The 68,615-nt window shown below is 44.6% G+C and overlaps 7 protein-coding genes across 20 annotated transcripts in view; 4 read left to right on the forward strand and 3 right to left on the reverse strand.

The window, feature by feature from the left end:
* nme9 (NME/NM23 family member 9) overlaps window positions 1-2,157 on the forward strand; it is a 10,220-nt gene extending 8,063 nt beyond the window's left edge. For 2 of the 3 annotated variants that reach the window (XM_049011034.1, XM_049011118.1), the window contains exons 12-17: window positions 86-181; window positions 262-413; window positions 565-709; window positions 1,016-1,260; window positions 1,361-1,414; window positions 1,552-2,157. In XM_049011034.1, coding sequence (XP_048866991.1) covers window positions 86-181; window positions 262-413; window positions 565-709; window positions 1,016-1,260; window positions 1,361-1,414; window positions 1,552-1,625 — 766 coding nt within the window. In that variant the 3' untranslated portion in view covers window positions 1,626-2,157. Of the gene's footprint in view, window positions 1-85; window positions 182-261; window positions 414-564; window positions 710-1,015; window positions 1,261-1,360; window positions 1,415-1,551 lie in introns of those variants that run through there. The other variant, XM_049011191.1, reaches the window with a different exon arrangement.
* A 1,006-nt stretch (window positions 2,158-3,163) lies between these two features.
* On the reverse strand, window positions 3,164-14,910 carry smarcal1 (SWI/SNF related, matrix associated, actin dependent regulator of chromatin, subfamily a-like 1). Of its 2 annotated transcripts, XM_049010613.1 has the most exons (17): window positions 14,524-14,910; window positions 14,158-14,419; window positions 13,976-14,026; window positions 13,624-13,860; window positions 12,609-12,659; window positions 12,307-12,490; window positions 12,059-12,209; window positions 11,809-11,967; window positions 11,542-11,607; window positions 11,313-11,453; window positions 10,385-10,603; window positions 4,989-5,059; window positions 4,250-4,352; window positions 3,916-4,098; window positions 3,736-3,836; window positions 3,558-3,654; window positions 3,224-3,470 (listed from the first exon to the last, which is right to left on the reverse strand). In XM_049010613.1, exons 1-17 carry the CDS (start codon window positions 14,758-14,760, stop codon window positions 3,288-3,290), a joined length of 2,496 nt encoding a protein of 831 aa, XP_048866570.1. In that variant the 5' UTR covers window positions 14,761-14,910; the 3' UTR covers window positions 3,224-3,287. The 2 variants fall into 2 exon arrangements, with proteins under 2 accessions (XP_048866488.1, XP_048866570.1); XM_049010531.1 differs by lacking the exon at window positions 3,558-3,654 and having other exon boundaries at window positions 3,164-3,470.
* A 19-nt stretch (window positions 14,911-14,929) lies between these two features.
* LOC125740320 (uncharacterized) lies at window positions 14,930-25,736 on the forward strand. Of its 3 annotated transcripts, none has more exons than XM_049011300.1 (2): window positions 14,930-15,087; window positions 22,904-25,736. In XM_049011300.1, the coding sequence occupies exon 2, from the start codon at window positions 24,040-24,042 to the stop codon at window positions 25,099-25,101; it is 1,062 nt and encodes a 353-aa protein (XP_048867257.1). In that variant the 5' UTR covers window positions 14,930-15,087; window positions 22,904-24,039; the 3' UTR covers window positions 25,102-25,736. The 3 variants fall into 3 exon arrangements, 1 of the variants encoding a protein (XP_048867257.1); XR_007397575.1 differs by lacking the exon at window positions 22,904-25,736 and adding an exon at window positions 19,696-22,379 and having other exon boundaries at window positions 14,939-15,087; XR_007397615.1 differs by lacking the exon at window positions 22,904-25,736 and adding an exon at window positions 16,091-18,999 and having other exon boundaries at window positions 14,951-15,087.
* Window positions 25,737-26,944: 1,208 nt separating this feature from the next.
* Window positions 26,945-38,431, reverse strand: ehhadh (enoyl-CoA, hydratase/3-hydroxyacyl CoA dehydrogenase). Of its 3 annotated transcripts, XM_049010742.1 has the most exons (7): window positions 38,292-38,431; window positions 37,722-37,825; window positions 33,158-33,327; window positions 32,879-32,990; window positions 29,856-29,960; window positions 28,758-29,096; window positions 26,945-28,679 (listed from the first exon to the last, which is right to left on the reverse strand). In XM_049010742.1, the coding sequence occupies exons 1-7, from the start codon at window positions 38,363-38,365 to the stop codon at window positions 27,433-27,435; spliced, it is 2,151 nt and encodes a 716-aa protein (XP_048866699.1). In that variant the 5' UTR covers window positions 38,366-38,431; the 3' UTR covers window positions 26,945-27,432. The 3 variants fall into 3 exon arrangements, with proteins under 3 accessions (XP_048866699.1, XP_048866778.1, XP_048866873.1); XM_049010821.1 differs by lacking the exon at window positions 38,292-38,431 and having other exon boundaries at window positions 33,158-35,724; XM_049010916.1 differs by lacking the exons at window positions 37,722-37,825; window positions 38,292-38,431 and adding an exon at window positions 33,727-37,706.
* An 817-nt stretch (window positions 38,432-39,248) lies between these two features.
* Window positions 39,249-43,146, forward strand: LOC125740484 (transmembrane protein 41A-B-like). The gene is made up of 5 exons (XM_049011748.1): window positions 39,249-39,412; window positions 41,409-41,559; window positions 41,778-41,939; window positions 42,230-42,368; window positions 42,461-43,146. The coding sequence occupies exons 1-5, from the start codon at window positions 39,249-39,251 to the stop codon at window positions 42,679-42,681; spliced, it is 837 nt and encodes a 278-aa protein (XP_048867705.1). The 3' UTR covers window positions 42,682-43,146.
* LOC125740406 (transformer-2 protein homolog beta-like) lies at window positions 43,103-47,579 on the reverse strand. 3 transcript variants are annotated; one of them, XR_007397630.1, is made up of 9 exons: window positions 47,421-47,579; window positions 45,577-45,737; window positions 45,170-45,323; window positions 44,762-44,950; window positions 44,569-44,684; window positions 44,372-44,485; window positions 44,226-44,296; window positions 44,066-44,143; window positions 43,103-43,448 (listed from the first exon to the last, which is right to left on the reverse strand). XR_007397630.1 is itself a non-coding variant. In XM_049011607.1 (8 exons), exons 1-8 carry the CDS (start codon window positions 47,451-47,453, stop codon window positions 43,438-43,440), a joined length of 849 nt encoding a protein of 282 aa, XP_048867564.1. In that variant the 5' UTR covers window positions 47,454-47,579; the 3' UTR covers window positions 43,103-43,437. The 3 variants fall into 3 exon arrangements, 2 of the variants coding, with proteins under 2 accessions (XP_048867564.1, XP_048867423.1); XM_049011607.1 differs by lacking the exon at window positions 44,066-44,143; XM_049011466.1 differs by lacking the exon at window positions 43,103-43,448 and having other exon boundaries at window positions 43,882-44,143.
* A 16,226-nt stretch (window positions 47,580-63,805) lies between these two features.
* Window positions 63,806-68,342, forward strand: rbm45 (RNA binding motif protein 45). 5 transcript variants are annotated; one of them, XR_007398464.1, is made up of 11 exons: window positions 63,806-64,149; window positions 64,251-64,373; window positions 64,488-64,614; window positions 66,142-66,261; window positions 66,374-66,544; window positions 66,626-66,755; window positions 66,848-66,944; window positions 67,033-67,196; window positions 67,280-67,489; window positions 67,625-67,685; window positions 68,072-68,342. XR_007398464.1 is itself a non-coding variant. In XM_049016640.1 (10 exons), exons 1-9 carry the CDS (start codon window positions 63,874-63,876, stop codon window positions 67,470-67,472), a joined length of 1,401 nt encoding a protein of 466 aa, XP_048872597.1. In that variant the 5' UTR covers window positions 63,806-63,873; the 3' UTR covers window positions 67,473-67,489; window positions 67,625-68,342. The 5 variants fall into 5 exon arrangements, 3 of the variants coding, with proteins under 3 accessions (XP_048872597.1, XP_048872587.1, XP_048872580.1); XM_049016640.1 differs by having other exon boundaries at window positions 67,625-68,342; XR_007398463.1 differs by having other exon boundaries at window positions 63,807-64,149; window positions 67,280-67,685.
* The last annotated feature ends 273 nt before the right edge of the window (window positions 68,343-68,615 follow it).

Raw genomic sequence — 68,615 nt, forward strand, 5'->3', positions numbered from 1 at the left:
GGCCCTCAGCCCCACCATCATTTAGAATGCATAAACATGAGCTGTGGAGCAGAAACATGTAGAAGTACGTATTTGCACGTTTCAGGGGGCCCATCCTTGCCCTTGTCCTCTCTGGGCATGACGCTGTGAAGAAGTGGAGGAGTATGCTGGATGTTGATTGGGCCCAACAATCTTCAGACAGGTGTGTGCTTTCAGAGAGGCCTGATGCAGTCTCAAGGGGCCCCAACTGACAGATGCCTTCACTGTGTGGTTCTGTTGCAGTCTAGCAGCTGACTTAGTGGCACATGGTGAGTCCATCAACCTGCTGTACGGCAGTCACACTGCCGACCAGGCCGAGCAGGAGATTCAGGTTGTCTTCCCACCAGAGAAGACACTGGCACTCATAAAACCAGATACCGCTGAGGAGCATAAAGGTATTGACCTGTGGACTTACACGTTGGAAAATGTCAATTTGAGCAGCGACAGCCAGGATGATTTTGCAGTGTGAGACTGTGTGGTTAGGTGCAGCTGGCAGGGCTATCTATCACCATGATGCTTGGTGAGTGTATTCCCCCCTCTGTTTAGATGAGATTCTAAAGGCAATCCAGGATGCTGGATTCTCCATCCTTCATATGATGGAGGTCTGCCTGTCTCAGGTTGACATTGAGAAGCTATACAGGAAGCTACAGGACAAACCCTTTTTCAACCAGCTGGTGGATTTCATGTGTAGGTAAGACACAGTTTTAACAGACCATGCCTACTGACACCAGTTCAAACACAGCCAGACTCATATTTTCAGAGAAGCAAATCTGTCTGTGACTTGCCATTTCCTTGAGAAATAAGGGATGCTGCTCCTTTAATCAGCACCAGCTCTTCTATAGGGAGACCTGTAGCTTGCAACATGACAAATAATCACTAGGAATCCAAAGTGAATCAGAGAAAATATGGCGCAGAGCAGCCATATTGATTTCAGTCCATACATATGCAGCACAATAACTCCTGGCTTTCATTTTTTTCCTGCATGTCTGCCTTCCAGTGGGCCCTGTATGGCACTTATCCTTAGCAAATACAGAGCTGTGCAAGAGTGGAGAGCAATGATGGGCCCAAATGACCCATGCCAGACCCATGAGATTACCACAGAATCCCTGCGGGTCCGTTTTGGCAAGGACATTCTACATAATGCTGTGCATGGCTCCTCCAGCCCAGAGCGCGCCAAAGAGGAGATCCATCTTGTGTTTGGAGATGTCTGCAGGGAAGAGAATCAAGCGTCCCTGCTGCATGGTAATATGGGCCCATGACAAGAATTCCACTGTGTGCCCAGTTCACCACATGAGGACGATCTAATACCAGTGCTGTCCTTACCCATTTGGATGTGTTTTAGGCAAAGAAAGAGCACTGGACAGTCAACTACCTTTGGAGGGGAGCAAGGCTAATGGTAAGAACCAGCAATGTCATGTTGAGAAATAATGTAAAATACAGAAGGATCAGTGTTGAAAGATATTGGTATATTCTCTCAAGGCTTAGAACTAGCTAATAGAGATGTAGAGCCCATAGATCTGCCTGTGCTTCCAGTGAAGGATGAGCTGCAGCACCCATCCACGCCTACCATGATGCTGGAGGGAGAGGCTGGGGAAGGGGTCCTATAGTTCGGCACAGCCACCACCTCAGCACCAGAGGATATACATCCTGAACAGGAGAAAACACCTACATGGTGATGAATGTACTACACCAGATACACAGGAAAAAAACACCCTGCACAAAGGAAATTTAGATTAACTCCAGAATATATATGGATATAATCCTGGAAGAGATTCCAGCTCATCACCAGACACACTCACATGTTGACACTTGTTCACCAAACTGCAAGGATTTGGATTTTGGGGGAAGTAAGTATCTGGAGAAAAAAATTTAACGGAAAGGGTATGTACACATCAAAACAGATCTAAACACTGAAGACTATGCAATTGATTATTTTGAATTCTTGTAAACCTGCTTGCCAATTCAAATTAGTTTTCTGCTGGTTGAAAAATATGAAATAATTTTACTGTATTATACGTACAAGCTAAATATGAACTAAATCAGCAAAGGTGCGGCATTATTTTTTGAACGATATCCGTTTTTGTAATTAGTGTCCTTTAATCCTTTCAGTTATTATTTTCATTTCCTGATGTTTAGTCTTCTTTAGCTCTGGTTTTTGGTTCACTTGATCCAAAACCAGCATTTATGCTTTTGGATTCTCTATGGCATGTTAGTACATTGTTTGGACTGGCTGCTCAATACACTAAAATAGCACCAAATAAACTTCACAGTCAAGGTCATGGTAATTATAACAGTACAGATAATAAACAAAAATGCTGCAATGTTCCACATCATGGAAGACCTCATCCAACGACTAACAGAAAAGCCATATGACAAATGTTGGAAACTTTAGAGGATACAACAGCTATTACCTGTTTTTTTTACAAAGCCAAATTAAAGGTTACTTCTTAATCAGTCTAAAAATTCTTGATCTAAATTCTAAATCAGTCAAAATCATTTCACAGATGCATGATTAAGATGTTCTCTTTACATTTTGGGAATTCAGGCTTAAAGTACCAAACAACCTGGTTGTTGCAGCTTTTAATGCTAATTCCCCTTTTCATGTTGCAAGTCAGCAAATCGGCTGTCATTTAACATTTATTGCCAATGATAAATTTATTACCAATGGTAATTAGTAATTATGGTTTGGACAAATTTATCTGTAGCATTATATTCCATTGATTTAACAAACCTTTACAGTGGTAAGTACTTTTAAAACTACTGTTAAGAAGTGTAAGCTGCACTTGGTATGCTTGGTTCATCATGCTAGCACGGAATTCATGCCTAGCGGCTCACAAACATGAAGTGCTTCAGATATGCTGTACAATTTAAAGAGTAAACCTGAAAAGCATCAATACTGAGAAATTTTGCCTGAATACCAAAATGTGTTTTAGATTCACACATCTCCCAGTCATCATATGATACGCGTTAGCCCTACCTTCATACACTGGATTAATGGCCCCCATTATATTCACCAGTTGCATGATTCACCGATATGCAACATATAAAGCATTTACAATGAATGAAATGTCAGATTCATTCACTATTAAAATTAGTCACTGTTTTCTGAATAAAAATCCAGAATACAATTACACTACCTAGTAGTTTAAATTTTACTTTTAACGTACAACCACAGAGAAAAATTACTGGGTGAAGAAAACACATATTCCAGTAAACAAAATACCTTTATTACACATTTCAAAATAAAATATTGGTTGAAATATACTTTTTTAATGTTCAATGCATGGTTTTTTGCATGGGCTTTCTCCCATATTCTCTGACTTATCAGAATTTTTTTCTGGATCACAGTCTTCCCATGCACTGGCTGCTGCCAGAAGAGCAACCTCATCTGGGTCTGGATCTTCACTGAAGGACCTTTGAAACATCTCGACAATTGTCCTCTTCTGTGGGTCCTGTTATAGTAAGAGAAGCACATCATAAAATCAACAAAGGCATTAAAAGCCATGTTTGTATGAGGAGAATCTCCCTTGAAGACACACCTTGGACTGGAAGCTGGTTAATTTGGCACTCTCAGAGAGGCTGGATTCTGAAAGCCCTGCCTTTTTCAACACATTCATCTTCTCCTGGATCATTGGCCTGGAGTGTGTGCAGGGCAGTGAGTTGAACCACACAGACCCATGTCATCTACTGAACACAGTGTAGAGGGTTAATCTTTACCAGAGATAGTCATCAGCTGTGCCTTTGGCCACCAGATAGTGAACATCCACACTGCTGGTCTGTCCAATGCGATGGACTCTGTCCTCTGCCTGAATCAGTACCTGGGGAATAGCCAGCAGGTTGGTGATGGTAGAAAAAAGCAACACACTGGCATGTGATACCAAGTAGAATAGGACTCACCCCCGGATTCCAAAAGAGCTCCGCAAACAGCACCAAGCTAGCTGAGTGAAGCGTGATGCCCATGTTGGCTGCTGTGATGGACAGCACTGCCACACACTTTTTTTCAGAGAACTGGAACCTATGGCACAGTGCTTGGCGCTCAGCTGATGGTGTGGCTCCATCAATACGTATATAGGTGATATTCTGAAGGGGATGACATGGTCAGCTGGGAAGATGGCTGAAAGTAGAGCTATATTCCTGAACAGATATGTATCCAGGAAATAATGAAGTGAGCATTAACAGCCACATTTAGGTAATTTTTCTTAGGGAATAACAAAATCTGTGCATCTGTCACCTTCTTTCCTAGTTCTTTGGTGATGCTGTCTAGCATCAACTTGTGGTGGGCAAAGACCAGGAACTTCTCCCGGCCACATTCCAGCAGGTCCATCATGTACTCTCTGATAGAAGAGAGAACCCACTGACAGATGATTTTTAATGGCCACCAAAACAAAGGTGAAAAGCAGACTGATAATTCATTCATTCATCTTCCAAACAGTTATACTGAGCAGGGTCACAGGGAACCTTGACCCAATTACAGACAGCCCAACATTAGGCACTGAGCGCACCCTGTAAGGCTTTAGTCTCCAACATTTTTTAAAATTAAAATAATCTGGGGAACTACAGAGTCATGACAGTATATTTTGCTAATCAGGGGGTCCTATGGTAGATTGTGCTAAATACACACGGGGCTCTTGAGGGTGTTTCAATGGAGTACAAATGTCTTGAAGATAAACCTGTTGATCATAAATTGACCAGTTGGTCAACACTGCTGTAAGGGATGACAGTCCCTCCATGGGTTCAGTCCATCACACACAATCACACATTATGAGAAACTTAGAAAAAGATAAATTGTAGGACACTGGATTACCTGAAGGAAACACAAAGAACTTCACATATACAATGGAATTTAAACCCCCAACCCTGGAGTTCACTACCCAATGGGCCGCCATGCAACTGCTACTAAATCGGTCATTCCTAAATCCACTGCTGCAGGTACTACTCCAATCCATCAGGTAATCTGAAACAGAACTCACATGACAGCTTGAGTCTTAGCCTCCGCAGTGTGGCTGTAGTAAATGAGAAGAGCTTCTTTTTCCTGACGTTTCTGCAGACAAGAGAATATCATGCACACAGGGATCCTGATACAGCCTACAGACACACCTTGTCAACCAATCATAGTTCAGGTCAGGTCAGGTCAGGTAAGGGAGCATGTGAAGATGCAGTGTGTTGCCACCAGAACTCCTCGGGATCCCAGTCGGTGATCGCCCAGGCAAACAACAAATAAAATTTATTTTTGTATAGTGCGTTCACAACATTACATTGTCTCAAAGCGCTTTACAGCATCCCCACCCAAAGCCCCCAGTGAGTAAGCCATAGGTGACAGTGGCAAGGAAAAACTCCCTAGAAGGAAGAAACCTTGGGAGGGACCAGACTCAAAGGAGGAGCCCAACCTCCAGAGGCCGGCAGGGAGAGTCAAATAGAAGAGATGGTTAAATGCCAAGTCACATTGTCCAAATCATAAGAAGGAGGGAGGTGATGACAAGCCCGTGCCAACTCTCCTTCCAATCGCCAGGTAACCACAAGTAAAAGCAGCGGGTCATACATGGAAGATGACACAGGCAGAACGGTGAGCTGGATGCAAGGACGTGACAGCACTGACAGTTCAGTTTATCCAAAGCCAATGAAACCCATCCCCACCCAGCTCTACACCTCACGCTATAGGTCTAACTGGGAGTGAAGAGTTAGCTAGAGCTAGAACTAGTGTCCTTATAAGCTAATATAGACGGGTGTGTTTTTAGTCTAGACTTGAATATTGAGAGTGAGCCTGAAACCCACACATCGGGAGGAAGACCATTCCACAGCTGTGGAGCTCTATAGGAGAAAGCTCTGCAGCCTGCCGTAGCTTTTTCTACCCTAGGTACTAACAGATATCCTGCACCTTGAGAACGAAGCAAGCGCAGAGGATTGTATGAAGTCAGCAGGTCACTAAGGTATTCTGGTGCAGGCCTACCCCAGAACATCCGCCAGTTGCCTATATAACCCACATCATTTAAAATCGGGCACCATTCCAACAGCCAGTGATGTAGCAATGATAATCTGCTGTAGAATTCATAGCCACGCCTACCAGGGATGGGGCCAGAGTACGTTACTGACACACCTCTAAAATTTGCCTTAGTGATTCCCGATTGCCTCAAATCGGACATCATTAGTGCCGATGTGGATAATAATCAGAGAATATTTATGCTTATTGTTAGCCAGCACTTTTAAATTTGTCAAGATGTCGGTCGCTCTGGCACCAGGGAGACAATTTACTGTGACACATGGTCCAGGCCCACCCTCCACAAATGGCCATCCATGGGCCTGGTCCAGCCACTTGGGTCCTCAGCAGTGGGGATCCTGCAACCCAGATCACCCTCAGGAAAACACGCCACATGGCCATGGTGCCGTAACTACCTGCATTGTGAGGGACAGTCAATGTGCCTCATTTGGGACTCCTCTAGCAACCAAACGTCTGACACAGGTTAAGTTAAACCAGTCTTACTCAAGGATTCTGCATGAGTCATCCTCCATGTATGCCCCGCTGCCTTACTACTGGTTGATTGGCTATCTGAAGGCGCGCCAACACAGGCTTGTCACCTCCCTGCTCCCCAGTTTGCCCCAGAATGCAACAAAACTGGTAAGAACTCTTACCAATTGACGTTAACTTCAGATAGGTTAAATGACTAATATGACTTGAGGGAACTGTCAACGTTAGTCTATGTTGCTGATAGTGAAATAGATCTCTGTACACAAGTTGCTCATTTTCTTTCAACAAGTTATTACACATTTAAGTATTTAACGTACAGATGCACTGTTGCCTCACACCTCTGGGACCCGGGTTCGAGTCTCCGCCTGGGTTACATGTGTGTGGAGTTTGCATGTTCTCCCCATGTCGTCGTGGGGTTTCCTCCGGGTACTCCGGTTTCCCCCCCACAGTCCAAAAACATGCTGAGGCTAATTGGAGTTGCTAAATTGCCCCTAGGTGTGCATGTGTGAGTGAATGGTGTATGAGTGTGCCCTGTGATGGGCTGGCCCTCCATCCTGGGTTGTTCCCTGCCTTGTGCCCATTGCTTCCGGGATAGGCTCCGGACCCCCTGCAACGCAGTAGGATAAGCAGTTTGGAAAATGGATGGATAGATGGATATAAAGTAGACTGTAAGGGTGGGTAACATCATAGTCTATGGTTAGTTAGCGAGCTAGGCTGAACGTGAAACAGGCTTAACGTTCTATGACACTCGCGTTAAGACTGCAACCTAATGTGCTAGAAAATAATTCATTACCAGAATTTATTCTATACAAAATGTCATTTTCAAGGTGGAGGCCCACCTCCAAAACCTCTTTCAAATGAGGCAGTGATGGTAGCGACATGAATGACGCGGCACACCGTTGACTTGTGGACATGAAATACGTCGCTTATTACAGCCTGGAACGAGCCTGTAGCATAAACCTGCAGAGGAATCATTAACCACAACGCAGCTGGGATTGTGGAGTGATCCACAAATCTGACGAATCATAAATTGACTGCCGGTCAAATTTATAAAGCAAAATCAATTGCTCATCATTAAGCGTATCCAAGAGATTCTTCGGTTGTGAAACACTTTTTGGGATACATTCATTTTTGTTACCGATTATCATGAACTCGGCCATGTTGCAGTTAAGGTTCGGTTAGAGGTACCTTAATTTATTTCCCTTAGTTTGGTTGCTAAGGTCTTTTGTGCAACCGTTAAGGAATCCCTTAAATATAAGACCAAGATATGAGAAAATTCTCTCTTAAGTACTTGTTTAAGTAAATCTTGAAGAGGAGACTTAAGGTGTTTTGTGCAACTGGCCCCAGGACTCTAAAGACCTTTGTCCTCTTGCAAAGATATCGGGAGCGCTGCACACCCCTTTCCAGCGACCTCATGACCCCTCATGCTCTTCCAATCCATCTGCTGACTTCATAAGGAGAGTCACCAGAGACATGAATGTTGCTGCTGAGGTACGTAAATCTCTCAAGAATAATTAAATGCCTGGATCATGGTCTTTATCCAGGATACCCGCAATCCCAGACACCGACTCCTAGTTCAGTCTTGAGAGCCCCGATCAGAACCTCCATTGACTCCGCTCACCCCATCTTCGGCAAAGTCAAGACCAGTAAATCTTTCTTCACCAACGGATGGCCCACAGCTACTGGACCCCACGACTCTGCCTAATATCCAGTCCATACAAGCACTGAACAGAGTAGGAGCAAAAACACACCCTTGGCGAACCCCAGAATGAACTGGAAAGAATGCAGATGTTCTCCCTTCACTCTGCACAGCACTCATAGTACCAGTATAAAGGGCGACCATGACATCCAGCAACTTTGGGTGGATGCTGCGAAGTCTCAGGATGTCCCACAGGGCAACTTGATCAACTGAGTTGAACGCTTTACGAAAATCAACGAAGGCTGCAAAGAACCTCTGCTAATATTCTCACTTACAAACCCTCAGTGCAAGGATACGGTTGATGGTAGACTTCTTGGGTGTAAACCAGACTGCTCTGGTCGCTGACAGGCAAGCAAGTGACCACGGATCCTGTTAAGGATGACCCTAGCAAGGACCTTACACTGCACTGAAAGCAGTGTTATCCCCCTGTAGTTGCCGCAATCCAGGCGATCACCCTTTCCTTTCTAGATAGGGACTAGAAGTCCCATTTTCCAGTCAGGTGCGATCATGCCTGACTTCCAAATGGAAGCAAACATTGCCTGCAATGCCAGCAGGACAGCTTTATCACCAACCTGCAGAAGTTCACCCCAGATACTACAGATATCTGTGGCCTTTCCTACCCCCAGCTGATTCACCACCTGTGCAATTAGTGAGATTGGGTGGTTCACAGCTGATCAGAGGGTCAGCTTTGAGAACCATGGACCCAGAGATGTCCAACATCCTAGCTGAAGAGTCAGCTTTAAACAACTGCTCAAAGTTGTGTGCTGCGACTCCTCTCGATAATATCCAGGGTGCCCTGTGAGATGAACCACCTCCTTCTTGCAACACTGACACCTACACAACCCTCAGCAACCTTCAGGGTCTTATACTGAAAGGTCTCCCACATCAGAGTCAGCAGTGGCTCTGCAAGTTCCTCACACAAACTGCGTGCAAATTCATCAGAAACAGCTTGATCTTCGCTAGACTCAAGTTGAGCCTACTCCATACTCCTAGTCGGCGGTAGCCTACTGGATCTAAGCTGAATCTTCAGAGTACCAACAAGTCTATGGTCAGAATTCACAAACTGGGCACTTCTGTAGACCCTGCAGTTCTGCAGGAGCCTCCAGTGTCTGCCCACAAGGTTGTGATCGATCTCCTTCGCCGCATCACCAGGATTGGAGTACCAAGTCCAATAATGCGGCTCAGGGCATTGGAACCAGGATCCAGCGACCTGCAGCCCCTGATATTTTGCAAAGTCAAGGAAAATGGAGCCACTCTCACCTCGGTCTCCAGACCCATGGGGTCCGATACAATTCTCATTGCCAGCGATGTCAGTGCCAGTGGTTGCACTGAAGTCACCCATGACCAGAGGAATGTTACCTCGATGGCACCCTTCAACCACTGAGCGAAATTGCAAGCATAATGTCTCCCTCAACAAGAGATCACTCACAGCAGACAGAGCATACACTGAGACAACAGACAAGACACCCAAGGAGTGCCTTAGCCCGAGTCTCATAATTTGCTCACTGAAAGGAACCGATCTGCAACAGAAACAGCTACTCCCCGAGTAGAGGAATATCATGCTTGCTCGAATCGGGCAGTTTAGAGTAATTTTATGGTGGCTGGAGTGCCAATCCTGCCACCAACCCCTAAAAAAATAGTTTCACCAGAAGTTGGAGGACCGCTTACAGGGCTGTATGCAGTCATGGCCATGGTTTAAATAACTCAATGGACAGCTTCAGAAAACATAATTACTAGGAATGAGTACAAAACCAATATGTCACTACAGCACAAACTTAAATAATCCAAATGACGCAATTAAACAATAACGAAACCTCATTTTGTGAAGAGGTTCAGGGAAATAAGTCACATTTTATGAAAATACACATTTCAGGAAACACTAAACCCCTGTGCCCAACTATTTATACTGATGACTTTTGGTCCCAAACCCAGGCTAATGGTTTTGTGTTACTGCCCTCAGGATGTCATGTTCATAACACTAATTTACTAACACGTTATACCACCTTAAGTGGGCTACTTGCATCAATCCAAGCAACAGCTTGCTTGCATTTCTGGTTTCACTGCTTCACATGTAGTCTGAAGTAGTCACCACTAGCAATCAGACTACTTTCCCCCGGTTTCCCTCAAGAGCAGCTGTTTTTCTTCCCTGTCCTCCCCAAACAAAGCACTCCTCAATACCCATAATTCTCAACACTAGTACATACACCACGCTGACTCTTGGAGAGCTCCTCTGCCGCAGTGCTGAGTGCAGCCTTGATATGGGCACTGATGCCGTCGGTTGTCACGGTGACCACTTTACGCTGCTTGGCCGGAAGCTGGGAGAGAACTTCGGACTTGAGACGCCGGATCATGACTGATTCCTCAAGTAACAGCTTCAGCTCCCCCAGGTTGGAGGAGCCAGAGTAATCCCACCCCCAGGGCATCTGGGGACAAGAATTAGAGGTAGAATGTAGGAGCAGAGAGATCAAAAACAAATTAAAGAGCATAGTAGAGAAGGGTACCGAAACCTGGTATTAAATGAGCCCTGTGGCTAAACTATTAAAGACCAAAGTACCAATAAGCTCTGACGTTATCAGGTTCCGTTTTCAATACTGGAGAAATTTAAAAAAAATTAATTTCTTATTTATGATTGCTACACAATGCTCTTGCGAATTTCATCTCACCAGTTTGACTGCATTTTCAGTATTCTTAATCCAGGAGAGAGATCTTTCTCAGAGCCTGAATGAGCCACTTGAATACGCACTAATGCAGCTATTTAGAATGTAAATAGCAATCTTCAGGTGAGAGCGGCACTACACGCCCCAGATGCGGGTAAAACAAAGCAAGGTGACTTGGTTTATTTTTTTGGCGATTTAACTTAATTTTAAAAACTTTAATACTTCTGACAATGTACATTTTGAAAGTAAGGTAGATTACGGATTTAGTCAGCGTCTCATGTTTCTACAATAATATTTCGGCGAGTTATGAACTGAAATACACGAGAAAGATACACAGCATCGCCAAAATTTCATCGACCCCAGAGGGTTAAAGGTACTGATAAAAGTACCATTAAAATACCAGATGGATGAGCAGTATCTGTAAGAAGAGTAGTACCATTAGTCTTAACGATACCTATCCCTAGCCCTCTGTTACCTGTCTGGCATCACAGTAGCGAAGCCCAAAATCATGGAAGCGGGGAAAAAAGCTGGGTCTTACTGCCAGGATCTGGGTATACAATTCAGCCGGTCGGGACAAAGCTGGTGTCCCCGACAACAAGATGACTCTGCGCGCAGCCTGCAAGTCACAGAACCCCGGAGAGGCCTTGGTTAACGAATGTAAGGATGCGTGCCAGACAGATATACATTCAGAGCTGCTCGAGTACCTTGAGCAATGGCAGGGCAGCCTTGCAACGTGCAGTCTTCATGTTCTTCAGATAATGTGATTCATCCTAGAGAGCAAAAAACAGGCAAGTGAAGTTTCAGATGGATGAAGCAAAACGCCACGCAGTAACCTCACCTTTATCAGTGAGCTTGACCCCTGGGGCTGATAACCCCACCCCCACCATGATGATTGATACCCATGGCACCAGTAACCCAGCCCCAACCATGGTGAGTGTGACCTCTTCCAGCGACGGTAACCCTGCTCTCACCATGATGAGCACATTGAATGTTGGAACTTCTGGCTTTTTCACTTTGCTAAGAAGGTCGTAGCTGATGATGTTGACCAGGTCAGACCACAGTCTGTTCTTGCCTGTCAACACTACATTGATTCTGTCCCACTGCAGAGAAGGTAGCCATCGCTTAAATGCCTGAGTTGGGGGGTTGAAACACAGTCACCAACCTAATGAAGACAGTGACATCGTCATTCATCCATAGTAAGAGATCTGTGCTTGCCCCTACCTCCGCCCAGGTGAAGCACACAGAGGAGGGGCTCACAACCATCAGGGGCCACTCATCCCTGTACAGTGCTGCAATGCAGATCGCCTGCACAGTTTTCCCCAAGCCCATGTCATCTGCCAGGAGCAGCCGGCCCTGTCTGGACACTGCAAAGCTATGCGTACACAGAAACATCACAGTGAGGACACACACAGCTTATTTTGAGATCATATTTGATAATCATCCAAACTGCAACTGCACTGTGGTGCTACCTAACTCCATCCCTCTGGAAGGGCATTAAGCTGCATCTCAAGGTGGAGTCCACACCAGACAGATCCACTTCTGGTAGAGCCATGGGTTCAATGCGGGTCCTGTCAAACTGGGAACTGAAGGCTTGGATCACTGCTTGGGGGAGGGGCCCTACTTGCACTCTGGGGATCCATACCATCATCTCCACTGCCCCAAAAAATAATGTTAGTGTGCATATACAAAGTACATTCTTACATAAAATATACAATGCACCATATTTCAGTATTATACATGGTCTTTCAGTCACAAAGGAACTCAGACTCACTTAGCACTTTAAAGTCCTCCAAAAGGAAATTCCACTTTCTAGTCGTCATGTCTGAAATAATTAAAAACAGAACATAGAAAACAGGAAAAGGTATTAAGCAATACGTATGTACACTAAGGAGGTACCCATATATTCCATAATGTAATAAAGCAATGGTGTGGTAATGTAGTGTGTAGCCCTTTGATGGGAAAACCAAGAAATATGGAATTTCAACAGTAAAATCTCAAAATCAGTATCTTTTATTTGCTAATACTGGAATACACCTGCGTACATCCAGAGCCTGCTCAACAGAGACCCATACACAACAGCACTTGGACAGTGTACCAAGACTGGCAGAGTCATGACACATACCACTGTTTTCATGGTACACAGACATACATATACTCCTGGAGAAAAAAGGCCAAACCCAAAAATGCAATACATTAATGGTCGATCCACTTAATGGTCTCAACAGCAATATTCAGTATTTAGGAAAAATTGAGCAACCGGATAAGCATAAGTTTGAATTTTATATCAGACATTTAAATCTTTTCATGACTGTACCTTTGAGTACAAGGTTGCTATGCAATCTAATTTCCTTGTTTTCCCAACAGTTCACTACAGCAACAAGCAGAGACAAGCAAATGGTGACATAAGTCTTGGGAGTGCATGTCTTTTTTTAAAGTCTTGCTAATAATCTAACCAATGATTTGTTAAGATCATTAAATGTTTAATATTTTACAATTTACGGTTTTGCCCATTTTTTTCCAGGTGTGTACAGTACAAGATTATATATTCACAATATATTTTGGCAGGAAGCCACTTATGCATGCATTCCTTTTTCACCAGCTTGTACTAAATAATGCTGTCATGGGGGGTGGGGGTGGAACCCATCCCACGCAGCAGAGGGCAAAGGACAGGTTTACTAATTAAACATATCTAAAACAATGGAACTGGAGTGGATCGCAGTGGAACTGGAGATGCCACGCTACAGTCATCAGCTTCTCATCTATAAGAAATGTCCCTTCTTACTCACCGTATTTCTTGGATGGCATCTGCTTGAACACAGCAACGGCATCAGCATGATACGCCAGATTTACCTCGAAGCGTGAGCGTGTCAGCAGACAACAGTGACCCTGCACTGCAGAGTCCGGCTTCTGCCAGCCCTGACACACCTTTAGTAAAGCACTGCGAGCTGTGAACTGGCGTGCTGGCTGCTCTGACTTCTGCAGGGCCTGAAGTGAGACTGAGGCCATGTCTCTCACATCTTCCACTGAAAAAGTGGAGCAGACAATCAACTCTAACCACCCCTCTACACTGAAGAACCATTCTACCATGTGTATTAATAATCTTAACATTTCAGTATATAACGAATCCCACAGACTTACTTAGCCGATGATAATCTTCCAGACCAAAGTTCCATATTTTTGTTTCTGGGTCTGTCACAGTTACAGAAAACAGGACTGAAAAATGCATTTTCACATAGGCCCCAACAACCTAATACTCTACATATACTGTGGGCAAGAAATGTTTTCAAATAAACAGGTTTAACAACTGCAGTCACACCCACCGTAATTTCTAGATGGGATGCTTTTAAACAGCTCGATGAGCTTGGGGCTGTAGCCGATCTCCACCCTGAAGCGATAGCCATCGTGCAGCACACATTTCCCCCTAGCCAGGGACCCGGTGTTACGTCCCGGTGTTCTGACCGGTCCAGCTTCCGCGGCCCCGTCGTTACTACCTGGTTCGGCTCTGCTCTGTGTCGTCTGGGAATTGGCGTCTCTGCTTAAAACTCCTTCTCCAACCTGCGATGGACGGTCAGTCACGTTCACCTAAGTTGAAGCAGGGCAAGATATGCTTAATTATATTAAATAAATACATAAAACGGGACACTGCACCATGCATAACTAACAATAAAGCTCGTTTACAGCCGTACGTTTTTACACCCGGACCCAGAGTGGGTTTTTCCCGGACTTCGTAGGGATGCTTTCTGTGTCCGCATCACATTTTGACTTGGGGGATCAGGATTCCGGGCTTGTACAGTTGTAGGGATCAATGGTTGATTACAGTGCTGAACTATTTTAAGTAAATGTCTCTCAGCGCGCCTAGCCAGCGCTCGCTGCCGGTTTTCTTCGATTTGTCTCTTTTGTTCTGCCGTTAGAGATGCTGACATTTCTGAGGGAAAAACGTACAAGTACACACACACTACACGTAAGAGACAGCAAAACCGATTTTCAGTTTTTACTGTTACTACACGATGTAGACCGCAAACCCGATGTCAAATTATATGCATCAGCGGAAAACGTCACTTCCACTCATTACTACTTTACGGCAGCTGCTTCGCTACGCGATCCGTGCTTCCGTTCGGGGTACATATCTCGAAACAAACATGGCTGCCTCCACGAATATGCTGTTGGTGCTGTTGTCTGGGCACAAAAAAACTCATGGAAAGATTAATTGACATCAAAAACCAAACCGAAGAGGAAGAACGGCGAAAAAGGTATGTGTTACGTTGTGTATCCCACAAAAAAGAGAGGAAAAGGGACATTTTGTATGATTCCGGCCACAATTTAGAGCTGTTGTGAAATAACCAGGGTGAATCAAACGAATCTTTACTTACCTGTAACGTTTTTTTAAATATGTGAAATAAATTTGTGAAATATTAAAAAAGTTTCCAACTTTTACTGTTGTTTGCTGTTGATCCTTATTTTTGAAAACATATTGTGCGAAATTGTATGGTGCGGTTTTCATGTTTACAAAAAACGGCGAACATACCTCGTGTTTACTGAAAGTCCAGGGGTCTCATTTATAAAACTTTGCATAGAACTCCATACTAGAAGTGTATGTGCGCTGAAAAGAGGAAAATCAATTTATGCAGATCACCTCATATAGAACAAATTTACAATTTTATTGTTAATTATAGCATATACCTGTCGGCTAATTCCTGCTGATAACAGCCACCTGAATTTGTACCGGGATTGCGCGGTTCCGTAGGTTTGGTCTCTCTAACATTGGACCCTGTTCAGTACATATCCCCAAAAGCGCACATCTAGGTAATCTAAATCGGTTTATGAGCCAGTCATCATCGTGGGCCAAAAAATTTTCTTGGTCCCTGAGCACCCCTTCCCTTCTAATTCTGCTTTTGGCATAATCTTCTAACAATGCTAGCTCATCCATTATGTTATGTTGCACATGAATGTGACCGCGGTATTTATGTGTTTTAAACAATGAGACTGATTGTTTCACGCCGTGTCCAAATGATCATGATATTCGCGACCACCAGTTATCCATTTACATTTCAACAGCTGCGGCGCAGATTAAAAGTGTAGATTGTTAAGATTTCGCAATGTTTGCGTAGAAAGAAGTGTACGCATATTTTGGGTCCCGTTTTGTGCATACACAACGGTTATAAATGAGACCCCAGTTGTTTAAACTCACGTTTGAACTAAAGTCGAATGGCTGAGAATAAGGATAGCTTCTTTTTTCATTTTTTTTCCCTCAAGGCTGCAGTAGCCTGTGCTATCCCCCGTTTAGCTCATCGGGTGGTAGTTGTGAAGACGGACTTGGAATGGGAATGAATGTTGAGCATGGACACGAATGCAATTTTTAGCCATCTGAGAGTGACCAAAATTCAGTGTGAATACCTTCATCTGAAGCTACAGAAACAGGGGCTAACTGAGGGCTTCCACCTGTTCCTGTAAGACAGGAGGTCTTGATGTTCTTGTGGTATATGGCAAACCACAACAGTTTCAAAGAGATTTCTGAGAAGTTTAACATTTCACAGTCAACAGCACACAAGGCTGTGACTGATGTCCATCAGCTCTTCGCTACTCTTGGGCCCCTCTTTATCTCCTGGCCAACTTCATGTGAGAAGAAAGCATCATCAGCTGCTTTCCACAGGCTGTGCGGTATCAATGGAATTATTGGAGCCATTGATGGGTGTCACATAAGAATCCAGAGGCCAAAGATCAGAGGAGGTGACTATATGAACGGGAAGTAATTTTATTGACATTTCACAGACATTTTTGTAGGTCCACCTGGAAGGGTGCATGATACAAGAATGCTGAGGGCCTCTTACTTGGAGTTAAAGTTCTACGGTTTCTACGGTTGGATCTATGGTTTTTGTCTTTTTTCCTTCTGTATTTCATAAAGAATATTAAAATACTTTCACCAGTCTGATTCGCAATAGAGCCCTCCTTATTCCCGCAACCCTCATCCCTGACACACGGTGTCCCTGATTTCCAAAAAGGATTTCAAATTTAGATTCGACTGACCAAAGAACAGTTTTCCACTTAGCCACAGACCATTTTAAACGAGCTACTGGATCATGTTCAAATGTGGCTTCTTGAATGAGAGAGTTTTAACTGGCATCCGCGGATGGTAGGACAAATTGTGTTAAATGACCATGTATTTTGGAAATATTCCTGAAGCCATTTAGTGATTTCCATTACATTTCCTGTTTGTGATGCAGTGCCGTGTAAAGACCCAAAGATCACAAAAAGGCCTACAATGTGATCTACTTTGATTTCCAGAGGGCCTTTGTTGTTCCCCACAAACAGCTCTTGCTTACGCTCAAAGTTGAAGGGATTTTTGGAACTGTAGCAGCTTGGATTGAAAACTGGTTAACAGACAGGAAGCAGCGAGTAGTTATTAGAGGCTCCCTCCTGGAGCCGAGACCTTATCGTGGTGGAGGGGTTTGTGTGCCAGGCCAGGGGGTGGGGCTCGATGGTGAGCGCCTGGTGGCCAAGCCTGCACCCATGGGGCCTGGTCGGGCACAGCCTGAAGACAGCACGTAGGTCCCCCATCCAATGGGCCCTCCACCTGTAGGGGGGGCCAAAGGGGTCGGGTGCAGTTCAAGTTGGGCAGTGGCCGAAGGCGGGGACCTTGGCGGTCTGATCCTCGGCTGCAGAAGCTAGCTCTAGGGACATGGAATGTGACTATTGTTCCTAATTTACATTAATGATATTGACATTGATACATACAGTAAACTGGTTAAATTTGCAGATGACACCAAGGTGGGTGGTGTAGCAGATAGTGATCTAGCAGCACAAAAGCTACAATGGGATCTTGATTTAATTAGTGACTGGGCTGATACCTGGCAAATGAAGTTTAACATAGATAAATGTAAGGTAATCCATGTACGGACCAGAAATATAAAGTACAGATATGTTGATGCGTCCATATCCCACTCTTACCAGTGTGGGGAAGCAATTAAAAAGGCCAATGGGATGTTGGGTTACATCTCTAGGTATGTGGAGTTTAAGTCAAGGGAGGTGATGCTAAGATTATATAATCTCTTGATAAGACCCCACCTAGAATATTGTGTGCAGGTTTGGTCACCATACCTTAAGAAGGACATTGCTGCCTTAGAAAGGGTGCAACATAGGGCTACAAGAATGATTCCTGGTCTTAGAGGAATGTCTTATGAGGAGAGGTTAGCTGAGCTGAATCTGTTTATCTTCGAACAAAGGAGAATAAGGGGAGACATGATCCAGCTACCAGGGTTCAAGTCTCCGCCTGGGTTACATGTGTGTGGAGTTTACATGTTCTCCTCATGTCGTCGTGGGGTTTCCTCTGGGTACTCTGGTTTCCCCCCATAGTCCAAAAACATGCTGAGGCTAATTGGAGTTGCCAAATTGCCTGTAGGTGTGCATGTGTGAGTGGATGGTATGTGAGTGTACCCTCCGATGGGCTGCCCCCCCATCCTGGGTTGTTCCCTGCCTCGTGCCCATTGCTTCTGGGATAGGCTCCGGACCCCCTGCGACCCAGTAGGATAAGCGGTTTGGAAAATGGATTGATGGATGGATGATCCAGGTATACAAGATTCTAACAGGTTTGGATGCTGTTCAGCAAAATGGTTATTTCAATATTAGTTTAAATGCTAGCACTCGTGGTAGTTATAGTATTTTAAAATGAATTTGAGAAAGCACTTCTTTACACAGCATGTAATTAGAGTATGGAATAGTCCTCCTGCTAGTGTAGCGCAAGCTAAAATCCTAGGTTCCTTCAAATCAGAGCTAGATAACTGAGCTATTAGTTGAGTTCTCCCCAAACAAGGTTGATGGGCCAAATGGCCTCCTCTCAATTGTAAATTTCTTATGTTCTTATTTGTCTACACAGTATTAGGGGGATTGTGATCCTCTGCCCATCTTTACTTCTAAGAGACACTGCAGTTCTAAGATGCTCTTTTTATACCTTATCATGTTACTGACTTTTTGCCAATTGACCTAATTAGTTCCATATTGTTCCTCCAGCTTTTTATACCACTAACTTTTCCATCCTCTTTTTGCCCGTCCCAACTTTGACACGTGTCATGAAATTCAAAATGAGCCAGTATTTTTCATGAACTAGCATAATGTCTGTTTAAACATTTCATGTTTTTGAATAAAATATGAATTTGAGATTTCCATTACATTGCATTCTGTTTTTATTTACAATTTGCGCAATGTCCCAGCTTTTTTGGAATTGGGGTTGTAAATGCCTTCCTTCAGACGAATAATGATCTGGCTTGCCGTGCATAAGTGCCATTGTAATAATCTGCCGTACCTCAAGCGCTGCTGCCTTTTAAAAGGTAAGGAAACATTCTATTCTGATTGATTTATTGCTTGTTACGCCCAAAACACGCCTGAATAATTTAGAGAGCTAGGACAACCATTTTGTGCATAGCGCTGGCACAAAGTCTGGTTTTTCTGCCATCAAAATAGCGAAATGAATTTGAAAATGGTAGTTGCACTTTGCGCTTAACGCTTTGCATTAGATCATCAAAAACTATACTAGGGTGTGTTTCCAGAAGCCATCATAACCCTACTGTCACACCCACACGGGCGGGACAGGACAGCTGCAGGGAATTCTCTACTAATCGCTCCGCTACTTAAAGCGGATGTAACCTCGCTGTCATTGCGAAGTGTTGTTGTCATGTTACAGAACTCTGCCAAGCATGTCTCTGTCTTTTGTCTTCCCCGTTTTCCCTGCCTGCTGCGTCCTACCCTGTTGCCTCAACTGCCTTGTCTACCTGCCTGCTCCTGCCTGCCTGCCCTGTCCTATACTCCTGACCCGTCGTCCTCATTCCTCCCTCCCCGTTATTTCCTCGTCCTGTCCCTGCATGTAGGACTGACTTCACCGGCTACCGAACCTCGGCTTACGACTCGACCTCACTACTGGATCTCCCCTTTGGCTTTGTTTGCACCCGGCTCCCCTAATAAACCTCTGTTCTCCCGCATTTTGGGGTCCGCCTTCTCTCTGATCACCTGGCAGCACACCTACGTCCAATAAATTATAGGCAACAAGTTGTGACCTCAAGCATTCTATATTACATGTATTTGGGTTGTTGATGTCATCCTGGGTAATGCCTGATGTTCAAGATGCTGTATATTTCTTGATGTCAGTTTTACTTGGTACCTTTGTACATGTAAAGTTAGATTTTATGGGGATTTTAATATTTCATATCCCTTGTAAAATTTATTAAGACAATATAATAAATTTTATTTGGAAAATTTGAGTATGTGTGTCTTTTTGTTCCCTTTTTAGAGAATTTTGATTATTTTCTTCATTATATTTAGTTTACTGAGCGTTGGCACAGCATGCATTTTACGTTAGGTGCAGACGTTGAGTTGACGTAACCCAGACATTGAAAGTAGGTTGGCACATGGTCCCCATAATGTCCGTGGGACGTTGGTTTTACGTTGGCCACAGGGAATTGCACACATTTGCTTATCACTACTTGGTTTACTGCACGTTGGGACAACGTGCTTTTGACGTTCGCTGCAGACGTTGAGTTGACGTAAACCCGATGTGCAGATGCACGTCCGGCCAACGTCTGCTAATGACGTTGGGCCGACGTTATGTCCGACGTTCTACCAACGTTGGGCCAACGTTAAATGTTAGCTGGGAAGCTGTCATGGTTGTGGTATACTGTACATTCTGGACGTTGGCTGCACGTCTGGACAACGTCCGGGACTGACCTTGAGTTAGTCAATACCCGACGTTGTCAGGACATGAAGCCAACGAAGAAAAGGGATTGTTATGGAATCCTTTAAACTTTTTCTGTGGAGGTATAGGTTATACAGTTCATCCTGATCTGAAAAGAAATCTGTATAAATTCGATCTTGGACATAGAGCAAAGGTCTATGAGACGTTACACCGACGAAAAATTTGGACGACATCAAGTGTGTTTCATCGATTTAGAAAGAAAGGCAATTAGCCTATTAAAAGGCAGTTAGTGTATCTAACAAACAATAATATCCAAAAATCTTATTTTCATTATGTAGACCATTATGTTGGCCAGACGTTGTGTCGACGTCCGCTTTTGACCATGGACATAACGACCAACAGCCGACGTCGGCCCAACGAACCAATGCTAGCTGGGAAGTTCTACCTAAAGTTGCACCTTAACATTCCAACGTCGTTCCTAAAACCTTAGTCTTTAGTTCCATAAGGCATACTTTTGTAATGTTAGTCTGAGCCGCACTTAGCTGTCTTATTGCTGTGGTCAGCTTGTACAACTTGTGGGCCCCACTGTTCGGACCATACACCTCCGAAATAACTAATATGCTAATAAGCAATATGTACTGTAATACTTCAATGGTTGTGAGAGTGATTGGTGTGCAATGTATATTGTGACATCGCATTGGGCACATATGCAACACGTGAAAGCATGCAATGTAAAATTTTACTGTAATTTTTAAATAAAGAAAAGATGTCATTTAAAATAAGACGTCGTTCAGAGTACTCTTTCACAACCAAACATCACTTACCTAAAAATGATAGATCTATATGATAAAATGAAACACTACTGTCTTTGTTAGGTTTTGTACTTGAACTTGAACTTTGTACTTGAATGTGCTGCGAATTGCCCTCAGAAACGTGGATTCATAATGAAAGATGGTGGTCTTCCCTGTCTTTTGGTGTTGCTGAGCTCACCGGTGTGGTGTGATCTTTCTTTTGTTAAAATGTGTTAAAAAAAGGGGGATTCCGAAATTGGATTAGATCATATAATCCAGTTTTAGTTTTGATCTTTAAAATTATGTAAAATTTTCCTTTTTATAATACACTAGAATGCCCAAATGTATAAATATACTGAGTATATGCTGGCCAACATTTATTAGTAGTGTTGGGATACCTTTGATCTAACAAATCAGAATCACCCTGATCACAGCAGAATGGTGTATTCAGGGTGGATTTCAAGGACAAAATGTAATAAAACTTTAAAATTTGTATCATGTAATATACATTATATAGTATATACATTTATTTATATTTATCACAATTATAGTGATAGAGTGAGGCGACCTACAGTATTAAACCTTTCAGGACACTAACGTTAAAGATAGGATTTTTGTCCCCATAAAACAATCCCCCCAAAACCCATCAACATCAAACTAAAATATCATGTAGTATGAGACCATGTAGACAATCTTGGCTTCCCTTCTCTGGCTTCCAGTGTACTTTCGGATCCGTTTTAAAATTCTTTTATTTGTGTTTAAGTGTTTAAATGGTCTTGCTCCAGCCTACTTGGCAGAATTGCTGCACCCATACGTTCCATCTCGCTGTCTTAGGTCCACGGACCAATTGCTTCTCCAAATTCCGAAAACCCGATGCAAACTTCAAGGCAATCGAGCTTTTTCAGTAGCTGCTCCGCAATTATGGAACGAGTTACCACTACACATTCGACAGGTGCCATCAGTGGATGTTTTTAAATCTCATGTAAAAACTAATTTTTACTCCCTGGCCTTCAACACAGTGTGAAGTGTTTAATTGGATGTCTTGTGTTCTTTATGTAGTTTTACTTTAGTATCACCATTTTTATTTTTGTTGTTTTGATTTTTATTAGTATTATAAAACATCATAATGTTTTTTTTTTTTTGGCCTGAATGACTCTTATGTTAGCTCTTTGTACAGCAATTGTTGTGTTAAAGTGCTCTATAAAGTCGTAAATGGACGAAGCTCACTTTGGTGCCAATTCGAAGGACTAGCCTAGCCAGACGGATTGACATATCATTTGTCTCGGATCACGTGCAATTCCTTTACAAAGTCAAAAAAAAACTTTATTATTATTATTTATTATTCTTCCGTGAATTTCAGCAATTAATACCACTCGTACCATAGCATTCACCCTGGCAATCTATATATCAAAAGTGAGTCCTTTTATGGTGTGAGGTGTGCTATTACTTTTCTTTCCGTTACCATGGCGATGCTATTCATAATCAAACACACTAAAAATCCCATAGGAATGCATTGAAGGCTAACTTTTTACTAGCATTAGCCTATACCTAATTAACCATGTGAATAGTAATATGATGCATCTTTTTTCATTGCAGTGAGTAGCCCAATAAACAGAAGCAAAGCTCCTGCCTATTTTGGTCAAAGTTTTTCCAATCGGCCAGTGTTCATGCCACAGCAACAAGACTCGGTATTCAACCTCAGGCCTCATCACCCAACACCCCGTGACCACCATCTAACCCACACTCGTCTTTCATCCCTTGTTCTCTCCCATTGACTTCAATGCATTTCAGTCAGTTTTACTACTCGGCCAGTGTTCATACCACAACTATAACACTTGATACTCAACATCAACCTATATCACCCAACACCTTAATGACTACCATCTAACCCACACTCATCTTTCATCCCTCATTCTCTCCCATTGACTTCAATGCATTTCTCTCAAAGTTTTCCTATTCAGCCACTGTTTACACTGGTTACAAGACTCAATAATCATCCCTAGGCCTCATCACCCAACACCTAACAACACCTAGGCTACCTGAAGTACATATGTTCCTGTAAATTTATTGGAAAGACACAAGGAAAATTAAAGGAAATTAAGCATCTCTGCACAAGCAGTTTGTCTCACCAGTAAATCATTATGAATAATTTTCTACATTATCTTTTTATTTTTAATGTGTAGTGTTGGTCATATATATAACATCTACATGCAGTGTTTTGTACCATATAAAACAATGTTGATGTAGGTGCTCACAGACATGATTCATCTTTTAAATAGACATTTATATTTATATTATTTTATATTATTTATCCATTATAGTTTGCTGCTGTCTTATGAATACACTAATATATTATTACCTCAATTTAGGTAAAATACATTATGCATGTAATACTATGTGCGCAGTGTTGTTTAATAAAAAAAATATATTTAGCACTCAATCCACATACTCAATTTTGTATTCAATTTTCAATGTTTTCTTCATTTTTTCTTTTAACCTGTCTGTGAACAGATGTGTTTGAAACGTATTACTTGTAGTTTATTACCGCTGCTTTCAATAAATGCAAATATTCTGCATACGCCTTAATAATAATGTTGTGGTATACTGGCAGTACAGGACCAAACTGATTTTGGTATTTGTTAAAGTCCCACAGAACATGCCTATGGGGACACTGGAGCACTGTGGCTTCACAGCTTTCCTCCCTCCCATTGTCTTCCCAGTAGACCCACAGTATGCCCACAGTTTGCCCAAATTATGCCCAATGTGCCGACAGTACACCCCATTGTGTTCCCAATGTGCCCACAGTACACCCCACAGTGTACCCACAATCTGTCCAAAGTATGCCCAATGTGCCCACAGTACTCCCCACAGTGTGCCCAATGTGCCCACAGTACACCCCACAGTGTGCCCACAGTTTACCCAAAGTACACCCCACAGTGTGCCCACAGTTTGCCCAAAGTACACCCCACAGTGTGCCCACAGTTTGCCCAAAGTATGCCCAATGTGCCCACAGTACACCCCACAGTGTGCCCAATGTGCCCACAGTACACCCCACAGTGTGCCCACAGTTTACCCAAAGTACACCCCACAGTGTGCCCACAGTTTACCCAAAGTACACCCCACAGTTTGCCCAAAGTATGCCCAATGTGCCCCCAGTACACTTCACAGTGTGGCCAATGTGCCCACAGTACACCCCACAATGTGCCCACAGTTTACCCAAAGTACACCCCACAGTGTGCCCAGTTTGCCCAAAGTATGCCCTATGTGCCGACAGTACACCCCACAGTGTGCCAAATGTGCCCACAGTACACCCCACAGTGTACCCACAGTTTACCCAAAGTATGCCCAATGTGCCGACAGTACACCCCATTGTGTTCCCAATGTGCCCATCAGTACACCCCACAGTGTACCCACAGTTTGCCCAAAGTATGCCCAATGTGCCCACAGTACACCCCACAGTGTGCCCAATGTGCCCACAGTACACCCCACAGTGTGCCCAATGTGCCCACAGTACACCCCACAGTGTGCCCACAGTTTACCCAAAGTACACCGCACAGTGTGCCCACAGTTTACCCAAAGTACACCCCACAGTGTGCCCACAGTTTGCCCAAAGTATGCCCAATGTGCCCATAGTACACTCCACAGTGTGCCCAATGTGCCCACAGTACACCCCACAGTGTGCCCACAGTTTGGCCAAAGTATGCCCTATGTGCCGGCAGTACACCCCACAGTGTGCCCAATGTACCCACAGTACACCCCACAGTGTGCCCACAGAGGAGCATCCAGCAGGCTAAAAAATGCAGGGCAAGTATGGGTAGGCCAGGCGTGTTAAGAGACATGCGGAGACATGTAACGGTCCCCAACCTTTTTTGCGGCATGAATCAATTTCATGTAAAACAATATTTTCACGGACCAGTATAGAAACAACTAGTGGAAGTAAAATTGGACATTGGCAGGCCCAGGAGGGGAGGCATATTGGGTCTGTTATGTCTTAGGCCTTAGGCAAGAAGAGATTGTTTTGAATCCAGACATTAATAGTGATTAATAGTGATTCGATGTCATATGATCAATATCTATATACATATCTCAAGTAGAGTCTAGAAGCCGAGACAGATTCCGGTAAATTGAGCAAGATGGGTGGATTTTACCTTGCTACCCAGGTGAACCAATAGAGCAGGAGAATTGTGTTTGTTATACATTTGAGCTTGGTTTGTTGGTGTTTTGTGAACAATCAGGACTTAGAAGTCCTTATTGGGAATTGGTAGTTATGGTTTATCAACTGGTTTCTCTGTGTGCTCTGTGTGACTTGGTACCAAGTGCCAGAGTGTGATAGGAGCGCTTTGCTGGAATTGCTGGAATAAAAGAGATTTTTCAAACTCACCAAACTGAGAGGTCCAGACTTTTATTCTAAGTGATTCTTTGTGTTATCAGAAAGGTCGATTTATAATTTTTCTACCACAAACTAAAAACAAAGTGCATACAAATACAATTCACCTTCCCGCTGAATTAGTGGGAGCCCTAAGCTTGTTTCCTTCTTACGAGCCGGGTTGGGGGAGGGAGTGGGTATGTGTAACAAAGATAATGAGCTGCACAAGTTATAACGGACATTCACAAGTTATAATGGACGGACAACAGTTATAACGGACTTCAAGGGACCAGGAAAAACGGAACTACGGCCATGTGGCGCATTTCTTTGAGTGTGATCCGGCTCACAGGATTCTCATTACTGAGGACCCAAGTGGCTGGACCAGGCTAAGGGGACACCCACGTAACACCTGGCTGTGGCAGTTGGATGGCCGTTTCCGGAGGGTAGGATTGGACTGTGTATCTGCCTGGGGGATCGCTGGCCGGGATCCCGAGGAGTTTTTCTGTGTGGTAGGTGTGGAAATGCGCTGCATCAGTGCATGCTCCCCAACCTGACCTGAGCTTAATTTTAGTTGCTTTCGTGTGCTTTTGCTTTTTATTGATTTTCTAATCAGTTTATATTTTTATTTACAAATGTCTGGTGACAATCACAGAACATACAATCATTTCACCACTGAAATACATGTGATTGATATGCATGTTATAGACTGTGCCTGATTTTCTTACATGTAGGCTGGGGAGGAGCCAACAAAGTACTACTAAAAGGTTTTTTTTTATTCTGTAATAATGAAGGGTTTCTGGAAATGCATGAAGATCTCACTCGTTCTTTACTTACGTTGTTCGTTATCTTGTTTGTTATTCGCTAAGATCAAACATTTTCTGGAAAGACACCCCGTATGTTATTGCAGGGCTTTAAATAATGGACACTGGTTTTTCAGTATGATACAGACATTATTTTTGCCCACAATTCAATAAGAAAATTAGTAGTATGCTTAAAATATTAATGAGATACATATCGTGACTCCCAAAAGTTAGTAATCTCTATAAATTAAGCATATCCTTCTGCTTATTTAATTTCCTTAGCAGAGCACGTCACATGCAACTATTTTGATAAATCATGGAAGCGATGAACACTGAAGTCAAGGGATGGGAATTGGTAAAATTTTAATACCAATGCCATTATTGATTCTGCTTACTGATCCTGTTCTTTGTCGATTACCTTACTGATTTTTGACCCAACTTTCTATAAGGTAACAAGTACACCTACACAGCTTTTCAGCATCAACTGCTTTATTATCTGACATCCCAAACAGAATACTGCCTACAGGTCAGTGACTTTAGTGCAGTAAGACTACCAACTAGACAACTGTGACTATCATGTCTGAGTCTGTTTGTTGCATGTTAAATTATAATGCACCTTTTCTTAATCAGTCTTACAACAATTTTGAAAAAAATACTGACAAATAACTCAGTTTCTTCCACTCTGCCATGATGACTTATTTATGGCAATACTAGACGCATGTGTATGACGTGGTTTATATGCAATCAATGCGAGCCCTGTTAATGTGCACAAAGGAGCTTTATCAAAAAAGCCATGAAAGGCTCCTGGTGGTCAGACGCCATCATTGCACCAGTATAAGTAAAATGTATTTACGAAAATAAAAGACCTTTTTACAGTTACTACTTTATTGTGATTATTAAGGGTAATAGGGTGTAGAAATTTATGTTTTATTCAGGAGTTGCCCCGGTTTGTCTAGGGCTCATAGGCGGCTGGACCCCTTCTCAACGTGCCCCCTCCACTTGTGGATTGGGGGACTCCCCTTGGCCACCAGCTGTCTCAGCAAGGCACTGGGCCTCAGGTGTGGGATGTCTGGATGTAACCGCTGGTAGTATTCCAACCTCCCTAGGACCTTTGGCAGCCCAACTTCCCCAGCATAGTACATGGGTCCCCCCGTGTGGGCTGGCCAGCCATAACCCAAGACATAGATGACATCCAGTGCTACAGGGTCCATGACAATGCCGTCCTCCAGCACACGAAAACCCTCGTTGATAAGAGCAAACAGGCAGCGTTCCAGCACCTCCTGCTGGCCTATGCTACGTGGCTGCAGCCCATGCACTCGGCGGTATTCTTCCAGGAAGGCGTGCATCCAGGGATCTGGGAATGCCACACGTCCCCCTGGGCCTTCATACAGGTACCAGCCGCGACCCGTCTTCTGGCCCAGACGACCTTTCTCACAGATGAGGTCAGCCAAGGGGCTATATCTGTACCCCTGCCGTGTCACCCGCCCTTGGGGCACTCCAGGACCTGCAAGTCCTGCTGCTTTGCGCACCTTCCAGCCCACGTCCAGCCCTGAGAGGTCAGACATACGGAAGGCACCCATGGCAAGCCCAAAATGCTCCAGGGCGTTATCTACCTGCTCAGGGGTAGCACCCTCCTCTAGCAAGAAGCTGGCCTGTTCTACGTAAGGCCTGAGCATGCGGTTCCCGACAAAGCCAGGGCAGTTGGCAACAGCGACACTAACCTTCCCCAGCGACTTCCCCAGCTGCATGGCTGTAGCCACAGCCTCAGGGGAGGAGCGGCTTGTGAATACCACTTCCAGCAACTTCATCTTGTTTGCCGGGGCAAAGAAATGCATTCCTATCACCAGATCTGGTCTGCTGGTGACAGTAGCAAGCTGGTCCACATCTAGGTGCGAGGTATTGGTGCACAGAAGGGTATCTGGATGGCACACAGACGATAGCTCGGCAAACAGCTGTTTCTTTAGAGCCAGGTCCTCAAATATAGCCTCAATGACCAAGTCCACCTCACGCAGGTATCGTTGCTCTGACGTGAAGTGGATCAGCCCCAGGTGCGACCCCAAAGGCAATTTCTGTACCTCCTTCTCCAACAGTGCCATCACCACCCTCCTTGCAGCCTCCAGCTGCTTCTCATCTGTTTCTATGGCAATGACAGGAATACCTGCCAGAACCAGGCAGACGGCAATGCCCCTCCCCATGGTTCCCAAACCTGTGGGACATAGGGGAAATATTGGTGTTGATCATATAAAACAACTTGTCCAGCCATAAAGATGCAGGGAGGTCCTACCGATGACTGCGGCCTTGCGGATGGGTCTAGCGGTGCTGTTGTTCCAGCAGGCCCCATTAGGCATGCTCCACTTGCCCACGGCCCTTTGGGAAAAAAAACAGTACTGCAGGGCACGAGCCTGAGGAGAAGCAAACAGCATGGACATCAGCTCCTGTTCTTGCTCCATGCCCTGGCTATACGGCAGCCTAGCTGCCTGTACTGCTTTCACACAGGCCACGGGTGCCAGGGCGCCTCGGCCACGCTGCCATGCTTTCGCCAGCGCCATCTGTAATATGTTGTCCAGGTCTGCAGGACACAAGTGTGGCCATGTGCTGAGGCGGCATGAGACCAGTGGACGATCTAAAACAAGAGTTAGAGTAGACTCCGTTAATATAATGAGAGCGAGCGCAAAGAGAATGCATAGAGCAAGAGCATGCTGAGGTCCAGTGAAGTGTAGTTCAACACAAGCACACATAGCATACTCAGACCAGTGCAGTGCAGGGCAATTGCACAAAGTGTGCTACATTCAGTCCAGTGCAGTACATGGGCCCAGAGTATGCTCAGTCCAGTACAATGCAATGCAAGCACGGAGCACACTCAGTCCAGTGCAGTGCAGGGCAGGGCAGAGCAAGCACACAGAGCAGGCTTGGTCCAGTCTATTGCAGGGCAAGTGCACAGAGCATGTTCGGTCCAGTGTGGTGCAACTCCATAGAGCATGTACAGACCAGTGCAGAGCAAGTGCACAGAACACACACAGTCCAATGCAGTGTAAACTCACAGCGCATGCTCAGTCCAATACAATGCAATGCAAGTGCAAAGAGCGTATCCAGTCCAGTGCAGTACCATGCAAGCACCCATACCATGCTCAGTCCACTCCAGTGTAGTACAAGTGCCCAGTGTATACTAGGTCCAGTGAAATTCAATGCAAGTATACTCAGTCCTGTGCAGTCCCAAGCACATAGTGAAATCAGGCCCAAAAAGTCTAGTCAACATGCTTATCATTTAATCAAGGAAAACCCCCAGAGAAAATTGCAGTACCCAGATGTACTTGACTTGTACCAGGTGTCAAGATGTGAAGTGTGAAAAAAGCTGAGACGCTGTTTTACTGCGTTCACCTACCAGCTACACTTCGAGCGAAGGCCACTGCCACCTCACCAGCATTTCTTTCTGTCACCTGGTCTACGATGCCCAGTTTCAGGGCGTCTCCAGCTGACACACGCCGCCCTGTCTCAGGAAAAACTGGATATGATCTGTACAGTTTTTTAATTTTGGAAATATTTCGTGTTTCCCCAATACACATAATGGTATGACATTTTTCCATAAAGGGCACATATTCCACATGTTAATTGTTAAAACTTTGTTTACTTTTAAAATAGTCAGCTAAAGGCTTCTGACTACCAAGACATTTTAATATTAAATAAAAAGTATCAGTATATGTAAACTTCATGTTTCATCCTGTATAAGGCAGCCAGTTTTGTTTGTTTCATTTTCTACTATTAGTACTGATAAGGCGCTCTTTTACTGCACTAGGTACTGTACGTTTGGTACTTCAGAAAAGTAACAACATTAAGGTGCCTCAAGGTGAGGCTTTTAAAACATCCTGAGAAGTTCTATGTGTCCTTGGGTCAAGCCGGGTTGGCAGAATATCTTGATATTTTTTTTTGGGACTTCAAACAGCACACCCCAGGAGGGGTGGGGGGAAAACGTGCATTAGCTGAAGTAGGGGAGACTAGAAGCGGTGTAAACAGTTAGGTAAGTGCAATATGTATGCTCTGGCAAATATATATAATGCTATGGCAGCATTAGTAGGAGGGAGAGTGAGCTTAAGAGTGAGCCTTCCAGTCTGGAAGTTAAAAAGACATGTATTAGTTTTTCTGCATTATGGAAGAGAGCATTTTCTGTAGATGATAGAACGCAATTCTAGTAATACTTCTAAAGTAAGCATCAAAACATAGATCTGAATCAATCAGGACCACTGCATGAAGGTTCAGGTTATCAAATAAATTTTAAGCAGCCTTATCAACAACTAGTAGTACTTCCATTTTTACGTGTGTAACATAAGGAAATTTTTTGCCGTCCAACACAGTAGTAGACAGTCTTCTAACCCAGAGAGCTGGGATGCATCATCTGGTTTGACAGATACATAACTATCATCAGTATAACAATGCAAACCAACACCTTGATTTCTAATAATGTTACCAAGTGCTAGCATACAGTGCCATCCACAATTATTGGCACCCCTTTTGGTGAAGTAGCTTCATGTCACACTGGGGGAAAAAAACAGAAAAATCCAACCTTTCATTGAAATAAATGTAATCAAATCAAAACAAATCCTTCATCAAGAAATAATTATTTAAAAAAAAAAAAACGTGCCAGAATTATTGGCACCTCTGGAATTTATAGTGAACACAATGTAAATGAAGCATGTTTCTCATGTAAATTGTACATATTTGAGTTGATAGGAATGTTTAGGTACGTTCAAGCTGTAATCCATGACTTCTATATAAAATTTCTCACCTGCCCTGCGATGGGTTCGTATCCAAACAATGATGCATTTTTTAAAAATCTTTTTGATATGGTAATGAAAGCTGTCAGTGATTAAGAATTGATTCATTTTTACCCATTAATTGGTCCTTGTTTTATTTACTTTCCCCATGTTTTCTCCATTTAACACTGTGTAAATAAGTGCTGAACAAAAAATAATTTCAGCATCGTCATCGCGATGCACATGTCCGTAATTATCATATCACATTTGTCAGCACTGCTTTGCTGCTTTTGCTGTTCTACACCACCTACTTAATTGACACACTCTACTGTTAGATAGTTCTGTTTGGTAGTAGTTTATCTCTGGTAATTCCTTTCCTTTTTGATTTTATAAATATTGCAATATAATTCAATACAATATAGAAATGTGATAATCGTGCAGCCCTAAATATACATTTATATTTGTAATGAATTCTACCATGTAGCACAATCCAAGTGGGTAAACAATATTCTCTACAATTATACCATTATACTACATTTTCAAAGCATTTGATACTATGCATGTTATGTAATATTTTCACATTGATACACTACCTTCCTTCAGCTGCATTTTCTGCCATCTTAACAACAGTGTTTAGGAACATTCATTTGAACTATGGATTCGGGAACTATCTATGGCTACGTTCACACTGCCTCACACTGTGACTCAAATTGGATTTAATGTGACACAGATCTGGTCTTTTCAGGGCTGTGTGGACACGCAAATCTGATCTTTTCAAATCGGATTTGTGTCACTTTCATATGTGGTACTAAGTCAGATACGTATCTGATTCGCGGCCATGCGACCTGAATGTGAACGCTCAGATCGGAATTCATGTGGCTTTTTGCTTATACGCATGTGCTGACATCATCAGCCTGCGCCGGCAGGCTCGTACCCACACATCTGTTGGTGCAGCAGTTCCAGCAATAACTGTGAAAACAGAAAAGCTAGCCGCCTGACTTTTTTTCTCCTTTTCGACCTGCTCATGTACAGCTGATTCACTGTTTGTTGTCCTCCAGAGCAAAGTGCGATACATGCGTGAGCTACTAACGCCTCCATTTTTAATGCCATGAGTCGTCCCACAGATATGACGTTCTTTGCTGTTGGTGACGCAGATTCATCTGTGTAAAAACGTATCAATGTGTGCATGCGTGACGTTTCGGAGGACTGATGCGTTCACATTGCAGTCAGATGCAGGTCAGTTGTAGTTATGAATGTGAACGTCAAGATATACAAATCCAATCTGAGCAAAAAACGTAGCCTATGTGGTTTTACTGGTGGTTCGTATGATTCAAGTTGCCAGTGTAGTAACCACCATAGACTGAATTATGGTTTCCGGAAACACTTGCATCACAACTGCCTAGTTCCAACTATGCAAATTGTTAATGTAATTAGCAACTATGCTTTTGGAAAATGCATCCCGGAAATCAATGGAAAAGGGAAGGTACGAAAAGTACTGTTCCAAAAGTATGGTACCTAGTGCAGTGGAAAAGCGCCCTTTAATGCTACTCATTTAACCGTGAGCACGTTAATTGCATCAAACTACATTGATAGCTACTCCAGAAAGCCACAACTCAGAGTGGAATGAAGAGGCTCATGCTGGTGGCTGCACCGTTACCTGTGATAATCAAGTCAAGAGCTGCAGGAAAACCTATGAGCCTGGGAAGGCGCTGTGTTCCTCCTGCAGCAGGAATGAGGCCCAAGGTCACCTCTGGAAGTCCAAGCTGCGCCTGCAGTTTCCCAAAGAGAGAGTGTCAGCTTTCCAAAACAGAAATGAAGCAATTCCCTCCCCACCCGGCCACCCACCCCAAGAAATCCAAGTCAGTGATCCAGAACACACACTGGCTGCTGAAGCCAAACCCAGCTATAACCTTCATAAGGCGGTAACCTGACTGACCTTCGAGTGGGCAATACGGTAGTGACACCCCAGAGCCAACTCTAAGCCGCCGCCAAGTGCCATTCCCTCAATGGCAGCCACCACAGGCTTCTCTCCAGCTTCAATGGCATCAATCAGGGGGACAAGGGCTGGCCCAGTCATAGGCCTAGAAAACTCACGGATATCTGCCCCTGACCCCAAAAGCAAGAAACAACGTCAGCCATGCCTTCCACAAGGTGGTGATGTTAATCATGATAAGAAAATATTCTAAATCAGTGAAGTTTACTTTCTACAATCAGGATACTTTCTATGTGCATATTTATGAGGCCGATTAGGGTGAAATACACTCATGCCACTTGAGCAGTGACAGGAAACGCTTACTCACACACATACTGCTTGCCAACATCCAAACACTACTTGCTTAAACATACATTAGGGTGGTACTTAGCTATGACTCAAATTTTTGTAGTTTTATTCTTGTTTAGAGGTTGCTCAACAAGTTTAAAATCAGTAACTGTAAATGATCAAAATATACTAAATATCAAACTTTGCTGAAAACAATTTTTGGGGGATGGTGGCGGGATTGGAACCTCTTCACAGCAGCTCAGTCTAACCAGGCATGATGCCCTTCTGTAGTCACCAACAGGAAGGCTGCACACATTTTGAAGGGGATGGGGGGAAGCCTTCAGGATCCTCATCCCTGCAAGAGCCTAAACCGTCAGTGAGCTAATAGGGTCGGCCTGTTGGGGATCAGGGGTGGTGTGGTGCTGCATGGCGACACTTGGGTCCCAATTTGCGGCACGTGGAATGCCTTGTCTCTCCGGCAATATGACCATCTTCCTCTGCTGTTGGGGGAGCTTTGCAAACTCCACATTTTGGTGGCGACGCTCTCTGAGGTAAGCTTCTGGTCATGGGTGACTTCAGTGCGATCACAAGCACTGACAGGGCTGGCTATGAGGATTGTGCTGGTCCCCCTGGGTCTGGAGAATTGGGTGAGAGTGGCTCCATGATTCTTGACTTTGGGAAAGGTTAGGGGCTGCAGGGTGCTGGATCCTGGTTCCAATGCCCTGAGCCACATTGTTGGACTAGGTACTCCAATCCTGGTGGTGTGGTGAAGAAGACTGATCACATCCTCGTCGGCAGACGCTGGAGGGTCCTGAAGAACTGGTCGACAGATGTGCCCAGTTTGTGAATACTGACCGCAGACTTGTTCCTTCTACTCTGAAGATTCAGCTTAGATCCAATAGGCTATAGAGAATAAGGCTTGACTTAGCCAGACTCCAACATCAAGCTGTTTCTGATGAGTTTGCAGGCAGTTTGTTTGAGGAACTTGGGTGCGGCCAGAGCAGTCTGGTTTTACGCTTAGGAAGTCTACTATCGACTGCATCCTTGCACTGAGGGTTCTCACTGAGCATAAGCACAAATATCGGCAGAGGTTCTTTGCAGCCTTCTCTGATTTTCATAAAGCATTTGACTCAGTTGATCAAGTTACCCTGTGGGACATCCTAAGACTTTGCGGCATCCCCCTGAAAATGTTGGACATCATGGCCAGCCTGCACACTGGTACAGTGAGTGCTGTGCAGAGTGGAGGGAGAACCTCCGTGTTCTTCCCAGTTGATTCTGGGGTTCCCCTGGGGTGTGTTCTTGCTCCTGCTCTGTTAAATGCTTGTATGGACTGGTTGTTGGGCAGAGTTCTGTGGGCCAAGGGGTTGTGGGGCATCTGTTGGTGAAAAAAGTTTTACTGGCTTCATCAATGATGGTGTGATCTTCGTGGAGTCAATGGTGGTTCTGATCGGGGCTCTTGAGAGACTGAGCGAAGAGTCAGTGTCTGGGATTGTGAATGTTCTAGATAAAAAGCAAGATTTAGGCCTTTAATAATTTCTTAGGCACAGCCATCAGTAGTGTGTCTGTCTGTGGGAAAGGTGTCGACTTATCTCGCCAGCGACATTCATGTCTCTGATGACTCTTCTTATACAGTCAACAGACCGACTGGGGAGCTTGGGGGGTCATGAGGTTGCTAGAAAAGGGTGTGTTGCGATCTCAATATCTTTGCAATAGGACGAAGGTCCAAGTCTTTAGAGTCCTGGTGCTCCCTGTCTTGCTGTATGGCTGTGAGATGTGGACGCTACCCAGTGACCTGAGACGAAGACTGGACTCCTTTGGTACTGTGTCTCTTCAGAGAATCCTTGGGTACCGCTGGTTTGACTGTGTCAACTGAGCGGTTGCTAGAGTAGTCCTGAATGAGACGTATTACGCGCATTATGAGGAAGCGTCAGTTACAGCCATGTGGTGCATTTCCCTGAGGATGACCTGGCTCGCAAGATCCTCGTTGCTGAGGATCTGTCAGGCTGGACCAGGCTGAGGGGATGCCTGCGCAACACCTGGCTATGGTAGATGGACAGTCATTTCCGGAGGGTAGGACTGGACCATGTGTCTGCCTGGGGGGCTGCCAGCTAGGATCCTGAAGAGTTTTGCCATGTTGTAGGTGTGGCATCCACATATTGCACTGTTTTGAATGCATACAGGACAAGCCTCTGGACAGACATTTTGTTGAACTTGAGAACCATTCGATCCATGTGCAATGTCATCTGTCATGGGGAATTAACCAAACAGAGAGAATGTAACGCTGTACTAGAGTCCTTATATCATGATTGAGTCATTTTACAAGGATTTTGAGGCCAAAGATCCATAGAAAGGGTGACTCAGATTGTTCCTGCAAAATTCATAGTAACCTGTCTGGTCGCTCAAGGTACGAATTAAAAGCAGAACAAATTAACCACTGTTTGGAATTGAGATTTAATTGGCAAGGGATTGCTTCACTTTTTGGAATCGACAGACTTTATTTCTACATACTGTAGACAACTCCATCAATCAAACACATGCCGTTATCAGATGTTAGTGTTAGCAAACTGTCGTGTTAAACACAGCAGTGCACCCGTACCCACAGGGTACACGTTCCAAGACCTGCCATAGAGATCTGAAACCATGAATAGTAGTGAACACTATAAATTACTCGTTTTCCATTTACTTACATACCTATGATAAAATTGAATTTATAGATTACACTGAGACCATGGTTACCAAAGCAACAGATTCAGAGGTTCCACTGTACTGTTATAGTGAACTATCTAAGAGTTACCTAAACCACTACAAGCAAAGATCCTTATTGAACACAATATTACAGCAAACTACAGCAACAAAAGATACATTTTAACAAGAAGGAGCTATATTAAGAATAAGGTAACATTTTAAACCCATTTTGTGGAATACCATGTCGAACCATGCTACCAATCGACAATCGAGTTGTGCTTCTTGACTTGTAAAAGGTCAAGGTTAGGACTGGGTTTGAGTCTGCCCCAATGGAGTCTCTCCTTGTTTGCTGTGTTATTTGCATTGGGGTAGCAGAATTCAACAGATCACCGGTATTTCCCTATTTAGCTATGTGCATTCCCATAATGTAGTTCTTGGCAGGCAAACAGGCAGGGGCGTGGTCATGGTGAGATGCCCAGCCGAGTTGCGCCAGCATGCGAATAAAATTTTAATAAATTATTTAAAAGTAGCGAGAAGTGTGTAATGTAATGTAATGTAACGGAGTATGAATACCCCGAATCTTCAAATTGCAACATACTAACATCAAATCATGGAATAAACGGCCTTTCACTCTTCAGAAAATTTTCACACCTATTTACTTTCCAAAACACCACTTGTATGTGACCTATAACCTTAATAAATATTTCAATTGGATAAATTGTAATTACACCTTCATTTACAATCCAATCAACATGCGATAATTTAAGTATTCTTAAATTTAACTCATACTATATGTATACTAGGGGTGGCATGGTGGTGCAGTGGTTTGCACTGTTGCCTCACACCTCTGGGACCCGGGTTCGAGTGTACACCTGGGTCACATGTGTGTGGAGTTTGCATGTTCTCCCCATGTCCTCGTGGGGTTTCCTCCGGGTACTCCGGTTTCCCCCCACAGTCTAAAAACATGCTGAGGCTAATTGGAGTTACTAAATTGCCTGTAGGTGTGCATGCGTGGGTGAATGGTGTGTGAGTGTGCCCTGCGATGGGCTGGCCCCCCATCCTGGGTTGTTCCATGCCTCGTGCCCATTGCTTCCGCGATAGGCTCCGGACCCCCGTGACCCAGTAGGATAAGTGGTTTGGGAAATGGATGGATGTATGTATGTACACTAAACTGCAAAGTATTTACAAAATCACGAGACAGAATGTTGAGAGGTAAAGTATACTTAAGTATAAGCTTTAGTATTAAAGTATAAGTGTAAGTATTAATGCACTTAGACTTTTCTTTATACTTAGTATAAGTGAAATATACTTCACTATACTATTCTTAAGTATATAATATATAGTATATAAAAAGTAAACTTTAAGTATACCGACTCAGTTTCAGTACAAAATAAGTATACTCGTAGTACAGTTGAATAAACTACTTTTTGCTAAGGGCGAATATCGAATATAAAACCAACTTCTAAGTTTGTTCTTTTTTTTTACGGAAACGTTATTAGGTTACCTGCACAAAAGTAACACCCATAAATAAGCTGGATTCTAACTGGAGACTTACCTCCGCAAAACTTCCCATGTTCACCACATATCACCACAGCTTTCACCGTGGGATCCCCCAGGGCTCGGGCCACGGCGTCTGAGAGAGCTTGGCGGACCGCGGAGCTGGCGAAATAGGAGCGCACGGTTTATTTTTATATATAATACAGTATTTAATCTGTTTTCATGGTCGTGCTGTTTCCAAAAACTCATCCAGACGTCCAGGATGTGCTGGTTGCTTATATGCATATATATGGATACATCTAGGGTCTATAACTAGGCCTATCTGTTTTTGAAAAGTAGTGGTGTTGCTGCGAGGTGTCTTTAAGTAAAGTTATTTATTAATAAATTCAAGTTTTCCCTGTAAGATCAGGAAAAGAGTCTTCTATGTATTTGCGTATGTTATTGCGTATAACGTGTATTTGCATATGTATTATATATTATATAGAAGACTCGGAATCGGAAAGTCCTACATTTCCGTGAACAATTCCACTAAGCCTCGGCTGCAGAGTGGCAGACGTATCGCCTTCCAGTACGTTAGAGGCTTCGCTGTCAGGCCGGCGGATCTTGCTTTTGCAGCAACGGGACTCACCTCAGTGCATTGACGGGCGGATTAACCAGGGTGATCAGGGCCACCGAGGGCGAAGCGACCGTGTAGTGAGCCATGCCGCCGGAGATCTGCGCTCCACCGGCGGCACTGGACTTTAACCGTGTTTAACTTTGAACTGTTACGCACACAGCATGTAGATACAACTAATCAAGTGATAAAGTTTAACAGCTATCCTTGAACAAAGATCGTGTGGATAAACATGACCTGAAACTTACATTTTAATATCAGATAACTGCACTTTGACTACAACCGGAAACCCGAACCGTGTGGACAGCTTATTATGCAGTTCTGTGAAATTCCAGTTTGATTTATTCTTATTTTATTTTAGATTTCTTATATCCGGGGACACATGGTATTTTATTAGGAGTCACAAAGCCACGTGAGTTATGAGGTATGAAATGAGTGGGTGTGTTTGCGTGGGTATTTCAAATCAAATCAAAATTTATTTATAGAGCACATCTAAACAACCAAGGTTGACAAAAGTGCTGCACAGATTTACATCAATAAAAGAAAAACAATGAAAGACATAAAATACGAAACATAAAACAAAGAACAACAGCCACAGAAAAGTCTGCCAGCTCATCCTAAATTAAAAACTATCGAGAAAAGATGTGTCTTCAGGGATAATTTATAATTCTCCAGAGTCGGACCAGATCTAACATGCCAGGGTAGGCTATTCTAGGGACTGCCACCCGAAAGGCTCGGTCTTTAGCCTGGTTTTGGGAACTTTGAGCAGAAGCTGCTAAGACGACCTAAGTTCTCTGGCCGGAGTATAAATGTGTAGCAGTTCAGTTATGAAATATGAAATGAGTGGGTGTGTTTGCAGGACACGTGGTTTCTGTCTGTATGTTTGTATTCAGCCTCCGCTTGTCACTCCAATGATACTTCTGTCGGTAAATTGCGGTGGTGTCGGGTTCCTACACGTCTTTTCATGGGACCATGCGGTCCGTGTTGGGCTTAATCAGTGTGGTCGCCGCGGCTACTGTGTATCTGTACCTCCTGTCCTCCTTTCTCCCCCCGGGACGACGGCAGCCAGTCAGGCGAGATGAAACAGGGGGCATTACTGGCGACACGGACGGCGACGTGGAGGTCAAAGAATACAGGTGACTGTCTGTCAAATGTCATGTATATTAATTTGTGCTTCACATTAATAGGACTAGTAACTTTTTAATAGTTACTTTAACTTAAAGGCTTAGTGCACTTTTTTGCCAAAGTGTCATTTACAAGTAGATCTATGTATTTCTAACTGGGTTTTACACAGGATGCTGACATATGCATACTTTATATAAACTGTACACACAAATACTGTCTTCCCAACCTAAGTTTATGTGTGTCAAACTGCATTCCTGTCCATCCAGGAGTGACAAAGTAACTTTTACCAGTCTTCAAAATCTGCTTAATTTGTAGGCCTGTAAGTTTTTTTTTCTTCCGATTTTAACTGTATTATTTATAATATGCTGTAACTGGTACTAAGGTTAACTTCATTTGAAATACTTAAGGTATATCTCAAAAGACAACATAATGAATAAATGATGTTGATCATTCTGAACCCAACAGTTAATTGAGATGCCTCCATGCCTTACATATTACTGCTTGAATTACTAATATGTAAGTGATCAATGACTACTGATGAGTCTATAAATAAGCACAAGAACCCTATACCGATAAGAGATTATAGGAAATGTATGGATGGAATGATGTATAACACTGCAGAAAATAAAATCATCCAATGACCAATACACTTACACCCTGTATTAAGTAAAACAGGTTAAAAGCAGAGGAACCTCCCCCTCAGTGGAATTAGGTATGATGGGGGTCCAGATTCCTGAACTAAGCCAGGGTTACTCATCCCGTCAGCAGGACAGCCGGGCCTTGCAAATGAGTGCAGTGTCTACATTTCCCAACAGATGTGTGGAAACTGGAGACAGTGAGGGGGAGGGGGGGTATGCAACCATAACGACCAATAACATAGAAGAGGCCCAAAGAGCCAGGTCCCAGAGGGCAAATGGCCTGATCCCAACCCCAAGCCCCAAGACTAAAAAATGAAAACACCAGGAGCGAGGAGCAAGTACCCAAATTGCCAGCTGACCAGCAAACACTGCAACTGACACTTAAGATAACCATCTAGTTACAAGACATATTAAGACCTCAAGTACACCTTTAAAAACTTGGTTTCACTATTTTTTTCAGACTAAAATTAATATTGGGAGATTCGTATCTGAGTGACTTACTGCGGTCTTCTATGACAGACAGGCTCCTCATACTTTCTTTGGCAAACATGGCAGTTGTCATTCATGATTCAAGACTTTCAAATTTATTTATTCAAAATGTAAACTTTTGAAAATATATATTTTTATTTTTACATTTAGCATCCCAATGAGTAACCGCTGTTCTTGTGGCATTAAACTACACTAGCATAAAGCTGTACTGACTGAACAAATTTAAATTTTTTCTTTACTCCCCTGGAAAATACATTAGCTAATTTAAGAAAACTTAAGCATGGGATTTACTTTCTTGAAGTAGCTTGTTCAGAATAATGGGATTTGTCTCAAAATCAGCTCATTTAAGGTCTTTTAGCAGGTAGCTTAAGTGGAATGAAGGTAAACATAAAAAGTGTTTGAATTTCTATGCAGTACTAACCAATAGGTGAAGACTGTCTTGCCCTCTGATTTATTGGGGATTGCTTTGTGGCCCTCAAAGAAATGGGGAAGGATTGTCTGACCCACTGACCAATGGAATATGGTATTAGGCTGAACTGATTTTAGGAGAGACCCATGTGACTCTCGTACCCTGAAATAAGATAGCTAATGTTTCAGCAGAGTTACATCCATTTTATCAGACATTTGATATTTCCCACGTCTGTAGGGTGGGAGGTAAAGTCCCATCTATTTCTGTTCTGATCACACTATTTCTGTCTTGAGCCCAAGGCGTCGCCTGAATCTTGTGGCAGCTGATGACGTTTATACCATATGCCACTCAACGCCCCCTGCTGCCAGAAGAAGCCAAACAGACATCTGTTTAATGACTATCTGCCTGCACTGACTTTGCGTCTGTTTCCCAACTGCGCATCTGTGATTCCCAGCTGTGTCTGTGTTGCAGACTTAAATTTCCCTCAGATCTTGATGACCTCCAAGAGCTGGCCGACACCCTGCAGTTCTACAAGCAGGAGCACTCCACCTACGTCATGCTGCTCTACTGCAGCGCCTACCTGTACAAACAGTCCTTTGCTATACCTGGGTCTTCCTTATTGGTGAGCATGCACGCACACACACACACACCCCAGGCATACACTTTCACACATCTGCTCAGTACATGAGTGTTAAAGAAGACCCCCCCACCCACAGAATGTCTTTGCCCCTTGTCTGGCTGGAGGCTCCTTTACACACACTAAGTCGGCTACCACTTCGTTATGCAGAGCTGCTGCAGTATTCTACTGTCTCTGCTGCTGCTGTGTCTCCTCCTCTCCAGAACATTTTGGCAGGGGCTCTCTTTGGGCCTTGGGAGGGCCTGCTTCTGGCCTGCCTGCTAGCCACAGTCGGGTCCACCAACTGCTACTTCCTATCCCGTGCATTCGGGAAGCAGCACGTGGTGCGGCTCTTCCCTGAGAAGGTGGCCATGTTGCAGAGGAAGGTGAGATGTCCTTCATGAATGCCACACTCTTTGTGGTTCTGGCTGTTTGTGTGAGACAGTCTCCACTTTCGATAGCTAGTATTTGTGATGGTCATATTTGCTTTGCTCAAATTCAGGTGTAAGATACCGGGACCTTCTTCTACTGTATCATTTTGGGACACCGACCTCTAACTTGAGAATGGAGTCATTGATTTTATCAACTGTCATTTTCCTTCTCTATATTCCCCTCTCTGTCTCTTTCTCCATACCTCTGTCTGTCTCTCCTTACTCTCTCACCCATCCTCTCTCAGGTTGAAGAGAACAGGAGCAGTCTCTTCTTCTTCCTGCTCTTCCTGCGCTTCTTCCCCATGACACCTAACTGGTTCCTGAATGTCACATCCCCCATCCTCAGTGTGCCCGTGCCTCTCTTCTTCTTCTCCGTTCTCATCGGTCAGCACCTTCAGACACCGGCATATGTTCTGCTACCAGCACTGAAGCCTCTGTCATTTGTTAAATGTGTCAATTGTATGTTCTTGCCCCAGGTCTCATCCCCTACAACTTCATCTGTGTGCGCACGGGGGCCATGCTATCTGAGATCTCCTCACTGAATGACATTTTCTCCTGGGAGACACTACTGCAGCTGCTGACCATCGCCTGTGCAGCGTTACTCCCAGGAGCACTGCTTCGCCGCTATAGCCATGCCCACCTTAAGCTGGATACACTGGAGCTGAACGGACACCCTCCTGACAAGGCGGCCAGATAGCTGGTCCTGCATATTCCTAAAGCACTGCTGCCTCCTTGTGGGCAGTGGAAAACTCAACCAGATAAAAGTCTTAAATTTATGAAGCCTATGTAGGATGAACTTTGGATGGCAAAAAAAAAATATTTTTGGAATATACAGCTTGAGTAGATTAGACTAGTTTTTTAATATTTATTTTTTATTTTTTTTAATTGTTTTTAAGGTACTTGTGTGATTTGAAATCGGGTTAATCATTATTATTTATCTCAAACACTGGGACATCATGGGAGCCCAGGTTTGACTCACCCCAGGCCTGTACTCTGGAGGATGAGCATCTGCCTGTCTAATGAACTTACTTTTTGCTTTCTGCAGTAATCATCAAGCTGTGCATGGTGTGGGGCATGATCGCATGCTCTGTCTACGTCTCCAGTTAACCGTCCCTTCATGTTTTTGAGCTTAATTTTTATTAAAGAAACATGTTAAAAGTCATTAGGTTATAAAATTAACGTATGAGCTCAAATGTTGTTGGGCCCTGAAAATCGTATCCTTCTGGTTGAGCAGGAAATCAATTAGAAATGCATCTATGGAATCACTGAAGCAGGCATCTGTGTGAGAAGCTCCCAGGCATCACTGGAGGAGGAGCTGCTCTGCTGGACCAGCACAACGAAGTGTTCTCCTCAAGGTGATGCCATGAAACACATGGCACCTGAAAGCTGTCCAGCCTGCATTAGCCTATGCAAAGCTTGCAGTTTCTTCCTTCCTGGCAGTGAAACTTTGACCTTACAGGTTTTCTAGAAAGGGAAAAAATAAGCAAATGTCTAGATTTGCTAAACTGTAAAGGGGGGGGGTCAAGTGTTTATGGGAAGACACTCAATTCAGTCCATTCTAAGAGCGTCTGACATCAGCTGCACTGAGAATGTTATTTCTGATGCGTAACTTTTGTCTGGACAGGGATCATAATTTGGGAGACAAAATTCTTAACCTTAGAACTGGATCACAGATCTCAGCATGTCAAGAACTGAAGCAGTCCCTAGACTGGGGCATGGGGGACAAGAATCCCCAGTGATTTGTTTAGCTTGGATGTTTAAACCACCCTGCTGTCAGTTTGAGGGCTGAGACTAAGCCCCAGGTGTCTTAAGATCCAGGCAACATCCGTTAAAAGACACATGTCCACTCTGGGAAGTATGGACCATAAGCAGGAAAAAGGATAAGCTGATCCTGCTCTGAGAAGACATACAGGCCTGTGTGTGGGTGCCATTTATTACATGAATACTGCATAACTAAAAATGACACGAATGATGCTTGACCAAGCATTGTACACCAACTTGAATACAATTTAAAATAGGAAGACATTACAAATGTATCAAACAAACAATAAAAGTATCACAAAACTGCTCTGAACACCCACACTTTTACCCCTTCCCACCCTATCCTGGTCCCCCTTGTATGTCCAGGTTGGAATGGAAACGGCACTCTCAGTAATGACCTAGAGAGGAGAGTGAGGCATCAGGAGAGCAACAATGGAGAACATAAACATTTAGGGTAGGATGTGGCTCTGCTGTACTCACGAGGCGAGTAGGAGCGCGACCGGGAGCGGGACCTGTATGCCCCTCTGTAGTATGGCGACGGGGACCTGCGTCTGAAAACAAAGAGCCCATTCAACTGTGTGTCAGCCGCTGTGCCACGGACATTCACTATGGCACTTTCTACCCACCTGTAGGACCGGTAGTACTCGCGGTCATCATAGCGGTCATAGCCACGTTCATAGCCTCTTTCATAGTTACGGTCGTAGCAATCTCTGGAGCGCCGGGCAAAGCTGGGACCTCCACTGCACAGAGCACACAGAAGGTGATGCTGCAGCTGGTGGCCCCAACCCTCAGAGAGTGATCTGCTCCAGACAGATATACTCACTATGTGGGCCGACCCATGTAAATTCCTGGTGTGGGGGTGTGCGGCCGTTTTGTGATTGAAAAATCCACTCGTATGCGCCGGCCGTCAAGCTCCATGCCATTGGCTCGCTCCTTTGCCTGAGAGCAGAGGCACAGCTTAGTGCATCCATAATTACAGGCGTCACACTTCAGTGCTGCTCCCCAGGCACACCAACCTCTTTGGCATCCTCTCTGTTCTCAAAGTAGACAAAAGCAAAGCCGCGCGACCTCCGGGACTGCTGATCGTACACGATGGTGACATCCGCCAGGGGGCCATATTTGGAGAAGACCTCCCTCAGGTCCCGCTCCGTGGTATAAAGGCTGAGACCGAACACCCCAAGGCAGCAGTTAGGGTCCGGGTTTGCCTGTGGGGGGTTGGGGCTATCCTTCATAATGCGACCAACAGTACAAACTTTAATATGAACATACGGGCTGTCGCAGAGTCGATTAGGCATAAGCATGGCTAGGTGAGCTTCCAATGAATGCCCAGATAAAAGTGTAAGCAGTACTGGAGCAGGAGCTACACAACAACTACTTTATGGTTTTAATCATGAAGGCCTGTGTGCGGGTGGAGAAGGTTGTACCCTGCTGCCAATGTGGCGCCGCCGGTTTGACATGGGTGAGCGGCTGTGGCTCCTCTCCCGGCGGTACTCAGCGCTGTAGGAGCGGCTCCGTGACCGCCGGCGGTGTGACCGTGACCGTGAATAACGACGGCGGGAACCTCTGTGTGACCTTGACCTGCAGGACACACCCACAAACCCATAACTTAAAGAAGTGTTTCCCAACCGAGTCAATACACATTTTTGCTCCCTCCCAGCTCTCAGCCAATCAAGAACACGAATACCTGGTACAGGTGTGTTGGGAGCCAAGAGGGAGCAAAACTGTGGATTGCCAGGGCATTCTCAAGGACTGAATTGGAAAACACCAACTTAAAGCATCAACTAAACATCACCTCCAGAAGGCATTCAATCATCCATATACACACACTCACCGAGATTTTGATCTTGAGCGAGAGCGAGACTGAGACTTGGATCTGGACTGTTGCGAGCCCTCCTTAGAGTGAACAGGAGACTGGGCTGGGGAGTTACTGGCAGACTGAGCAGAGTGGACAGAACCCTGAGGGCTGACACTCCTTGAGGGTGAGTGGGACGCCTACATCAACAAAACAGCCTGAGTCACCCACATCCCAGCAAGACAAGCTTGTATAAATGCTAAAGTGATTAATTAAAGCATGATGATAGAAATAACAACCAGTATGACCCTAGAATCTAAATTAATTGTGCCAGTAGCAAAGTAAAACTATGAAGGGTAGTGCTGCATATGCTGATTTTTCAGAACAGGAACTTGAGCTCAGCAAACTGCCGAATGGTACTTTTGAACACAAACACCAGCTCTTACACGATTTTGCACTTTTTGTACACTTACCCACACATACACATAAATATCAGTGTTTCCACTGGTAACATTTCTCTGTGGCAGGCCGCCACACCAAAAAAAAAAAAAATCTGTCCAATCAAACATCCACTGCAAGACCTTATTGACACTCTTGAGAAGTCCGATTCCCACCCCTGCCCCAGTGCATGCATTATGGAATTCAGTAGGTTATCGGCACTAACAGGCTATATTACGTTGTCATTTAGCAGATGCTCTCATAAAGCTCTAATAAAATGTACTTGCTTAGGTTTTTTCCAGGGAAGAAAACAGACAAGGTGGGTAAACAGTTCCGTCATTTGGTTAGGTGGTGGTGACGACACATCTCTCTCATCGCCTTCTTATACCCCGTGTACATACACACACACACACACACACACACACACACACACACAATATGACCTGCTTAAATATCGCTATTTTAAAGATAGGTTCTGTGGGAATGGGAGCAAAATCGTAAAGTCTATACATTATTCTATCCTCTGGCAATGGGCAATTTGTTGAGCACTAAATTTGGCAACCATTACGAGCAGCATTACTAGCCTATATTAATTCACAATTATGACATTAAGTGTTTGTTTAGCTCCACAGACAGATGAAACATGCCATGACTAAACAATAATACACATGCCTCATCATATTGCCCCCACACCCAACCTCTTGATCCATAAAAACACTTGATTGAAAACTGAAATGCTGGGAAAAAAAAACCCGAAACCATACTGTACGTGACCGCTGACCTGTTTAAGTATTCTACAGTATGTATAGAGATCATTCACAATCGGAGATAAATTCCCCGTGTGAGAGAAAATCAGAATAAACCTGATCCAGAGTGAATCAGAATACACGTCTGGAGTGAATCTACGCTAGGCACGTGGTTTAAACGTTTACTGGGTACTCCTACATGTTACGTCATTGATGCCGCGGCACATGTTCACAAAACTCCACAGCACATTTTACAAAAAACGCTCGCATTACAACAGCACGGAAAATAGCAAGCACAACATATCCAAACGCAAGCTGGAGTCTATCTTCGAGTCAAACAGCACCCCGCTCGCTTACCGTTGTGTTGTAATACTAAGATGTGTGCTCTAGACGCAGTAAAAATGCTCATTAAAATGTGTTTGATATAATACCATGAATCCCGTCTCATAATATGTAGAGTTTTTGTCAGACACAAAGGAAAACTAATTTCCACTGCATACAAGTAAGAATTTTAAAACATGTCTGATTCAAGGGAAAATAACCAAATCTATCAAAGCATAAAACAAGAATAACGCGTCTAGTCGACGGTTGTCTGGCCTATGAAAGTGAGGGACGTATCTCACGGTGTCTCTGACAAAAACATAATACAAACACAAAAGGCTTCATGAAATCGCTTCCAAAAGCTTCCATCTTACGCACTCGTTTGACAAAATCCTTCTCAGCGTCGCTCATGTCTTCTGTGTTGGGATTTATTTAATTAAACGAAAGCACAATGGTTGACTAATCCCTATCCCTTGGATAAACTATAAGGCTACGTCCACATTACCGGAAATGACGACACAAAGACTAACCCTGCTACAGTACCGCGAAGCTAGCAAGAATAATGAACCGGAAGTATTCCGTTGTCATGGTTATAGCAAAGCATTTGTCAAAATAAAAACTTAAGTGCTCCACGAGCTATCAATACGACGGCGTATTAGGGCCATTGTATATAAAAGAAATAAAACGGGGTTGGGGAGAGGGGTAAAATTACGAGAAAAAAGTCAGAAATTTTGAGATTAATGTCATATATTTCTGTGAAAAAAACTTGCATATTCTCTGATATTGTTAGTTAGAATTTAGTGATCAGTGGTCATTCTTAACTAGGGTGACCAGATTTGAGTTTGTGAAAAAGAGGGCACCTCAGCGCGCGGGGTGGGGGTGGGGGTGTTGTTAATGTATCGCATGTGTAAAAAAAAATTGTCCACAGACATGGTGACTATATATGAAAATGAGCTTTATTGGCCCTAACAACACTAACATGCAGGAAAAATGCTGCCTCAAAAGGCTTTTTGAACTCTTGGACGTTTAAGATGTGCAAAAACAAAATTCTGTATCTCTGTGGCATTCTGTGCTATGATAAATTATATAAAGTGTGGTTCTTTCTTTCAGATGATCAAGTCCAAGTGCTAGTATTTTTTTTTCCGATGTTTGTCTGTTTGTCCGTATAAACCAATAATGGTAGCCTAAAAAATAAATACCAAATTAGGCTATTTGTATGGGCACAAAATAAGACATCTAAAAAAATGTTGTACACTAAGCCTATGGCTGATACTTTTCGGTCCTCACGTGGGGCGTATTTTTCAGAGGACTGGATCTTTCCCAACAGTTGACGATTACTCATTAAGTAGGAATGAAAATCTTTGCAGGTCATGTTCTTGAAACTGTATTGGGTGCACAGAATCCCCTTCAGTGAATCAACCGACAAGCGGATCCTCTCCTTGGTCCACTGGGTTTGCATCAGTGAAAAGATGCGCTCAACATTTGCATTGTGAGCAGGTATGGCAAAAAAACTGCATCTTAACATCAAACATCTTAAGCAACTCTGAATGAAAATCAACACTTTTGGATCTTTCAAAGGATTTGGTCCACCTCTGGTGTGCTTGTAGATCACTGAATCCTTAGATTGGTGACCTGATCAAAGCACTTTGAATCATCAATTTCCACCCCTTTTCCAGCTAGGTTCCTGATACAGCCCTCTACATCATTCCAGTCAGGAATTTCACTCAGATCCATCCACATAAAAGTAGAAAACTCCTCCATGGGTGCCATCTATCTCTCTAGATAGTCAAAACATGAATTGTACAAGTCCTGTACTTGAGCACTGAAATGGTCACATCTTTGACCATACCCATCCTTCTGTTTTTGTGCCAGCATACTCGTGACTTTAAGAGGCATGAAGTTGTTCATCTTGCATTCATGAAGCATGCTCTGAACCCTGTTCAGAATCCTCTTTACTTCCACAACTGAATTGTTCTCCCTCTCCATCTCTTGAATATGCGACTGAAATACACACGAGTGAATGCATTTGCCAGAGGTAAAGCTCACTGAATTTGTCCTCAAAAAACGTCCTGATCTGCATTGATGGCTTTTCCTGTGACAGAAAGAATGCTTTCAAAGCTGGATACATCTGCAGCAACCTCTCAATCCCTGGGAATAATGACAGCCATCGTGTCTTGCTGTGAGAGAGGAGAGTTCTATATTCAACAGCAGCAAACTCACAGTACTCTTTCAGACTCTCTGTGTGGAAGTGCTGATAAATTTTGAAAATGATTTGCTCAATGTTAACATCTAGTGTGTCTGCTCCGTGGTGAACACAATTGTTCAGAATATGTGCTGGGTAGCCTACACCAATAAGAGCCATGTTCTGCAAGAACCTTTTTAAATTTGCAAAAACATTGTTTCCTTCCTCATTACGCTGGATTCCTCCAAACATTGTATTGCAGTTGTCACCAGTAAATGCAATGCATTTAGAAAATATTCTTCGGTGTGTCTTTTACGTATTGAGCAATAGTGTCAGCTGATTCATTTTGGGTGCTTTTAATTTCAAATAATTTACTTTGCTTACCACCGTTTTTCCAATCAAAATACTGAATGAGTAGAGGGAATATTTTCACTGCTCCATGATTGCTGCCATCAGTAGACACGCCACAGTAGGATACATCTTTAAATGCTTCTAGAGCAAGAAGTTCACCACCATTTTCTCGGTAGAACATAAGAAGACACTTCTGATTATACTGACAGCCTCCCAGTATGGGAGGTGTGGCAGTAGCCGTTACAGTACTTGACTATCATGCAAGAAACCTGGGTTTGACGCTCTGAAACTCTGAAGTAGGAGTGTCAGCTATGAGACTAATGAAATGAAGCAAAAATGACATATGTCATGGATTTGTAGGCCTCGCTGCATAGGTAGGGGATGCACGCGGTGTGTATTAAAGAAATCGGCGATATTGCTCACTGTACTAGTCAGTATTATAGCATACAATTTAGCCTCGGATAAAAATGAAGGTGCAGCTGTGCAGGTAGATGGGGGCTACATACGTATGGCAGTGTTAACTACGAGGTTATATAATTGACTTCTTCCGCCAAACAAATGTGATCTATCACCTGACATGAAACATAACACATCTCATTTCAACACAGGTAAACTTATCTGATTCAGCCATGTTCCACCTCTTCACCATGAGCGTGTACCTCCGTGTGAAGCGTCCAGTGGTGAAGTTTCACACAGGCATTGTGGTTCTGATTTCCTTCTTTTTCGAGACTTTAAAATCTCAGAGAATATCTGATATTTTCTCACGAATTTGTGACTTTCCGATATCAAAGAATATCTGACTTTTGGACTTTTTTAATATATATTGTGTTTGATGTCTTGCATTTGGCAGATTTATGGAATTGTAAATTTAATTTTAAGTTAAATTTAATTCTTTTTGGGCTAAATGTCTACAGTGATAGAAGACCACGAGTCTTAATTCCGGTGTTCTGGCAAGTTGAGCTACCGTAGTGTTAATCCTATCCTTACCCTAACCCTAATCCCAAAACAGTGGAACTGCACATGCGCAGAAAGGCTCGATAGCACGTCTCAATAGGTAGCATTGGTGGATAGAACACCTGCACAAGTTGGAAAAGTGTCCATGATCTTCCAGAACAGAATTTTCTCATGAAACCTCTATTCTGGAGATTGTTGCAGGAAAGAAAGTGAAAAGTCTCTTTCACCACTAAACTACAGCAGAAATACTTGAACCTCAGAGCCAATATCAATGATTAAGTAAACCATGTTTATGCTTTTTATACGTTTACGCATAATTTAGTGTTTTTGCCAGATTTGAGCTGATTTTTGTAAACATTCAGTAAATGGTATTCCCCATAATATTATAATTATATAATATAATATAATTATAATTTTAAAAGAATGTCAGCTGTTTCAAATCAGGATATACTTCACGTAGGTGAAATAGGTAAAATGTATATGGGTAACATAAATCTAAAAGATTGTGTCAGTTTCAAACTGTCAGGGTCAGCTCCTGTTATCCCAGTTTGTCCTTTTCCCCTTTGTCCTAGTCTGTAGTGTTTCCCCTACTCCCTGTTGGCTGCATGGCTCAAGGAGCTGAGCGCGTGGCTGTTTATGAACCCCTCTGTTGTGTGTTTGCATCGTGCCTCCTCTGTTTTTGTATTTTGTTCCCTAGTGTTTTATTGTGAGTTTTCCTACTTCCTGTGTCTTCTGATTTGTTTTTGGTTTTGGTTAAATTCTTTGTGCCTGTGCTTGTGTTTCTACCTGTCTGTTATTCCCTGGGGGCGGCATGGTGGTGCAGTGGTTAGCACTGTTGCCTCACACCTCTGGGACCCGGGTTCGAGTCTCCGCCTGGGTCGCATGTGTGCGGAGTTTGCATGTTCTCCCCATGTCGTCGTGGGGTTTCCTCCGGGTACTCCGGTTTCCCCCCACAGTCCAAAAACATGCTGAGGCTAATTGGAGTTGCTAAATTGCCCGTAGGTGTGCATGTGTGAATGAATGGTGTGTGAGTGTGCCCTGCGATGGGCTGGCCCCCCATCCTGGGTTGTTCCCTGCCTCGTGCCCATTGCTTCCGGGATAGGCTCCGGACCCCCCGCGACCCAGTAGGATAAGCAGTTTGGAAAATGGATGGATGGATGGATGGATGTTATTCCCTGGTGTTAGATTCTATTTTTCCTGTTTTCTTGGTTAGTTCTTAGTTTCCCTGTTTAGTTCCTTTGAGTTAATTAGTTCCACCTGTTGCCTGTTTTTGTGCCTGCCCTTGTGTGTTTTCCTGATCGCTTGTTTTCCTGCACCCTCCCTGATTGGTTAATTGTCTGTTTCACTCCTGCTTGTCATTACCCTGTTCAGTTTTTGTATTTAATTTCCTGCCTGAGTTTTAACCCCTAGTGGTATATTGTTTGTGATGGTTTGTGATAGTTGTATAGTCTTAGTTTTGATGCAAGTCTTGGGGGGTATTCCACTAAGCAGGATTAAGGGAAAGTCTGACTTATTTTGACAATTTTTAATTTAGACTTATTTTGTCTTAAATGAATCCCTGCTGAGCTAACGTGGTAATTTATGCGAGTGAACAAGTCTGCTCCAGACCAGGTTAACTGTCTCGCGGTGTCTCAAAGAACGTCCGATGTGTGGGAACAGAGTCCCAAAAGATTGTTTCGTCGGACGAAATTTTACGCGATTTTACTACTCATGTCATGTAATCTGTTGAATTATGTGTCCTCATCAGTCATAATATTTTACATGATGTGATTTAATTATTTTGCACCTGTAAGGTGTACCAAAATGACATGATTTAGTTTGAGTTAGCAGCAGAATGAGTCTTGTATATACGTATATAAAAAATGGAACCCTGTAGTCAGTGCTGTGGGTAAAAGCAAGACAAGAAGGCAGACAATAAAAACCATCTTTTCTGAAGTAATCCTCTGCGTGATACTTCTATAGTATGGAGAACAGAACTGAGATTGCAACATATAATCTATATAATAAAGCCTATAAAAATCATGTCTCAGTATTCCAAATAATTCCAAAATAATTACAGTAAAATCCCATTATAGTTGACTCGCTTTTAACGGAATATCGTCTATAACGGACGAGGTCCTTTGATTCCAGCCATGCGCTTTTAAGAACATGCAGAAAAAGCATCGGATACAGCGGACTCACATATAACGGAATTTTGATTTCCAAGCAATTTGGTCCCCAGGGCCACTTTTAGCTGTAGTTATTTTTCTAACTTTGCTCGGTGTTTCACTATGGGAATCGCTTTGGGCATGACCAACTACGGAAGTTCCAATGACACCACGTCTCTCTGTGATGGACAGGTCGACCTGCGACCGAGCTCTGCCCCTGCCCTACCAATGCGGTCGACCTCCCTGATGTCTCATTCGCGCTTTCTTCCTGTGAGAAACTACAAGCTCCTTCAGCCAGGCAAGTAAGCTAATCTCGCTTAACTGTTCACAGACGGCCCGTCATTGGAGTCCGTCGACGAACGCGATTTTGGCTCTAGTGCTGAATTGTGCTGGGTAATTCCCATATTGACAAAGTTATTGTCGCTGTTCGGTCAGGCGAGCTATCCATCGAGCCACTAGGTAAGCACAGGTTTTTCTCCATTCTAGTTTTACTACTGGTGCAGTTGTATTCACCTGTTGAACAGGCCAAACACGTTAAGGCAAGCCTTTTGTGGCATTAGATTTTCTGGGTTAACCGGCATTTCGTGCGCTCCAAGTGACTCCCCTTGTGGACGGCTTCTTTAGCCTGTCCAGATAAGTGACGAACCGACAGACTGACGTATCGTGACGAGTCTTTCTCGGTTTCACACTTTCCCGCTGTCTGCCTCCTTCCTCCCAGTGTGCTATGTCGACGGTCATTACCCACGCCAAAGGGCATGAACCGAAAGAGGGTGAAACCACATCCCGCCCGTGTCCCGCATCGTGCAGAGCCACAATCTCAGGCAGGGATCCTCATCCTCTTTGCATAGTGTGCATGGGTGCTAGTCATGCTCAGACATCGCTAGTGGACCCGCAGACTTGTGTCCACTGCACCTCAATACCGGAGAAAATCCAGGAGCGGAGGCTGAGAGTGGCCGTGGCTAACAAACAGGCCCCAGGTCCGTCCAAAACCACTCCCCAGGCCACTATTACCTATCTCCCGCGAGCTACTACGAGCTGGGCGGATATGATGGAGACTGAATCCCCGGACTTGCGTCCTCTGTTTGAGGGTTTGCCCTCCCTAAAGGCTGGAGAACCGGGTGATGAGAATGCAAAGGGCAAGACCAACTCTGACCTCCTCGATATGGGTGATATAGAGGAGGAGGATGACTCCACCTTCCCTGCCCATCAGTCCCGACTCCCTAGCACTACAGATGCAGGTTCCCAGGCAGACTGTAACCTGTATGAGGTCTGCAAGCAGGCAGCAGTTAAGCTGGGTATACCCTGGCCTGCAGCTCAGGATGCCGGGGGTGCAGAGAGGGACCTGTACGATGGGAAAAGGCTCCCACCTGTGCAGCCCTCAGCACGTCAGCTCCTTCCTGCAGTTCTGGCTTGCATGAAGGAGTTGAGTCGCTACTGGTCCAGCCCTTTTAAGAGCAAGCTTGCCACCAAGGGGTACTCTAAGCTGGAAATCCAGGGGATAGAGGAGCTGGGGCTAGCCAAACCCCCAGCGGTGGAGCCTTCAGTGGCCTACCACCCCCAGCCAAACCACCACTCTATCTCTGCTTCATCCCACATTTCTCTGCCCAGTAAGATGGACCGTGTGACTGCGTCCACCTTCCAGAGGATGTACACATATGATACACAGTCAGTGTGTTCTCTGAATGCAGTTACATTGCTATCTGCATATCAGGCTGAGATCTTGGAGGAGATGGGCCAGCAGCTGGACTTGGGGGTGCCAAACCCGGTGCTTTGGGATGAGATTTGTGTGGTGAATGACCTTCTGCTGCGCTCCTTCCGGGGCGTATGGATGTAGCTTATGACCCCACCAAAGGTCTTTTTGGCCCAGCCCTGGGTAAAATTAGGGAAACCAGCTCCCTCAGGAAGCAGGAGGATGAAGCTTTTAACCTCTGTCTACCTCGCAAACAGCCACCTCGCCCCCCTCAGACAGTCAGATCCAGCTTTGGAGCAGCAGCTAGGGCAAGAGGGAGGCAGGCCAGAGCCGGAGTCCAGCGTCCAGCTCCAGGTGGACAGCAGGCAGCTCAGCAGCCAAGGGCAGTTAACGCAGGGCCATGGGGGAAGCACTCCTTTGCAGCTGTCGCAGCAAGGAACTGTCCGCCCCACTCCGGCCAATGGAAGAAGAAGCGGGCAGCCTGATGCCTGCGTGCCCCCACCCACCCCCTCCTTCAAATAGGATGAGGTCAGGGGCTGACAACCCTTGTGTTCTGCTTTTAGAGGCCCCTCTCGTTCAGGGGGTCTCCACTGTCAGGTCTCCTCAAGTTCAGGAGAGCAAGAGTACTGTGACGAGGTGTCACCAAGCACTTTTCAGTTCAGGGGAAACAAAAATAAAGTGCATTGTCGCAGCCAGGCCGGAAGCCGAGGGCGACTTGCTCCCCGCTGTTCAGAAAAAAAGATATAAAAAATCTTTCCCAAACTCCATCACAAGGGGGAGCTCTGGCTCCTCAGTCTGGAGCCTCTCTTTCCTCCGGGGTGGTGGTGGTGACGTCATCACCAGGTGCCGCAGATGCAGGACTTTTCAAGGGACTGCTGTCTGCTCAGGTAATGAAGTGGCGCTCATGTGTGGTACACCCATGGGTTTTGTCCACAAATTTCTCGAGGTTACAGGCTACAGTTTCGATAAGGCCACCCAGGTTCAGCGGTGTGTTAGTCTTTGTAGCCAACGGCGATTCAGCTCAGGTCCTAGAGGACAAGATCCTGTCTTGGCTATGCAAGTAAGTGATCAGGGTTGTCCCAGAAAGGGAAAGCCAGCAGGGTTTATATTCCTGTCACTTAGTCATTCCAAAAAAAGAGGGCTCTTTTCTTCGCCCTGTTTTGGACCTTCGTACATTTTCAATGTACTGATGTAATGACTGAAATTGAAAAAAAAAAAAAAATCACTATTTTGAAAGTTTAATAAAATAGCAAAGACATGATATGGTGCATTTCACATGGATGCAATTGAAAGTATTTTACGTATTTATTTATTTAAATCAAATACAGAATAACATTATACAGTAAGAATTACACATAAACTTATCCCAGAGGGTTGGCTATGGGGATCGAACCAGGAACTTTCACAGTGTAAGGCGACAGCATAAATCACTGTACCATCATGCCACTGTACTAAGCACTTGTAACATTTACGTAACCTACGCCTTTAGTCTGTCTGCAATTCATTGCCAAGCCAACTCCCTCAGGGGCACCCGCAGGCGACCGCCGAGGACTCGGCGGAGGGAGCGAGGCAGGGCGACGAGGGTGAGGAGGGGGATCCGCAGGCAACCGCCGACCCGGGGGGCCAGGACCTGCAGGAGCCGACCAAGCCCTAGCGCAGGCGAGGGAGGGCGAGCCAGGGGGCAGGGCGGGCGGGACCCCAGTCCTTCGTCTGTGTCCCCTCCCTTTACGGGACACAGACATGACGACCCCAGGTCGGGGTCGAGTTCGCCGGGGCGAGGGTGAAGAAGTCACAAGTGTGATCCCCGAGGGGTCCCATTCCAGCTCCTCCACCTCCGAAGAGGGAGGAGCCACGATGGAGTCCTCCGGGACCACCTCGGGGACTAGGGCGACAGGACCTGGGGCAGTCGGGAACGGGAGCTGCAGGGCGGTCGGGAACGGGAGCTGCAGGGCGGTCGGGAACGGGAGCTGCAGGGCGGTCGGGAACGGGAGCTGCAGGGCGGTCGGGAACGGGAGCTGCAGGTGGCTGCAGTGGGGGCGCCTGCCCGGGAGCTGCAGGCAGGGGGAGCTGCGCAAGTGGCTGTGCAGGCGAAGGCGACTGCGCAGGCGGAAGCACGGGCGCTGGGTCCGCGGGCAGCGGCGGCCGCGCGGGCGAAGGCGGGAGCAGCAGCTGCGCAGGCGCTGGCGACAGTGGCGGCTGCCCGGGCTCAGGGTCCGCAGTTCTCCGGAGCAGGATCAGCCTCTGGAGGTCTTCAATTAAGATCTCCAGGTCAGCTGGAGATGAAACGGGAGAGAATGTGGCGAACCCCTCCCTGAGCTGCCTGGCGAGTAGGTCCACTTCTGGTGAACCTCGCCCGGTCGGTTCATCCATCACCCTCCAGTATAACCCCTGGAGGGTGAAGAACCGGTTGGCCAGGACCGCGGGCGAAACTGGCGTGGTCCCTTTAACAGAGCGGGGGACGCGCGGAATGGCGTCTCTCCCCTTCCGTATCCCTCCTCCGTTGGCCAGTCCCTCGGGCCGGTAATCATACCGCCTGAGTGGCGGTTGGAGGACGGGGTCGCTGGACTCTGTCTCCGCGGGACGGAGGATTGCTTCCTCCTCGTCCCCAGACGGGAACCACAGCCGGGATAAAGCGCACGCTCCCAGACGGATCTCTGGCTCCTCCGAGATCCGCCTGGCCTTCTTGCTCCTCTTCTTTTGGTCTGTCATTCTATCACGATCGGCAGAAGCGAGAGCGGCGATCGTGCGGGAAAGCAGGAAGGCAGAATATGGGGCAAAACGGGAGTTTAATTAAGAAGACGGGGACCGGGAAACAGCTCACGCTTACAAACATCAGGTAACCTCAATGACAGACAATGGACTCAGGTAAGACACCGACTGAAATACACAGGACTGAGCAAATTAACTAGACACAGCTGGGTACAATCGGGGGAAAACACGTGGGTAATCAGGGGGCGTGGCACACAGGAGGAGCGGACGAGCCGGGCATGACACACGACAAAACAACTAGTGGGAGGGGTGACAGCAGCTGATCAGATAGTTCTTCACAAATGTATAAAACGAACGAACTTTGCGGGATATTATTGACAAAAACACCTTTAAACGCTTGATTACTGCTAATAAAAAAAAAAATCAAACAAAATCAAAAACAAATTTCAACTACTAGATTATTAATTATCAGTATTACTTCCTGCTTGCTCTTATGTTATGTTACTCCCAAAGAAACTGAATTTAATACATAGCAGGGCACAGGGAACAGCACAGACGCACAGAACTTGCATAAGGAGGACAACTGCAACAACAAGCCACAAACCATGGGGAACATGGATAAACACAAAGACTCCAAAGACAGAAACACAGGACCGGGGAACACTAAAGAGGACAATGGAGGGACCACACCAGGGAATGAAAGCATGGACGGATGAGGAGGAAACACAGGGGGCACATAGGGACCAGCAGGGGATGAAGGCACAGAAGGACGTGGAGCACACATAGGGGGCACAAAGGAACTAGAAGACACTGAGGTACGAAGGGGAAACACAGAAGGCACAAAGGGACTAGAAAGGAAAAATGGTGGAGCATGACGGGGAATGAACAGGGGGGGGCAAGGAAGCCAAGGGCAAGGGGGTTACGTGAAGCTGAAGGGACCCTTGGCGGGTGTAAGGCGGGGGCTGCTAGAACAGCATGACCTGCAATAGCCAAAGTTAGCATTCAGTGCATTCAACAACAACAACAAATTTATTTTTATATAGCGCATTATCACAACATTACATTGTCTCAAAGCGCTTTACAGTATCCTCACCCAAAGCCCCCAGTGAGTAAGCCATAGGCGACAGTGGCAAGGAAAAACTCCCTAGAAGGAAGAAACCTTGAGAGGGACCAGACTCAAAGGGGAAGCCCATCCTCCAGGGGCCATTCCTATGTGAATTTTAGTGTGTTTGATCATGAACAGCATTGCCATGGTAATGTGAAATGCCAAGAAAAGTAACAGCATACCTCACACCATAAAGAACTAGCTTTTGGTATATAGATTGCCTGGGTGTACGCTACGGTACAACGCGCATTACTTGCCGAAATCTCATGGAAAAATAATAAATAATAATAATAACTAGAACGAAAATTCCTGAAGAAATTTTGAGATGAGCCTATTCTTCTGACCGTGGATGAATTGGTGCTGGTCTGTAACTGGTTGGTAGGTGGTTGCCAGGTGTTCCTAGGTGGTTGCTATGGTGTTACTATGCAGTTGTAGGTGCTTGCTAGGCTGTTTCTAGGTACTTGCTAGGGTTTCAGAAGGTGTTGCTAGGATGTCGGTAGCTGGTTTCTAGGCATTGCTGGGTGGTTACTAGGGTATTGCTAGGTGTCGCTAGGTGGTTGCTAAGGTATGTTGCTAGATGTTGGGTGATGTGCCCTGAGGTTGATTATTGTAGCTGTGGCATGAACAGTGGCTGAATAGGAAAACTTTGACAGAAATGCATTGAAGTCAATGGGAGAGAAAGAGGGATGAAAGACAAGTGTGGGTCAAGATGGTGGTTATGTGGTGTTGGGTGATGAGGCCTGAGGTTGAATACCGAGTCTTGTTGCTGTGGCATGAACACTGGCCGAGTAGGAAAACTTTAACTGAAATGCATTGAAGTTAATGGGAGAGAACGAGGGATGAAAGACAAGTGTGGGTTAGATAGTGGTAATGGGGTGTTGGGTGATGAGGCATGAGGTTGAATACCGAGTCTTGTTGCTGTGGCATTAACACTGACCGAGTAGGAAAACTTTGACTGAAATGCATTGAAGTCAATGGGAGAGAATGAGGGATGATGAAAGTAAGAAAAGACAAGTGCGGGTCAAGATGGTGGTCTTAAGGTGTTGAGTGATAAGAGCTGATGTTGAGTCTTGTTGCTATGGCATGAACACTGGCCGAGTGGAAAAACTTTGACTGAAAAAGGCAGGAGCTTTTCTTCTGTTTATTTGGCTATTCACTGCATTGAAAAAAGATCGATCCATATTACTATTCACATTGTTAGTTAGGTATAGGCTAATGCTAGTGAAAAGTTAGCATTTTTATGGGATTTTTATTGTGTTTGACCGTGAATAAAGTCGCCATGGTAACACAATCTACAAAGAAAAGTAATAGCACCATAAAGAACTCACTTTTGATATATAGATTGCCTGGGTGCACGCTACAGTATGACCTGCATTAATTGCCAAAATTCACGGAAGAATAATAAATAAGTAGAACGAAAATTCCTGAAGTAATTTTGAGATGCGCCTATTCTGCTGACTGAGGTATTATTAATAAAGTGGCTGGTCTGTGTTGCTACGTGGTTGTTATGCTGCTACTAGGTGATTGCAGTGGTGTCACTAATAACTGCTAGGTGGTTCTTATGGTATTGCTAGGTGGTGCTATGGTGTCAGAAGGTGTTGCTAGGGTATCGGTAGCTGGTTGCTAAGGTGTTGATAGGTGGTTGCTAGGGTGTTGGAAGGCATTGCTAGGGTGTCGGTAGCTGGTTTCTCTGCAATGAAATAATTTCCGTTTATTTCAATGGCTAACTGCAAATTTGGAAAGTATAGTTTACTAGATGAAGATTAATATGGTTGAAATGAATAGGCACATAATAATAATAAAGGTTTTTTTTAATTTCAGAAGGAATTGTGCGCGATCTGTAAGGTGCACCGAGACAAACGATATGTCAATCTGTCTGGCTAGGCAAGCCCTACGACTCGGTAGCGAAATCATCTCCGTTCATTTCAATGGCTAAGCGCAAATTCAAAAACTATCGTTTACTAGGTAAAGAGTAATATGGGCCTTTTCATTGAAATGAATAGGCCCATAATAATAAATAAAGTTTTTTTTTCCAAATTTGTGAGCGAATTGCACACGATCCGTAAGGTGTACCAAAACAAATGATATGTCAGTCCGTCCGTCTAGATAAGCCCTACGACTTGGGACCGAATTGAGTTCTGTTCATGTCAATGACTAAGCACAGATTTGGAAAGTATCGTTTATTATGTGAAGAGTAATATAGGCCTTTTCATTAAAATAGGCCCATAATTACACAATTCTAGTAAGAATAAAAAAAACTAATAGGAATCCTTCAGCTTACACTGCATGGACTCCTAATAATTCCAGTGTAATTATTATTATTTTAATTATTAGTACTTATGGGATAATTATGACAGAAATACGTGGTTGCATAAAACTAATTGTTGAAAAAAAAAAACTTTTTTTGCAAAGTCAGAGATTTGCAAGTAAACAAGACATGAACAAGAAAGGTCTAGGATATTGTGAATGCAGAGTGGAATCTAAAAGGAATGTTGTTTGCGTGAGGTAGCAGGTGACAAATCCAGTGACACTCATGTCATTGTATGTTGGGCCAGATCCCGTGGATAAAGCAAGAAGGTGGGCAAGACCAAGAAAGACTACATTGAGGTAGACCACCCATTCATCATCAAGGAGCATAACACCAACATTGGGGTGTTGACATGATTGATGCACGTTTCCCGCTGCAAGATTTTAATGAGGTCAAAGTATCGGTACCTCATACTGTTCTGGCATTTCATCACTCTTGGCATGATACATGCCTGGTTGCTGTACAGGAGATACTATCTGTTGCTTGAAGTCACTGGCAGTGCTGTCTATATGCTCAGGAGATTCCAAGTATCGGTAGCCCAAGGCCTGATAGAAGTCGGGACAGCCAGAAAAAGGAGTCAGCCTTTGACCAATACTGATGATAATACTACCCCTCCAAGGCTGCCAAGACTGGTGAGGACGAATCCAAGCACTGATGCTCTATATGACAAAGTGGCCCACTGGCCTGTCAAGGAGAATAAATGATGCCTCTGCTCTGCATGCAGGACAACAACAAGACTCCAGGAGGAACCCAAGGACCCACTGCACCAGTGTAAGGTCTGACAATAGGTCCAAGGATTTCACCCCGATACCTAATGTCAGTCAAGGTGCTGTTGTCTAGCCCGTAGAGGTCCGTGCATTCCTGGCATTGATATGCCTCCCCAGAGCATCACTGACTCACCACCACACCGGTCATGACAATGTTACAGGCAGCATAATGTTCTCCACAGCGTCTCCAGACCTTTCATGTCTGTCACATGTGCTCAGGGTGGATGTGCTCTCATCTGTGAAAACCACAGGACACCAGTGGCAGACCTGTCAACTTTGGTATCCTATGGCAAATGCCAATCGAGCTCCCCAGTGCCAGGTAGTGAGCGCAGGGCTCACAAGAGGATGTCGGGCCCTCAAGCCACCCACATGAAGTCTGTTTCTGATTGTTTGGTCAGAGAAATTCACACCAGTGGCCTGCTGGAAGTAATTTTGTAATGCTCTGGCAGTGCTCATCTTGTTCCTCTTTGCACAAAAGAGAAGATACTGGTCTTGCTGATGGGTTAGGGACCTTCTACGGCCCTGTCTAGCTCTCCTAGAGTAACTATCTGTCTCCTGGAATTTCCTCCATGCCCTTGTGCTGGGAGACACAGCAAACCTTCTGGCATTGGCACGTATTGATGCGCCATCCTGTATTGATCCCAAATACATCCAATTTCAGTTTCAGTTGGACTACCCGTGCAACCTATGAAGGGTACAGGTATCGCCTCATACTTCCAGTAGTGACACTGATCATAGTCACATGCAAAACTAATGAAAAAACAGCCAGAAAAGAGGAGGGGAAAATGTCAGTGGCCTTCACCTCTTAAACCATTCACATTTTGTGGTAATCTCATTGTTGCCCCTCTAGTGCACCTGTTCTTAATTTCATTAATACCAAAGCAACTGAAACTGATTAATAACCACCTCTGCTACTTATCCTACCAGGTCAATATACCAGAAGTTTAATTGACTTAATGCTATGATCTGATTAATAATTGTTTCTTTACTTTTTTGAGCTATGTATTTTTTGAGAACTGGTTTAAAAACAATATATTTTTGTTCGCTCAACTAATACATAACAATGGTCATCTCTGTAATTATTCAGAATCTCTCAATGCTATTGGTACTCCTATAAGTCCCAAAGAGTTCTTCTTAGTTTTGGATACCATCCCTACTGGTGCCGCTATGCTATTCTGTTTCTCCTGCTGTTCCCTTACTGGATCCATGTGAATTTGTAGTAGGTAAAATGTGTTTCTCTGTCTCCTGCTGTATTAATAATAGGAAAATCAGGCAACTCTTTATGCAAGCTGTAACTTCCATGTCTCGTGTAATTTCATGGTAGAATTCTATGTTAGAAAATATATCTTAGAAAGCTGTATGGTCTCTAACATGTTTTTTTTTTTGTGACAAAGTCAAAGAAGTTACTTTCTAATTAATCTATAAAATCTACCCCAATTTCTTTTCTAGTTTTATTAATTATATGGATACCAGCTGACAATTTTATTCATATTATGTGCAGTACTTTTTCCTTTACCTGTAAAGATCTTTTTTGGAGTGTATGTTTTTCAAAGAAAACATGCAAATACATATTTATTTAACTCTATATTCTTATTGGCTACATTTTTACATTCACATGCTGTTTTTGCCTGTAATTGCATCTTGCTATTATTTGAAAGTGATAAAAAAAACAAATTCATAACTATTGTTGTTGTTTATTATTATTATTATTATTATTATTATTATTATTATGTATATAATTAATCAGTATGGAATACTGAGTTAACACCTTTTTTTCTTGTTTAGGATGACCAGATTATCAATGTCAGGGAGGACACTTTTTGAGCTAGGATAGGATTTGTAATCTACTATTTCAATTAAAAGGACTTGGATTTCATTTAAGCACTGAGTTCTTGCTGTGTGGCGATTGGTCAGTCTCCAAAAATCATGCATGTGTCACTAATGTTGATGTGAAACAGCTGGATGAGTCTTTAGTCAAGGAAACAATTAGGTACAAGCAGATCACAATTGTTTAGCCAAGCACAGGAACCTTTGTTTTAAAAGAAGTTCATAAAACTGGAAGTAGCTCAAAGTGTCCTTTCTGATATGGATTATCCGATCACCCTAAACCTAACTGTGAATAACCTGTTAGACCTATATCAGGTGACCATATGTGCTCATCTTTGGCACCTAAAAATAACTGGAATGTGCAGGGTTTCAAGTTGTTTCATGTTGATATCTGCATGTCTGTTACCACTGGGTTTTACAGTTTTAGACAGCTTTTACCAAAATATCCATCCATTCATACAATAACACAAGGACTGAATGTGCTATTCCCCAACTCTAAATGTTTAAAGTACGCTTTCCTTCACTGCATGCATGGAAATCAAAGGCAAGAGTGGTATTCGCAGTTGTGACAGCGAAACCACTATTCGTTCTACACAAAAATATTTACATAAACTGGAAAAGGTTTGTTTTAGAAATCCATGCACATGCCAATGTGTATGCGACCCCCTCGCCGACAGGTGGTGCGCTTCAAATGCAGACGCATTTGCTCGGACTATTCTGGAAGCCATTTCCTCTCTGCATCCGCGGTTGTTCTGCTTTGGGAGCAGCGAGCGTCGGCTGAGCCTGACGCTATGGAAGAGTATACGTTTAGGCCGTCCACCGATAGCCTGGACGACCCGCCGAATAGCCGCTTGTTCCTGGTAACGAGCAAGTCGATCGCGGAAGATGTGATCCGGGAGCATTTCGGCATCTACGGGGAGATCCAGGATATTTGGGTGGTGAAAGACAAACAAACGAAGGAGTCCAAGGGCGTTTCCTTTGTCAAGTTCGCCAAGTCGTCGCAGGCATGCAAAGCCATGGAGGAAATGCACGGGAAGTGCCTCGCCGAGGGAACCAAGCCCATCAAGGTGGGAGCGTACCTAACTCCGCGTGGGAGGTGCGTGTGCGCGACTCAGGTGCGGATGCGCTGATATCCTTCTTCCGCCCATCTGCTGTCTCGCTCCTTCAGGTGTTCATCGCGCAGTCCAGGGCGTCGGGGAGCCACCGGGACGTAGAGGACGAGGAGCTCACCCGCATATTTGTCATGATTCCCAAGACCTTTACGGAGGAGGACCTGAAGGAGACGTTTAAGGTGACTCGCGTTAAAAGTTCCTGTGACTGCTGCGGGCGGCGTTTGTCAGAAGCGGACTGTAGCTTCGGGTGTGAATCCGTGTGTTTTGTTACCCCCCCCCTGTCCCTACTGCAGGAGTTTGGTGACATAGAATACTGCATCATCATCAAGAACAAAACCACTGGGGAGAGCAAAGGCTTGGGCTACGTCAGATACCAGCGGCCGTCACAAGCTGCCATGGCTATTGAGAATTGTGACAAGAGTAAGTGTCTGTCATAGAGATCCAAGCAGACAAACGTACTCTGGGCCACAGCTGTAACGATGAATGTCATTATACCTGAGTGCCACTTTGTAATGCATGTGTTCAGCCCTGTGCTGCCATTTCCTGAGGTTTAAACTTTTCGGCCTGTATCCAGCCTCTGACACATGTGATAGTGCTGTTTCTTGTTGAAACTAAGGGCATGTGTTTCTTTTAATGACAGAAGTCAATATAACAACTGAAGTAAGCATCAGAACATTTTTATGTCAATTTATGACAATTCACCATGCTGGGAGCGTTTAAAAAACGTAGATATGTTTGAAATATTGGTGCATTTTATTTAATCTCGGGACTCGGATTCCGTGTTTTGAAGCCAGAAGTGATGACATACACGCTCCCGTTTCTTGGAGATCCAAGAAATATGTGAGAACAGCACAGATATGTCCGACGCGCACTCTCTGTCCTCTGGTGGGAGTCTGGTCCTCTGTGTGTGTGCACGCATCTGTGCCTGCGCATTGGGTGTGGAACTCCACTTTGCGCGATACAGAGAGCATAGGACAATTGTAAAAGTGTGACCGTGTAGAGACAAAAATGACAAGCTGTCATGTAAAAATAGTTTATTAAAAATTGATCACTAATTGCTATTCTGCTACTGCTAACAGCTTTGAAAGGAATTGTGGTCTTGATACACACTTCAGATAAGTAATGATATCTCAACAACAACTCAAAAACCACAGACCAAATTTTCTGAAGCTCAGCCTCATCTCTCCAGTGCTGGGCATAGTTTCTTCAACACATCCTAACCACCAATTATCATCATATGCAGCCAGGACATAACCTTTGATGCTTGCAAAGTCGAGTGATTCCCTAAGTGCGCACTTACACTGGACCGATTTGCACACCTCACTCACCTCTGAATGCAGGGCATTTATTAGCCATATTTACTAGCCATGTGCGCCTTTCCAATAGTATAGCAAGTACAGGTGTCTGCAATGACATTAATGAAGCTTCCATTAAATTTCATTGTAGCATATTTGAAACTCTACAAAAAAGAGCAAAGTTGAGGGAGGTGTAAAGACAAATTTCCCCACAGGGATCAATAAAGTATCGATTATTATTACCTTAATGTTATTATTTGTCATGATATGAAACCATGTGATGCTACCTTTACGTCAAAATATGTCAGCAACACCTTAAAAATCAAAGACCAAATTTTCTGGAGATCTTCATGACCTTATGATCTCCATTTATGAGCTTTAAAACAATATAAGGACCACTTCTGTGCAGCTTACATTAAGGTAAATAAAGCCAGTCAAAGTCATAGCTTCCCTCCAAAAAGTTACTTTGTTCGCTTAAATATTCCCAATTTCAGTTTCATGAGTTACTCATGTGACCAAATCAGCATGCCAAGTTTCGTTAGAATCTGTGACGATGAGGTCCGAAAGTGTGATGATTTGACATGGAATGAGCCCTGTGAGGCCCATTGTCACCACTGATCCTTTGTTTATCATTTTATGCCCCCTTCCCCAGCATTTAGGGCAATTCTTGCAGAGCCTAGAAACAAAAGTGTATCTTCAGAGAACGAGTACTTTGGTAATTCTCGAGCAGACCATGGGGTAAATGATCCGGGAATGAGTGCCTACCCCTTTGGTGAGTTTCCGCATCTCCTGCACGGGGGTGGGGGGGGTAGGGTGGGATGCCATCCGGTCACTTGCATGTCAGCTGTGCCTGTTCCTGCCCCCACCCCTGTTCTCCAAGGCAGATGGCAGTAACTACTCCATTGGTGATGTGCGTGGTGCTGACATCATCACACGGTGCCTCATGGTGTCCTCCAGAGCCAGCATCACACAGGAGCAGTTTTATGGCCTTTTTGACCTGATCCCCGGCATGGAATACTGTGAGGTGCAGAGGGACCCCTATGGCTTCAGTAAAGGTAAGCAAGAGCTGGTGGGGGTGGCAATACCCCCCATTTTGGCGGGGAATATAAGCAGAGTAATGTCTTCCTCGCTCTCAGGTCAGGCCATGATCCGCTACAATAACCTGGGCTCGGCCATTTACGCCAAGGAGAAACTGCATGGCTTTGAGTACCCCCCTGGGAACCGGCTAGCAGTGTCCTACATGGATGACGGGGAGGACCGCTCCAGGTAGGTCCCGTGACAGGCTCCGGGGAACCCAGTCTGTGCTGCCTGACCATGCTGGTGCTTCTTATGGCCTGCTGTGCTCTTTCCACCTACAGCCCCATGGGGAAGATGGCCATGCAGCTGGTGGCAGCACAGATGATGTCAGTGGTGTGGAGTGGCCCAGCTGGGGCCCAACTGATGAAATCTGGCGTGGTGAGGAAGGCCAGGGGTGGGGGCCAGATGTGATAAGTGGAGCCCAGCCTTCCTGTGGCACGTGTCTGACCCCGCCTCCTCCCTGCAGGGCTACCCACCCCCTGCCATCCCGCAGATTCCCCGTGTGCAGACTGATGTGGCCCTGCCCCCCCCTAAGAAGATGGCGCCCTCCGACAGCCGGGTGAAGGAGCGGCTCTTTGTGGTGTTCAACCCGGCGCCACTTCCTGTCGACGTGTTGGAGGACGTGTTCTGGTAGGTTCCCTGCAAGCCAACCGGCGACTGGGTTTAGGGTGCTCTGCCACCCTGGCAGCTGCCACGTTTGTCCTCCCCCACAGCCGCTTCGGTGCCCTCCTGGAGGTGTACCTGGTCCCAGGCCGTAACGTGGGCTACATGAAGTACGCTGAACGCAAGAGCGCCACTGAGGCCATGGCGGCGCTGCACGGCAAGGTGGTCAATGGTGTGAAGATGAAGGTCATGCTAGCTGACCCACCCAAGGAGGAATCTCATAAGCGACAGAGGACCTACTGATGAGACCCCACTGGACGGTGAGTATGGCGTCATGTGCTGGTAAGCTGGCTGGGTGTTACCTCACCCTTCTCTTCCTCCTCCTTTTTGTACAGCTCAGCCCCTCACCCCACCGCTCCACACCCCACCCCACCTCACCTTCCCCTCCCAACCAGGTGCAGGGGAGCTGCAGTGCCACCCGGTGGTGTCTTGTGTCTGAATGGACGGCTGTGACAGGTGCCCTGTAATTTCATCGTGTTCATTATTATGGTGGACAGATGTGACTGCAGTTGTGTGTGCATGTGGAATTTAGTGTCTTGGCTGTTTTGAAATATTTCTCAAGGTAAGGCTAACAATTTAGGAGAATGTTTCTTTGTAGCTCTGTTCGAGTGAGATAAGTGCAGTTTGCTGGTGGATGTGTGTATTATACACAGGGACTCAAGCTAAAGGGTAATGTTAAGTGCCGCTTTCCCCCTCAGAGCTGTGCTGCGTGCCTGTACTTTCATCACAGTGTGTGGGGTCTTCCTCCAGCAGGGGGTGCCTGCGTGCCCCAAGGCTCATGAATGAGCAACAGAGACGAGCTTGCTGCGTGCATCTTTACGGTTTTGTTCTTGTTTCTGCAGAGAGATAAGTGACATGACCCTCAGCATGACTGGACATAGAGACGGTGACGCAACCGGCTAGCGACCGACAGTGACTGCATACCTTTGTGTGACACTGCTGCTGACTACAGCCATTTGTTTGCTATGAAAGTTTCTCTCTCTCTTTTTTGGAGTCACCAGCAGCATCCCAACAAGATGGAAAGTCATTCTTTCAAATAATTTTGGGGACAAACAAGTTATTTTGTTATGGATGTATTCCTGATTTTCTGGAATTAAAATATGCTTAAAGATCTTGCTGTTGTGGGTGGGTATCTTTTCATTCACCATCCAACCGGTGGCCCACTGAGCCTTCTGTTGGCCGGACCGAGTGACATTTCACAGAATTACTGGCACTCATTTCCTGTGCTTGGGTTCTGGCTGTAAATGTACACTGCTGACATGTAGGGTCCTGTGTGTTGCCTCCTGTCCTGCAAGCCCCTCTTCCACACTCTGTGGGCTTTTGTGTCCCTCCATTGAAATGGGTGCTGAATATGCGTGGGAGAGTAAGTTCTTAAGAGGCTGGTGT

Source organism: Brienomyrus brachyistius, chromosome 1 (assembly GCF_023856365.1).
Source record: "Brienomyrus brachyistius isolate T26 chromosome 1, BBRACH_0.4, whole genome shotgun sequence".
NCBI lineage: Eukaryota > Metazoa > Chordata > Actinopteri > Osteoglossiformes > Mormyridae > Brienomyrus > Brienomyrus brachyistius.

Bases quoted from the DNA above. Each gene is read 5' to 3' on its own strand.
- LOC125740320 (XM_049011300.1), top strand. From the start codon at position 24,040: ATGCCCACAGTTTGCCCAAATTATGCCCAATGTGCCGACAGTACACCC.
- smarcal1 (XM_049010531.1), bottom strand. From the start codon at position 14,760: ATGTCAGCATCTCTAACGGCAGAACAAAAGAGACAAATCGAAGAAAAC. The intron at 12,660-13,623 runs GTGAGTAAGAAG...TAATTATTTCAG, and splicing joins GATGCCATCCAAGAAATACG to ACATGACGACTAGAAAGTGG. The intron at 10,604-11,312 runs GTAACAGAGGGC...TCTTGTCCCCAG, and splicing joins GCTACTGTGATGCCAGACAG to ATGCCCTGGGGGTGGGATTA.
- rbm45 (XM_049016640.1), top strand. From the start codon at position 63,874: ATGGAAGAGTATACGTTTAGGCCGTCCACCGATAGCCTGGACGACCCG. The intron at 64,374-64,487 runs GTGACTCGCGTT...TCCCTACTGCAG, and splicing joins ACCTGAAGGAGACGTTTAAG to GAGTTTGGTGACATAGAATA. The intron at 64,615-66,141 runs GTAAGTGTCTGT...CCCCTTCCCCAG, and splicing joins TATTGAGAATTGTGACAAGA to CATTTAGGGCAATTCTTGCA.
- LOC125740406 (XM_049011607.1), bottom strand. From the start codon at position 47,453: ATGAGCGACGCTGAGAAGGATTTTGTCAAACGA. The intron at 45,738-47,420 runs GTGCGTAAGATG...TTGTTGATGTAG, and splicing joins AGAAGGATTTTGTCAAACGA to GCGTCCCACTCACCCTCAAG. The intron at 44,297-44,371 runs GTGGGTAGAAAG...CTTTGTTTTCAG, and splicing joins GAGTACTACCGGTCCTACAG to ACGCAGGTCCCCGTCGCCAT.
- LOC125740484 (XM_049011748.1), top strand. From the start codon at position 39,249: ATGCGGTCCGTGTTGGGCTTAATCAGTGTGGTCGCCGCGGCTACTGTG. The intron at 39,413-41,408 runs GTGACTGTCTGT...TCTGTGTTGCAG, and splicing joins GTGGAGGTCAAAGAATACAG to ACTTAAATTTCCCTCAGATC. The intron at 42,369-42,460 runs GTCAGCACCTTC...TTCTTGCCCCAG, and splicing joins CTTCTTCTCCGTTCTCATCG to GTCTCATCCCCTACAACTTC.
- ehhadh (XM_049010742.1), bottom strand. From the start codon at position 38,365: ATGGCTCACTACACGGTCGCTTCGCCCTCGGTGGCCCTGATCACCCTG. The intron at 32,991-33,157 runs GTCAGTCAGGTT...GGGAAACTGCAG, and splicing joins ACCGTATTGCCCACTCGAAG to GCGCAGCTTGGACTTCCAGA. The intron at 28,680-28,757 runs GTAGGACCTCCC...TATGTCCCACAG, and splicing joins CCGCAAGGCCGCAGTCATCG to GTTTGGGAACCATGGGGAGG.